The following is a 72,089-nucleotide window of genomic DNA, read 5'->3' as shown; positions in this document are numbered from 1 at the left end:
CTTATAAGCTTTGCACAGCAAAGGAAACCATAAACAAAATGAAAAGTCAACCTACACACTGGCAGAAAATATATGCAAATGATGCAACTGACAAGGGATTAATTTCCAAACTATACAAGCAGATCATACAACTCAACAGAAAAACAAACAACGCAATCAAAAAATGGACAGAAGACCTAAACAGACATTTCTCCAAAGTAGACATATAGACGGCCAACAGCACATGAAAAGACGTTCAACATCACTAATTATTAGAGAAATGCAAATCAAAATTACGAGATCTTACCTCACACCAGTCAGAATGGCCATCATCTTAAAAGTCTACAAATAACAAATGCTGGAGAGGGTGTGGAGAAAAGGGAATCTTCCTACACTGTTGGTGGGAAAGTAAATTGGTGCAGCCACTATGGAGAACAGTATGGAGGTTCCTTAAAAAACTAAAAATAGAGTTACCATATGATCCAGCAATCCCACTACTAGGTATATATCCAGAAAAGATGAAAACACTAATGTGGAAAGATACACTCACCCCAGTGATCATAGCAGCACTATTTACAACAGCCAAGAAACGGAGGAAACGGAAGTGTCCACTGATGGATGAATGGATAAAGAAGATGTGGTATATATATATATATATATATATATATATATATATATATATATATATATATATATACACATATATACACACACACATACACACACACACACATACATACACACACACAGATACACAATGGAATATTACTCAGCCATTAAAAAGAATGAAATAATGCCATTTATAGCAACATGGATGGACCTAGAAATGATCATACTAAGTGAAGTAAGCCCAACAGAGAAATACAAATATCATATATCACTTATATGTGGAATCTAAAATATGATACAAATGAACTTATTTTCAAAACAGAAATGGACTCACTGACATAGAAAACAAACATATGGTTACCAAAGGGGAAAGGGGGTGGAAGAGGGATAAAGCAGGAGTTTGGGATTAGCAGATACAAACTACTATATATAAAATAGATAAACAACAAGGATTTATTGTATAGCACAGGGAACTATATCTTGTAATCACCTATAATGGAAAAGACTATGAAAAAGAATATATATATATATATATATATATATATATATATATATATAACTGAATCACTTTGTTACACACCAGGAACTAACACAACATTGTAAATCAACTGTACATCATTAAAAATAAAATAAATTTAATTTTAAAAACTTTCAAATATAGCATTGATCCAATACCTACACTGAGTTGAAAAACATCTTCTACCTCTCATATCCCTGAGCTAAAAATATATTTTCCCTCCATGGGTAGTTTTCCATTATTTGTTTCAGTTAAGGGAATGTTCTTCCTCCTGCTAAAAATCAATATTTGCTATCAATATAATTGAAGAATCATTCAAACATTCAAAGTTTAATATGTTCATAAGGGTAAATGATATTTATTAATATTTATTTTTAAATGCTTATTTTGTTGGACAGAAATGAGAGTTATCTAATAGTTAAATTTACAAACATCTGAAATTCACTATTAATTTATTTAGCTTTCAAAGTGTTTTCCCCTAGTATCTTAAAGTCATTACAGGGCCATCTGAAGTACTTTTTACATTTTATCCAAATAATTCCTATGTACATTTACTTTAAAAAATAAATACATACTGGGAGTCAGAAGACCTGAGTTCTATTTTTGATGTCACTGTGATCTCTAGAAGATAGTAAACTGCTGGTTTAATTTTTCATCTTTTGAGGATGCTATATGAATGATTAAAATTGGCTTTGAACTTTTCTCTGCTGATGTCACCAGAATTACAATAAAGCAAGAATTTTTTTTTTTTATTTTGCTTTGGGTTTTTTTGATTTTGGTTTTTGTCTTTAACCACTGTTCACTACTGGGTTATGGAGAAGACATAGTCTACAACAAAAATCCTCATATAAGAGTCTTCTCAGTCAAGTCACCACTTCAGTTATTACCCTGCCCTAGATAACGTCAGAAAGATGAGAGCTTTACAAAAACACGGGCTCTGTCAACCTCCACCCTCTCCTTTGTCAAGAATTTCAGAGTGCATGCAGAACTGACAAGCTCACCTGGAGTTCACAAAGCTAAATTCTGGGAAGGACTCACTAGGAATTATTATGACACCTGGGGAACAAAATTTCCTATCACCTGGTGGTCTAGATAATATCACTCTGCTGGGATGTCTCCAAGGGCAACAGTTATAAAGCTCTGGATAATCAGGTAACAATTAGACACTCTGAAATTCTGCCAGAGCTAGCTTCTACTGGAAGAAGAAGAAAATTTAATTTCAATAGAAATTTTTTTTTGCACTTCAAACGAACCAAGCAAATATTTACTTGTTACTAACTCTGTGCCAGGAACCAGGCCAGGTGTGGGGACATAAAGAATGATGGTATAGTCTTTACCCAAAGGAGATCATATTATAATTGAGAGACTAATGGAAAACAAATATTGATAAAGCTGTTTTATTCCTATCTACATTTGGAACCAATATAGGTGGAGAAATTAATTCTCACAGGCAACTGAAGAGTGTAGATGTTATAGTTTAGAAGGTAGGATGGACCAAATCATGAAGAAAGTGGAACGTCACATCAATAATCGTCAATAGGAACAGTCATTTGAATTTTAAAAGAATGACTTGGATGGAAGCATGGAAAATGGAGTGAGATGGAGGAGAGACACCAGGGGCAGGGAGATCAATGGCAGGGCTTAATGACCAATTGGACACAGGAGGTGAAGAAGGGAGAGGAATTTAATAAAACTGGGACTTTTCTGATAACCTATATAAAATAGCATATTTTGTCATTCACTATCCCTTTACTCTGCTTTATTTTTTTTCCCATAGAGCTTGACACTAACACACACACATGCACACGTGCGTGCACACACACCCCCCTGTGTGTTTTACCTAGTGCCCATTTCACCAGTACAATATAAGATTCATAAGGAAAGGGATTTCGCTGTGTTTACTGTTATATCCCCAGTGCCGACCACCAAAACCTACTTATGAAAGGATGAATTAAATGGCTAACTTAAGAGAATAAGTGACTTGCAATATCATCAACTAGGATAGGAACTATAGAAGGAATGGCAGGTTTGTGAGACTTGTGACAGATTCAGTTTGAGGCATGATGATTTTGAGGTGGAACTTCGAGGTAGAATATATGGTCTGGAACTTGATAGAGAAGATGGGGCTACAGATTGATAGTTGGAGGTCATGGGTGCTCGGGTATCAGTAAAAGAACAAATTTCTAACTGAGGAGACGTGATGTACTGTGTGTGGATCTCAGAGTTTTGTGTGACTTCTGGCCGTCAGAACTATCATCTTAATTATCTGCCTCTGGTTCACAGAATTTGTAGGTATGCTTTACAGATGTTAAGGCCATTGGGAATGCTGTTCCTGTGGCCACACCTAACACATACCTGCCTGGCTATCCCTGTCTACTCTGTCATTGACTCCAGTTTACTTTGGAGGTGACAACTTATATATACATTTTCAATTCTTTGGACAGATTTAATATGGTTGGCTGAGCATGTCTGCTCTCTTCCCATAAGCCACTTGAAATAACTGCTCCATTCCCTAAACACAAAACACACACAAACACACACACATGCGTGTGATAAACCTAGAAACTAACAATGAATACAACAGGAATAAGTAATTTGAAAGCTCATAAAAGATGTAATGGCAATGAAGATGTTCTACAGTTCAGTATTTAAGACTATTTGGCAGGCAGTCATGACATTCCTTATTATTGAGTGTCAACTAGTAGAGGTCATATATTTTTGTTCTTTAAAACAGCAAGGGCATGATGGCCTGTAATAAGTATAACCCATGTCATCTCCCTTCTCATTTCCCAATGTCACTTTAATTAAAAATTACCTGGATGAGATAAGACAGCTCTCAATTTGACTGCCATTCTGCATGTATCTTGAGTTCTCACACTTTTCACAGCAATTTGATGTTTCACATGTTTCATGCGAAAAATAAACTATAGTATAATTTACTCCATTGGTTTTTAAGCAAATCTGAAGGATACAGTGTAGTAACAAGCATTAACAGTTGGATACAGAGTATATCAAATGTAATATTTGTTATAGGCTAAGACTCATCTGTCAAGGTTCAAATTGGATGAATTATATTATTCAGTTATTAAATACTTTCATTACATTTCATTTAAAATGTAATTATTGTTTCTATGACTTTCAAAATATACTTTCCCAATGACCTTCATTCAGGATTGTGCTCCTTTCAGGAAATGTTGTGACTTTAGGATAGCCACCTCTGTACTTAGATAGAACAGTAGTAGTTCTGAATCAGACACCTCTGACTGTCTTAACTGACTCCTTCCTTCAAAAGACATGGCTGAACTCCTAGACTGTGCCCCCTCCAGCACCACTTTTGCTGCATTTGTCAGACTGGCTGAAGTCTGGGTTAAAGGTCCAGGCTTGGAGTCTCACATGCTGTTTCCCTCCCTAACTTCTGGGTTTGGATGAAATGCTACACCATGCAGAATGGAATCTAGCCTCCTGAGTGGCCACTGAAAGGCTTGATGACACCACACGTGTAATATGGTGAGTTAGCTTTCCATGGGGGTGAACCTTGACTTACAGGAAATAGGAGGCGGGGATGGGGGGTGGGAAGTCAGGCAGGTAGCATCTTCCTACCATGGAATAGTCTGAGATGGAATTCTTTCTTGCAGCCCTTCTGGAAGAGTCCAATGTGCCAAGCAATGACCAGCCTTTTCTTTATCTTTTTTTGAAGTTTTGTATGAAGTGGTAGCCAGCCTGGTAACACATTATATCACTTTGCCTTGGTTATTTTTCCCCTCACACTCACTGTTTTCAATTTTCACCTCCTGTTATGCGCTGAATTGTGTCCCCTGCCCCAGTCTAAAATTCATAGGTTGAAGCCCTATGACCAATGTGACTGTATTTAGAGACAGGGCCTTTAGGGAGATAAGTAAGGTTAAATGAGATTATAAGGGTGGGTCCCTAATCCAATAAGGTTGGTGGCCTTTTATGATGAGGAAGAACAGAGCAGCCAAGATGGCAAAATAGAAAAACCCTGAGCTTACTTCCTCTCACAAGCACACAAAAATCACAACTATCTGCAGAACAATCATCGATGCAAAAGCCCACCAGAAAAGATCTTCTACAATTAAAGACATAAAGAAGGAACCACGGGACTTCCCTGGTGGTGCAGTGGTTAAGAATCCACCTGCCAGTGCAGGGGACACAGGTCCAAGCCCTGGTCCAGGAAGATCCCAGATGCCGTGGAGCAACTAAGCCCGTGCGCCACAACTACTGAGCCTGCGCTCTAGAGCCCATGAGCCACAACTACTGAAGCCCGCACACCTAGAGCCTGTGCTCCACAACAAGAGAAGCCACCGCAATGAGAAGCCCGCACACTGCAATGAAGAGTAGCCCCTGCTTGCTGTGACTAGAGGAAGCCCGTGCACAGCAACGAAGACCCAATGCAGCCAAAAATAAATACATAAAACAAAGAAATTTAAAAAAAAAGAAGAAGGAACCACAACGACACAGGTAGGAGGGGTGGACTCACGATATAATTAAATCTCATTCCCTCTGTGTGGGCAACTCACAAACTGGAGAATAATAATATTGCAGAGGTTCTTCAATGGAAGTGAGAGTTCTGAGCCCCATGTCAAGCTCCCCGTGTCAGGTTCAGCACCAGGAAGAGGAGCCCCCAGAGCATTTGGCTTTGAAGGCCAGGGGGGCTTAATTGCAGGAGCCCCACAGGACTGGGGGAAATAGAGACTTCACTCTTAAAGGGGGCATGCAAAATCCCATATGCACTGGGACCCCGGGCTAGGTAATTTGATAGAAGCCTGGGCCAGACCTACCTGCTGGTCTTGGAGAGTTTTCTAGAGAGGCAGGGAGCAGCTATGGCTCACCCTGGGGGCATAGACACTGGTGGCAGACATACTGGGGGACACTCAAACACCTGAACACTGCTGTTGGTGGCTACCATCTTGGTTCATTAATGCCAAGACCTGGCCCCACCCAACAGCCTATAGGCACAAGTGCTGGGACACCTCAGGCCAAATAACTAACTGGGTGGGGACACAGCACTAACCATCAGCAGATAGGCTGCCTAAAGACTTCCTGAGCCCACAGCCATCTCTAGAAATACCCTTAGACATGACCCTGCCCACCAGTGGGCCAAGATCCAACTCCACCCACCAGTGGGCAGGCACTGGCCTTCCTACCAGCAAGCCTGCACTAGCCTCTAGACCAGCTTCACTCAGAGGGCAGACACCAGCAGCAGAAAACTATGATCCCACAGCCTGCAGACTGAGCCTACCAGCAGCAAGCCAGAGCCTACCCTGGAACCAGCTGAACCCCGGCCCTGCCCATTAGCAGGTCAGTGCAATCTCTGGAACATCCTGGACCCCATACACAACTGTGTCAGGAAATTTCCCCCTCCCAACAATCTGAAACAAGCTCTGGGATCCCTAGGCCTGCAGCCAGATTCCAGGAACCAGATCTGCCTGCAAGTAGTTTGGCACTAACTGCAGGATCTGGCTTCACCTGCAAGTGGATGGGCAACCACCCCAGTCTTTTGGACCCTGACTCTGCCCACCACTGAGCCAACACTAGCCCTGGGGCCACCTAGGGTTCTGCAACCAGCTGCCTTGTAACCAGGCACCACTAAACAGCAGCCAACAGCATCCACAGAAGGCAGGGCCTGGCAACCAACTGGACTAGGGGCCAACCAAACCTACCAGACCGCCCACATAGTCAGCCTAACACAACAGAAGGACCCATGCAGCCCTCTTAGGGGGAACCACCAAGCATATAGCTTGGGTAATGAGATGGGAGTGCACTGCTGGGATGCATAGGACATCTCCTATAAAAGGCCACTTCTCCAAGGTTGAGAAACGTGACTAATCTACCACATATATAAAATACAAATAGCAACTCAGAAAAAATGAGGTGACAGAGGACTATGTTTCAGACAAAGGAATAAGATAAAACCTCAGAAGAAGAACCAAGTGAAGTGGAGATAGGCAATCTACCTGAGAAAGAGTTCAGAGTAATGGGCCCACAGAGCCTACATAGGGAGCACTCCGAGAGCATATAGCTCTGGTGACCAGAGGGGAGTGCACTGCTGAAATGCATAGGACATCTCCTACAAATGGCCACTCATCAAGATTGGGAAAAGTAACCAACCTATAGAAATAAAAACAGAGAATTAGGCAAAATGAGGCAACAGAGAAATATGTTCCAAACAAAGGAATAAGATAAAACCCCAGAAGAAGAACTAAGAGAAATGGAGCTAGGTAATCAACACAATAAAAAGTTCAAAAGTACTGATCATAAAGATGTTCGAGGGACTTCCCTGGTGGTCCAGTGGTTAAAACTCCACACTTCCACTGCAAAGTGCGCATGTTCAATCCCTAGTCAGGGAACTAAGATCCCACATGCTGCATGGCATAGGCAAAAAAAAAAAAAAAAAAAAAAAAACAGAAAGATGCTCGAAGAACTTGGGAGAAGAATAAACAAATACAGTGAGAAGTTTAACAAAAAGGAAAAATAAAGAAAGATGAAATGGAGCTTAAGAATACAATAAGTGAAATAAAAACTACACTAGAAAGAATGAACAGTAGATTAGATGATACAGAGGAATGGATCAACAAACTAAAAGAGAGAGTAGTTGAAATCACTCGAACTGAACAGAAAAAAAGAAAAATGAATAAAAAGAGATGACGACAGCTTAAGAGACCTCTGGTACAATATCAGGCATACTAACATTCATATTATAGGGGTCCCAGAAGGAGAAGAGAGAGAAAGGGGCAGATAACATATTTGAAGACATAACAGCTGAAAACTTCCCTAACCTGGGAAAGGAAACAGACGTTCGGGTCCAGAAATCACAGAGTCCCAAACAGGATCAACTGAAAGAGGACCATACTAAGATACATTGTAATTAAAACGGCAGAAATTAAAGAGAGAATATTAAAAATAGCAAGAGAAAAAACAACAAATTACATACAAGGGAACTCCCCTAAGACTATCAACTGACTTTTCAGCAGAAACTCTGCAGGCCAGAAGGGAGTGATATGATATACTTAAAGTGATGAAACAAAAAACCTATGACCAAGAATACTCTACCCCTCAAGGCTATCATTCAGATTTGAAAGGGAGATCAAAAGTTTTACAAACAAGCAAAAGCTAAAAGAGTTCATCACCTTGAAACAGCCTTACAAGAAATGTTAAAGGAACTTCTCTAAGCAGGAAAGAAAAGGCCACAACTAGAAACATGAAAATTATGAAAGGAAAAATCTCATTGGTAATGACAAATGTACAGTAGTGGTAGTAAATCAATTACTTATAAAGCTAGTAGGAACGTTAAAAGACAAAAGTAGTAAAATCATCTATATCCACAATAAGTAGTTAAGGAATACACAAAACAAAAGGATGTAAAACATGATGTCAAAAACAGTAAACATGAGGACTGGGAGTAAAAATCCCAGGTTTTAAAAATGTGTTTGAACTTGAGAGATTGGCAACTTAAAACAATCAGGTAAATATATAGATTGCTATATATAAACCTCATGGTAACCACAAATCAAAAATCTATAATAATACACACACCAAAAAAAGGGGAAGAAATCCAAACATAACTCTAAAGATAGTCATCAAATCACAAGGAAAGAGAGCAAAAGAAGAAGAAAGGAACAAAAAAGAACTACAAAAATAACCCCCGTACAATTAACAAAATTGCAATAAGTACATACCTATCAATAATCACTTTACATGTAAATGGACTAAATGCTCCAATCAAAAGACAGAGTGGGGCTTCCCTGGTGGCGCAGTGGTTGAGAATCTGCCTGCCAATGCAGGGGACACAGGTTCGAGCCCTGGTCTGGGAAGATCCCACATGCCGTGGAGCAACTAGGTCCATGAGCCACAATTACTGAGCCTGCGTGTCTGGAGCCTGTGCTCTGCAACAAGAGAGGCCGCGAAAGTGAGAGGCCTGCGCACCGCGATGAAGAGAGGCCCCCGCTTGCCGCAACTGGAGAAAGCCCTCGCACAGAAACAAAGACCCAACACAGCCATAAATAAATAAATAAATTAATTAAATTTAAAAATAAAAGAGTGGCTGAATAGATACAAAACAAGACGCAAATATATGCTCTCTACAAGAGATCTAAAGACACACACGAACTGAAAGTGAGGGAATGAAAAAAGCTATTTCATGCAAATGGAAACAAAAAGGAAGCCAGGGTGTAGCAATACTTATTTCAGACAAGATAGATCATAACAAGAGACAAAGAAGGGCATTACAGAATGATAAGGGGATCAATCTAAGAAGAAAATATGATAATTTTAAATATATATGCACCCAACATAAGAGTACCTAAATACATAAACCAAATATTAACAGACATAAAAAGAGAAATTGACAATAACACAGTAATAATGGGGGAATTTAAAACCCTGCTTACATCAATGGACAGATCATCTAGATAAAAAATCAATAAGGAAACACTGACCTAAAACAGCACATTAGACAAAGTGAACTTAACAAGTATACATAGAACATTCCATCCAAAAGCAGCAGAATACACATTCTTTTCAAGTGTCCATGTAATGTTCTCCAGGATAGGTCATATTGTAGGCCACAAAACAAGTCTCAGTAAGTTTAAAAAGATTGACATCCTATCAAGCAACTTTTCTGACCACAACACTGTGAGACTAGAAATCAACTTCAAGAAAAAAGACTGCAAAAGACATAAACATGTGGAGGCTAAATAATACGCTACTAAACAACCAACTTGTCACTGAAGAAACTGAAGATGACACAAACTGATGGAAAGATATATCATGCTCATGGATTGGGAGAATTAATATTGTTAAAAATGACCATACTACCCAAGGCAATCTACAGATTCAATGCAATCCCTATCAAAATACTAATGGCATTTTTCACAGAACTAGAACAAATAATTTAAAAAAATTTCTGGAAACACAAAAGACTCCAAATAGCCAAAACAATATTGAGAAAGAAGAACAAAGCTGGAGAGATCACAATCTCTGGTTTTAAACTATACTACAAAGCTCCAGTAATCCAAACAGCATGGTACTGGCACAAAAACAGACATATAAATTAGTAGAAAAGAAAAGACAGCCCAGAAATGAACCCACAGTTATATGGGCAATTAATCTACAACAAAGGAGGAAAGAATATACAATGGGGAAAAGACAGTTTCTTCAATAAATGGTGTTGGGAAAATTGGTCAGTTACATGCAAAAGAAGCAAACTGGACAACTCACACCATGCACAAAAATAAACTCAAATGCATTAAAGATATAAATGTAAGACCTGTAACCATAAAACTTCTAAAAGTGGGCTTCCCTGGTGGCGCAGTGGTTGAGAGTCTGCCTGCCAATGCAGGGGACACGGGTTCGGGCCCTGGTCTGGGAAGATCCCACATGCCGCTGAGCGGCTGGGCCCGTGGGCCACAGCTACTGAGCCTGCGCGTCTGGAGCCTGTGCTCCGCAACAGGAGAGGCCGCAATAATGAGAGGCCCACGCACCGCGATGAAGAGTGGCCCCCACTTGCCGCAACTAGAGAAAGCCCTCGCACAGAAACGAAGACCCAACACAGCCATAAATAAATAAATAAATAAATAAAGTGTATAACTTTAAAAAAAAAAAACTTCTAAAAGAAAAAGTAAGAAGTATACTCTTTGACATTGGTCTTAGTAATATTGTTTTTGAATATGTCTCCACAGGCAAGGGAAACAAAAGCAAAAATAAACAAATGGGACTACATCAAATTAAAAACTTTTCACATAAGGAAACTATCAACTAAATGAAAAGGCCGCCTACTAAATGGGAGAAGATACTTGCAAATGACATACAGTAAGTCCCCTACATACAAGCCTTCAAGTTTTGAACTTTCAAAGGTGTGAATGTGCGTTCCATCAACATCAGGCATGAGTGAAACTGCAGCTTGCCCTCAGTCTTCTACTGCTGACGATCCTTCAGCTCTACCCTCTCCCACCTCCTCCCCCTCTTCCAGTCAGTAACTCTTCTTGCCTGTTCCCTCGATGCCAGCTGTTGTACTGTACTACTGTACTTTTCAAGGAAACACACTGTAAGATTAAAAATGTTTTCTTTATTTTTTTTGTTTGTTTTTTATGTATTATTTGTGTGAAAGGTACTATAAACCTATTATAGTACAGTACTATATAGCCGATTGTGTTAGTTGGGTACCTAGGCTAATTTTGCTGGACTTACGAACAAATTGGGCTTATGAATGCACTCTCAGAAAGGAACTTGTTTGTAAGCAGGGGACTTACTGTAGCTGATAAGGGGTTGATATCCAAAATATACAAAGAATTCATACAACTCAACATCAAAAAAACAACCCAATTAAAAAATGGACAGAGGATCTGAATAGACATTTTTCCAAAGAAAATATGCAGATGGCCAACAGACACATGAAAAGATGCTCAACATCACTAATCATCAGGGAAATGCAAACCAAAATCACAATGAAATATCCCCTTTATATCTGTCAGAATGACTATTATCAGAAAGACAACAAGTAACAAGTATTGGCAAGGATTGGAAAAAAGAACCCTTGTGCACTGTTGGTAGGAATGTCAATTGGTGTAGCCACTATGGAAAACATTATGGAAATTGCTCAAAAAATTAAAAATAGAACTACCATATGATCCAGTAATTCCACTTCTGGATATTTATCCAAAGCAAATAAAAACAGTAATTAGAAAAGATATATGCAACCCTATGTTCATAGCAGCATCATTTACAATAGCTAAGATATGGAAGCAACCTAAGTGCCCATCAACAGATGAATGGATACACACATACACACACACACACACACACACACACAGTGGAATATTACTCAGCCATAAAAAGAATGAAACCTTGCCATTTGTGATAACATGGATGGTCTAGAGGGTATTATGCTAAGTGAAATAAGTCAGAGAAAGACAAATTATGATATCACTTACATGTGGAATCTAAAAAACAAAACAAATGAACAAACATAACAGAGTCATAGATACAGAGAACAAACATGTCGTTGCCAAGGGGAGGAGTTGAGGGGGAGATAAGACATAGGTGAGGGGGACTGAGGTACACATTTCTAGTTACAAAATAAATGAGTCATGGGTATGAAATGTACAGTGTGGGGAAAATAGTAAACAATTATGTAATATCTTTGTATGGTGACAGATGGTAACTAGACTTATCGTGGTGATCAATTTGAAATGTATAGAAATATTGATTCACTATGTTATATATCAGGAATTAACATAGTGTTGTAGGTCAATTATACTTCAAAAGCAAACAAACAGACTCATGGAAAAAGAGATCAGATTTGTGGTTACTAGAGGCACGGGTGTGGGTGGGGTATTGGGTGAAGGCAGTCAAAAGTTACAAAACTTCCAGTCCTAAGATAAATAAGTACTAGAGATGTAATGTACAACGTGATAAAGATAATTAACACTGCTGTACTATACATATCAAAGTTGTTAAGAGAGTAATCCTAAGAGTTCTCATCATAAGGAAAAAAATGTTTTTTTCCCTATTTCTTTAATTTTGTGTTTATATGAGATGATGGATACTCATTAAACTTACCATGATAATCATTTCATGATGTATGTAAGTCAAATCACTATGCTGGACACCTAAACTTATACAGTACTCTATGTCATTTATATCTCAATACAACTGGAAAAAAATTAAATTCTAAAAAACTTGTTTGTATTAGTCAATATTGTGTAGGTTAGCATTCTCGAAGTGTGGTCTGGGGACATTTTCCGTGGGTCTATGAGGTCAGTTTCAAAATCAATGATTAAATGCTAAAATGTTATTTGCCTTTTTCATTCTCAATCTCTTATGAGTGTATTGTGGAGTTTTCCAGAATGTGATACTGCAGCTCTTTGAATGCAGAAGCAGACCCCAAAATCCAGCTTTATTCTGCTTAGCCAGACATTAAAGAGATTTGTAAAAACTGAAACAGTGCTACTCTTCTCACAGCTATTTTTTTGTTCTAGAAAATATATTTTTCATTAAGATATTACTATGCTAATGTACAATGGATTCATTTACATATTTTTAAAATTTCTCAGTTTTAATATCTAAAACAGTAAATATCAATATATAGAACCCACATAAACAAAAGCCCACTGAGGTCCTGTTTTAAAATGTTGGCTTTATTATTACTTAGGTATGGTTAGGTCAATAGACCAGGAGATGACTGTCACTAAAGGGAAGTCTGTTCCCAAGAGTAGGAGGCCTGCCATGTCACACAGGGCCGCACAGGGCCACCCGGGAAGCACTAGTCAGTCAGAAGGTTGAAGGAGTGAGGGGAAAGCATGGGTGAGAGCCTTATTGTGGTTTTCGCAGAAAGGAACAGGCAAGGCAGGGTAAGCAGGTTTAGGGTTGGCTAGTTTGAATAATTTCAGCAGGCTCTTAGGTCTAGGGGCTGTCCTAGGGTTTCCTGGATCTGGCCCTGAGGTGACCAGGACAGGTGAGCACAGGCATACCTCGGAGATACTGCTGGTTTGGTTCCAGACTATTGCAATAAAGCAAATGGGGCAATAAGGCAAGTCACACGAATTTTTTGGTTTCCAGTACATATAAACATTATGTTTACACTATGCTGTAGTCTATTAAGTGTGCAATAGCATTATGTCTAAGAAAACAATGTACATATCTTAATTAAAAACTAATGCTGCTGGAAAAATGGCACCAATAGACTTGCTCAATGCAGGTTTTTCACAAGTCTTCAATCTGTAAAAAATGCAGTATCTGTGAAGTGCAGTAAAACAACATATCGCTGTATTGGCCCAAAGTATAAGAGCCCTGTGAGAGCTGGGTAAAGGGGGTGGTAATGGGGGCGGAGGGGTATGGTTTTGGATTGGTTAGCTTGCACATGAAAGGTATATTCACAAGGGGGGAGTTTGTCATCTCTAGGAATTAGCTAGTCCTCAAAGGAGCAGTCTCTCCTGCACTAGCAAGGTCCCAGCTGCCAGAGCATTGAGAAGACAGAAAGTAAAGAAACACAGTCAATACAGGTCCTTAATAGTTTTTAAGAGTGTAAAGAGTGTAGAGATGTTCAGAGACCAAAGAGTTTGAGGACTTCTTGGCTAGGTTATGCACAGTAAAAAAGAAGCCCCAAATCTCAACGTCTTACAGCAAAGAGGGTTGTTCGTTGCTCAAGTGAAGTCTTCACACTTCTGATAGGGGGCATACAGTCATCCCTGGGGATCCTTGGGGGATCTGTTCCAGGACCCCCAAAGGATATCAAGCTCTACGGGTGCTCAAGTCCCTTGTATTAAATGGTGTGGTACAGTCGGCCTTCTGTATCCGAGGATATGGAACCCACAGATGCAGAGGGCCTCCTATACAAAGAATAACAGAACATTTTAAAAAAAGTCATAATTTCAGAACAAAAAATCATTTAAATTGAATTACTTTAGTTTAATGAGAAACTCCCTATATTATCCTTATTTGCTCAACTTTTTATCATGAATTAGTGAGATTTCATCACTACTTAGGAAGAGTTCAGGGACTGGTGCTTGGAAATTTCTGACATCTAGGACAATTATGGATGGAAATGACATGAAGGAGAGGAAAGACCTTACCTTGTTTATATGCTGAAAGGACCCAGCAGAGAGGGGGAAGGCTGAACATACTGGAAAAAGAGACACCTGAGAGAACTCCTGGAGGGGGTGCAAGAGCAAAGGAGGGAGCGGTCTGAAAGAGGAGAGAGAGAGGAACCTCTCCTTCGAAAACTGGTTGGATAGGAGGAGAGGCTTCCCTTGAAGATAAGTTAGTTGAGGGAAGGAGGGAAGCTGCAAGAGTCCACCCCTAACGGCACTGATTTTGTCTATGAATCACAGGTGAGTTTACTGCTGGAGGTGAGCGGGGCAGGGAAGGTGGAGGGTTTAGGCCCATTGCAGGGCCTGGTGAAGGGAGCCGACGAAGCACAAACAACAGGAGATGAAGCAGAACCGAAGGCCCAGCTGAGTTTAGACCTTAAACCGTAACAGCATGAAACACACGGCAGCCTACCTTTCCTAACTCAGCTTCCTAACCCTGGCATTGAGTAGAGGTGGGGTTGGGGTGGGTGTAGGGAACTGATGTTTACTGAAAGGCTGTGTAGGGTGATGGTTAAGGGCACGGCCTTTGAAGTCAGCTGGCCTGAGTCAAAATCCTGTCACTTTCCTATTCAGTAAAATGGGGCCAATAATAGTCTTGTGGTGTTGTTTTACGTGGGTAACAGTGGTTTTGTGGAGTTGTTTCGAGGGCTAAATGACTATATATATGCTGTGGATTTTCTTTCCACATCCCTGCTTCTGGGGGTTAAGGGACCCACCTAGGTTTCCTGATTAGGTGAGTGTAGGACTCTTGAAAAGGGACTGTTGGGCTGCACCCCGCAGGCTTGTAAGCCCAGTGTTTGCCCAGCTTGAAGACCGTAGAAGGACCCCAGAATCAGTGACGGAGACATCAATGGTGTTCATGGATAGGAGGATCTTACCTGTGGGAAGCGAGGTCCGGGCGTGACTCCCCACCCTGTGGGGCAGACAGCGGCCGTCTTCACTACCACGGGGAGAGGGAGGTTACCAGTTACAGGGGGAATTGACGTCAGCGTGGCTCATCGGTTACCAGGGAAACCAGCATGGGAGCCTGCCCCTCACCGCCCCTTTGATGAGCCAGCAAGGTGCGGACGTTCTGATCTAATGAGCGTTCCCAGCTGGGCCGGGGCGAGCATGCAGCCATGTACTGAGGAGGGAAGGTCAGTCAGGTGAGTAGGGGTCGGTGAGGCAGAGACTGGTCAGGCAGGGGACGCACAGCGAGCAAGGGAGCCGCCATCGTGGGGGGCTGACCATACAGGGACAACCCAGCTCCTCCGCCCTCCCTGCCCGTTTCCTTTGAGGCCCCTCCTCCGTGGTCCCCATGATCCTTTCTGCTTGTGGTGGGGAACGGAAGGCAGGTATACCTGGTTCTCCCCTGTTTTGTTTCCAAAGTATACTTTGGCATAATCTCTAGGCCATACTTTCTTCAGGCCTTTAGTTTTATATCTCAGTTACCTGTTTTAGAAGTAAACTACACCCTGCCTCTCATTTGTGTTTTACTCTAATAATCCTAGCCTACCTATTCATCCATCCACTTGCCCTCCAGAGAAGGACCTCTGGATCGCAGGGGGAGGTCACATATGTGGAAGAGGCAAAAGATAAAGGCATAAAAATATGTTTTAGGACATCTCTTCTTACCTACTAACTCCCTTAATTCTCCTGTGGGTAGATGTCTTCATCCCCCGAAAATACCCACCGCCGATGCTCAGAGGGGTCAGTAATGTGGGCAGAGTTACTTACGCAGCTGTTTACTGTCAGAGCAATAAAACAATTCTACGCCTGTGCTCTTCCACTTGGCGCTCTGCCCTGCCTCAAACCAAGGGCTGCACTGGTCCCGTGGCGGCCTGAGGGCTGGAGGCCTCGGAGGACTGGGGTGAGGGAGGCGTAGGTGCTGGTGGGAGACTAAAGAGCCTAGGTGAGAAGAGAAAGAGGGGCTCTATGCGCAGAGAAGCGGGGGCTGATGAACAGGGAGAGAAGGAAGACGCGGAGGAGCTGGAATCGCAGTGAAAGGGATGAGCAGGTGGGGAGGGGAAAGGAGGGATGACTTGTGGAACAATGGGAGGTGAAGCTGACGGTTTTACGGGGTTCACTTCCAGGTGATGACGAGTAGCCACAGGACTACTGAAGAGAAGCTGAACACCACTGGTGTGGAGGACACGAAGAAGCGTGAGTTCCAGCTGCTTGAGTGAAAGTTGAAAAACAGATCTGATGTCAGAGTCCTTTACAGATGCTTGAGGAGTGAGCTTGTGGTTGAAAACAGAGCAGGCAGGGGCCCGGGTAGCAGAGGCCCGGAGCTGGTGCAAGGCACGAGCCTCCCGGGAAGAGGGGCTGCAGAGGTAGAAAGAACCCTGGTTTTTAACTGTAGCACGTGGCAGTTCTCATCCATGACTCTGCATGGTCCTCCCAGCAATCCCATGAGATGCATACGGGGCAGGAAATAGACCTTCTCCGCGAAAACCAGCTGCGAAGCATCGGCACTGGGACGCAGACCACGTCTCCTGACTTGATCCACGCTGTCTGTAGTTTCCCATGAGAGTCCTGATCCTCTGCGTACTATTCACAGTAGGAGATCAACCTCTTAGAGAGAAAACTTATAGTCTCTACATAGAAATGAAAGAACTTTTCTCTAAGTTTTCTTCACCCCAGACTCTATGTTAAAAATCTTCAGGCTGTAAATTGTGAGAAAGAGCTGTTGGACTGTCAGGAATTGGTGCAGGTGAGGTTCTTATGGTGCCATCTAGTGTCCGTGATTGGACTTACAAAACTTTGGCTATAAGTATTCTGAAAAATAATTTATTTAAGGAAATAGCAAGTAACTGATTAATTTTGCAAAAGAATAGACATTAAAACACCTAATATTTTCCTCTCCCTGCCGGGAAGATTTATTAACCTGCCCTCTTGATCACCCCGAGAGTTAGACCAATGCAGTGAATTACTTCATTGCATAACACAGAAATTATGACCTAGTGAAGTCCAAGGTTACCTTATTTTCTTTTCACTATACCAGTTCATCCAAGACCTTAAAGATCATGAAGCTTGGTGCTAGAAGTGTCTGAGGCATTCAGGTCTTCATTCAGTAGAATGAGGTATACAGCAGTGCTTCACAAACTATAAAATGTTAAGCAGAAGTATTATATAGAGCTATTATTTCACACATACGATTCCATACCCTTGACACACCTCCCTTCTAAGCCTCATAACATATTTATAAGATAAGAGTTGCTATCTAGACTTTACATCTGAAGAAGCTGAGGCTCAGAGATGTTATATGACTTGCCCAAGGTCATAGAGCTAGTTTTCTCTTTGCTGTACTACATTGCCACTATGACACTGATATAAGGAATTAATATGAATTTATTCAGCAGAAATTTATTAATGCTCACTAGTACCATCCGTTGGGTTAGGAACAAGGTATATAAAGATTTATGACTGTTGGGAACTGAATGTTTGTGTCCAACTAAAATTCGTATGTTGAAGCCCTAGCCCCTAATATGACATATTTGGAGGTAGGGGCTTTGTGGAAGTAAAGTTAAATGAGGTTATAAGGGTAGGGTCCTGATCCAATAGGATTACGTCCTTAAGGATAGGAAGAGAGACCAGATCCAGATCTTGCTTTCTCTCGGCAGGCACATGCAGCAAGAAGGCAGCTGTCTGCAAGCCAGGAACAGAACTCTCAACAGAACCTGACCATGCTGGCACCCTATCTCACTTTCAGCTCCAGAACTGGGAGAAAATTAATTTCTGTTGTTTAAACCACCCAGTGTATGGTATTTTGTTACGGCAGCCCAGCCCAAGCCAACTAAAACAATGAATATCTACTCCCCCTAAGCTGCTTCCAGCTTTGTTAGGGAAGTCAGTTGTTAGATAAATCACAACCCAACTTGCTGAGATAGATGTATGGACACCTCATATTTCTAAATGATTGCCTTAGAAAGAATCCTGATGAGACTGGTGGTGACAGGCTACCACAGATGTCAGACAGCTCTAAACTCAAATACATTTAAGAGATGACCTCTTACTTAGAGGTACCTTGTCATTAATAAACATGGACTTTCTCTCAGAACCCCGTGTGCCCTCTTTGCGTAGGAGATGGGATGGAGTTGCGGAGCCAGTGACTAAATGTGGCTTTGGGTTCTGGTTCAGGAACAGAACCTGTGGTCCTCAGCTGCTACATCTATCAGATGAGATGGTTTTGACTAGCTGCCATCTGAGGCAGTCATCTGAATCTTTTTGCTCACTTTGTCCCTAGAAGAGTTTTGAAAAACTGTGAAACTGTTTCCACTTTTGAAAGTTGACATCTAAAATTTTCCATTAGAAATGTAGTTTTAAAGAATGTCATTTCCATTATACTATAAATGTTGACATTTTAAAATAAAATCATCACATGACTCTTATGTTTCCAGTACCATCAAAATAACATATTTATTAGAAATTCACTATCATTCATAAAAAAGACTGCCTTTCACATCATTCCTTTTTCTCAATGAAATATTATTTTCACTCCATTCTCCATTCCCAGAATTTTATGTAATGCAGTGTATTTTTATGTTTGAAAGTCTTTTAAAATTAAAATTAAAAATTAAAATTACCTGAAAGTTTTATTATCATAATTATCAGTAGTTAAAATTTGAAACCATATATGATAAATTTTGATAATAATTACACATAATTAGTAAAATTTTATTGGATACATCTCTCAAAATCTATTGATGAATGTTATTTATTGTTAGAAAGAGATACAATTTAATCTAGATTCAATTCCTATTTTGGGGTTTTACAGATATAAGCACTCAGAGACACTGTTCTCATAAATAGATGAAAATAGTTTTATTATAGTAAAGTCATTCAATTATTTCAACTTCTGAATTGCATGCCAAAAGTATCTCACAGTAATCTCTCATTAAATGTTATTTTAAATCATCAACTTTAGGTTCTCCATCAAATTTGTTGAAAGCAAAGAATTAGAAACCCCCTGAATTACAAAAGGATTGATTATCCAGTCTTTACAGTCAATCTGGGACTACTATAGGACAATCATCTCACTTATAAACACTAATTCTAAGGAAGAGTGCTAAGTAAGGCAGAGAGCCTTGCATGTCACCTGGATGACCTAAGATGCTACCAATGTTTCTTACCTATACTCTGCTTGGTTCTCTCAACACTCTCCCTCAGGAGCAATGCTTTCTTTGAGTAAAATTATCATCACTCTTATAACCACACTCTACATTATATCTGAATGAACATATTGGCCAAACTGCTCCACTGAATACCAAAATACCCACTCTTAAAGAGAAGAAAAGGAAAGACACAAAGCCTGAATGCAAATTTTTGATGCCTTATTTTGGAGACTTCTCTGAAAGCAGAAGTGCCATCCATTAGAAATACAATGTGAGCCATATATGTAATTTAAAATTTGTTTGAAAAGCAAAAAGAAGCAGGTGAAATTAATGTTATATGTAATGCAATATTTCCAAAATATAATCATTTCAACATTCAGTCAATATAAAAAGTTAAAAATGAGGTAGTTTTACATTTTTTTTTTTTTTGGTACTATTCCTTGTAGTATTTTATACAAGCAGCAAATCTTAATTCATACCAGCTACACTTCAGGTGCTCAATATCCACATGTGACTAGTGACTATTGTATTGGGCAACACAGCCCTTGAGAGACACACTGTAGTAAGATTTGGGATGGATAAGAGAGCAGTCTTTTGTTTTTGTAAAGTAAGAATATGCTGAACATAAGCGAAGTGGTCAGAAAGGAAAATAGTCCTATCCATGCCCTCGTACAGCTGTGAAAGGTATCTTTCACCCCAGGGCCTATGCTGCACAGCTGTATGAAGTGGCCCTGGTGTACCTCAAGAGATAGAGGTACCCCACTTTGAAGATCATTATTTTAAGGTGAATTCTAGCTGCCAGGGTCTTTGGAAAATGATGCAATGATAATGAAATTATGCCGCCTTATCTTCTGGAGAAGACCTAGTCAACTATCCTCTAAAATTCTGGAGCAAGTAAAAAGAAAAAATTCATGAGACAATGATTAGCAAAAGATCTAGAAAGCCCCTGTTACTTTGTCAGCAATATCCTGGTATGACTTTTTTAAGTCATACCAAGTATGGTTGACAACCTACCTTATTGCAAGTAGAGAGTTTTTGGTAATAGTAGGGTGATGTTTTCTCCTCTGACTTTGATGGAGACAAGATGAGGTTATATGAAAATCATCAACCTAACATCAGATTACTCTAGGAGGTGAAGATTTCCTATGTTAGGGCACAGAAATGACTAAGAATCTCTTCCTTACCTCTATTTTCTTAGGAAACTTCTACAATTTGTCCCTCTAGCTCTTTCTAAATTCCAGTGTACAGTATGAATGTTGGGCTTCCTTTCCAAAGGAACCCAGATGCTTGTCCTAAAAGGTAAGTATAAAGAAGTACTCTATGATACTGTCTTAGTTGGCTTGGGCTGCCATGACAAAATACCATAGACTGGGTGGCTTAAACAACAGAAATTTATTTTCTCACAGTTCCGGAGATTGGGAAGTACAAGATCAAGGTGCTACCTGATTTGGTTTCTGCTGAGAGCTTTCTTCCTGGCTCTCAGATGGCTGCCTTCTGTGTCCTCCATGGTGGAGAGAGAAGTCTGGTGTCTCTTCCTTTTCTTATAAGGACACCAACCCTGTCAGATTAGGGCCCCACCTTTATGACCTCATTTAACCTTCATCACCTCCTCACAGGTCCTATCTCTAAATGTCTTAGTGAATTCAAGCTGCTGTAACAAACTACCATACACTGGATGGCTTAAACAACAGAAATTTATTTCTTACAGTTCTGGAGACTGGAAGTTCAAGAGCAGGGTGCCAGTACGGTTGAGTTCTGGTAAGGAAAGTTTTCTGATTTGTAGACTGCTGACTTCTCCTTATATCTGCACCTGGCAGAGAGCAGAGAGGAAGAGCAAACTTACTTGTGACTCTTTTTTAAAAAATTAATAAATGTAATTTATTTTTGGTATTTATAATTTTTTACTGAAATATAATCAACTTACAATGTTTCAGGTGTACAGCAGTGATTCAGTTATATATATATATGTGTATATATATATATATTCTTTTTCAGATTATTTTCCATTATAGGTTACTACAAGATATTGAATATAGTTCCCTGTGCTATACAGTAGTCCTTGTTGTTTATGTATTCTATATATAGTAGTGTGTATCTTTTAATCCCAAATTCCTAATTTATCCATCCCCTCTCCTTTCCCCTTTGGTAAGTGTAAGTCTGTTCTCTGTGTCTCTGAATCCATTTCTGTTTTGTAAATAAGTTCAGTTGTATCATTTTTTAGATTCCATATATAAATGATATCATAGGATATTTGTCTTTCTCTCTCTGACTTACTTCACCTAGTATGATAATCTCTAGGTCCGTGTTGCTACAAACCATATTATTTCATTCTTTTTTATGGCTGAGTAGTATTCCATTGTATAAATATACTACCTCTTCTTCATCCATTCATCTGTCATTGGACATTTAGGTTGCTTCCATGTCTTGGCTATTGTAAATAGTGCTGCTATGAACATTGGGGTGAATGCATTTTTTTGATTTAGAGTTTTCATCTCTTCCAGATATATGCCCAGGAGTGGGATTGCTGGATCACATGGTAACTCTATTTTTAGTTTTTAAGGAACTTCCATACTGTTCTCCACAGTGGCTGCAGTAGTTTATTCCTACCAACAGTGCACAAGGGTTCCCTTTTGTCCACACCCTCTCCAGCATTTATTATTTGTAGACTTTTTGATGATGGCCATTCTGACTGGTGTGAGGTAATACCTCACTGCAGTTTTGATTTGCATTCCTCTAATTATTAGCGATGTTGAGCATCTTTTCATGTGCCTGCTGGCCATCTGTATGTCTTCTTTGGATAAATGTCTGTTTAGGTCTTCTGCCCATTTTTTAAAATAGATTTATTTATTTTTATTTATTTAGTTTTGGCTGTGTTGGGTCTTCGTTGCCGTGTGTGGGCTTTCTCTAGTTGAGGCGAGTGGGGGCTACTCTTCATTGCAGTGCATGTGCTCCTCATTGTGGTGGCTTCTCTTGTTGCAGAGCACGGCTCTAGGTGTGCAGGCTTCAGTATTTGTGGCACTCGGGTTCAGTAGTTGTGGCTCACAGGCTCTAGAGTACAGGTTCAGTAGTTGTGGTACATGGTCTTAGTTGCTCCGCGGCATGTGGGATCTTCCTGGACCAGGGCTTGAACCCATGTCCCCTGCACTGGCAGGCAGATTCTTAACCACTGCATCACTAGGGAAGTCCCTTCTGCCCCATTTTTTGATTGGGTTGTTTGTTTTTTGATATTGAGCTGTATGAGCTGTTTGTATATTTTGGAGCTCAATCGCTTGTTGGTTGCATCATTTCCAAATATTTTCTCCCAGTCTGTAGGTTGTCTTTTCATTTTGTTTATGATTTCCTTTGCTGTGAAAAAGCTTTTAAGTTTAATTAGGTCCCATTTGTTTATTTTTGGTTTTGTTTCCATTACTCTAGGAGACAGACCCAAAAATATATTGCTGCGATTTATGTCAAAGAGTGTTATGCTTATATTTTCCTCTAGCAGTTCCTGTACTCCAAAAACTATACGATGAAGATGACACAAACAGATGGAAAGATATACCGTGTTCTTGGATTGGAAGAATCAATATTGTTGAAATGACCATACTACCCAAAGTAATCTAAAGGTTCAATGCAAACCCTATCAATTTACCAATGGCGTTTTTCACATAACTGGAACAAAAAAATTTTAACTGTGTGTGGAAACAGAAAAGAAACTAAAGAGCCAAAACAATCTTGAGAAAGAAGAACAGAGCTGGAGGAATCACGTGCCCTGACTTCAGACTATACTCTAAAGCTACAGTAATCAAAACAGTATGGTACAAAAAACCAGACACATAGATCAATGGAATAGGATAGAAAGCCCAGAAATAAATCCATGCACTTATGGTCAATTAATCTATGACAACGGAGGCAAGAATATACAATGGAGGAAAGACAGTCTCTTCAATAAATGGTGCTGGGAAAACTGGACAGCTACATGTAAAAGAATGAAATCAGAACATTCTCTAACACCATACACAAAAATAACTCAAAATGGATTAAAGACCTAAATGCAAGACCAGATACTCTTGTGACTCTTATAAGGTACTAATCTCATTCATGAGGACTCCACCCTCCTGACTCATTTGATCCTAATTACCTCCCAATGGCCCCACCTCCTAATACCACCGCATTTGAGTATAGGGTTTCAACACATGAATTTTGGGAGGACACAAATATTCAACTCATATCACCAAATATAGTTACATTGGGGGTTAGGGTTTCAACATATAAATTTGGAGGGGCCATGATTCAGTCCATAGCAGATATTAAGGCACTAAGGGTATGGAATTCCATTTTAGAAGCTCTTCAAATAATTTAAGATAATCAGCTGCCTGAATTATTTGTTTAGGATGAAATTCTGTTTAGCTGGAGGCAAAAGACTCATTTAATATTTTCCAGAATTCCAAGTCTTTTTATAACATCATCCTCTGTCGTCTCCTTATGTATGAAATGGTTTGAATTTCATGATAAAATTTCATTATGACACACTTCTCCCAAGAAAAACTCTTGTGGACAATTTTGGGGGTTTTTAGGTAAACTATTACTAGTGCAAGATATTTTTTAATGAACTATTTCTAATTTTTTCCCTGTAAAGTTATTTCTTCTAGTCTCAGAACTGCAAAGACATAGTAGCTCCCACCCCCAAAGTCCTATTTAAAAATAATGAGCATTCTACAATCAAGAGACATGCTGAAAAGGGGGGGGGGGGTGTCTTTCAAATAAATACACAGGTATTCCTAGAGTAGTTAATTTTTAAGTGAAACTAGTGATACTTCCTGCCAAGCATGAGTATAGTACATGAACCTGTGAAACTAGAATAAACTAAAAAGTACCTGTGACTACTTTAGAAACTGATGTACGGAATACACTTGTAGTCTATTTTTTATAGCTGTGACATTGGGAAATTCCATAGAGTAAAAATATAGGGTGTTTTAACTTTGCTGTAAAATACGAGTTTTTGGTATTGAAGAGGGAGATATGCATCCAACTTGTACTAAGTTCCTTATAGAGAATTTAAAAAATCAATCATTCCAACAAATAAAAACTGTAATGGCTCAGTAGTATTCTTCATGAACAGTTACTGTAAATAAGGGCTGAAGTATTCAAAGAAAAGGAGCTCAGAATCTTTCATGCATTAACTATTCTAGGCAAGACCATTGAAGAAGTAATATCAGTTTGAGATGGTTCAAAATATGTTACCAAGTCTAAGGACTTACACATTATTATATCACAATTTTACTTTTAGTTATCTAATTTAGGAATGTTTGATTCTAAGAAGAAGCTGGAAACTAACTGGAATTGTCTCTAGCAATGTTATTATATAGGCTTTTACTTAGGCTTATAGATTTTTCTGCTATTTTTTATTCATCTTGACATAACAATAGGCTAACTGTAATTATATCACAGTCCATGGGCTTATGTTTCACAACTCCCTCTTAGAAACTCTGATTTAGTTTGTGACTTATTTAGTTTACACACTTGTTCTCTAATAATTTAGTTCTGTAATGCTGGTTAAAAAATTTTTGGACATTCCCAATATGCACATATACATTAAAAATACACACACATACCTCTGTGTTTATGTACTATGTATACTATAAAACACATACACAATAGCAATTTTAAAGGATTAAAGATGAAATAATTAAATTTAAATCTTTCTATTGAAGTACAAAATAAGAACATGATTTGACATTCTTCCTTATTTTGGAAAGTCTTGGTTTATCATTTTGTGACATGGTGATTTGAGTTTGATTTCTTTCTAATATAATAGACTTTGGGGGGGAATAGTTTTAGATTTATAGAAAAATGGATATGATAGTACAGAGCTCCTACATACCCTGTACCCAATTTCTCCTATTACTAATATCTTACATTAGTATGGTATATTTATTACTTAATGAGCCAATTTTGATCCATTATTGTTAACTAAAGTCCATAGTTTATTCATACTTCTTTTGTTTAACCTAATGTCTTTTTCTGTTCCAGGACCCCATCCAGAATACCACATTACATTTAGCTGTCATGTCTCCTTAGGCTCCTCTTGAGTGATAGTTTCTCAGACTTTTCTTGTTTTTGGTGGCCTTGACAGTTTTGAAGAGAACTGGTGAAGTAATTTTTAGGATGCCCCTCTAATGGAGTTTGCAATTTGTCTGGTGTTCCTCTCATTAGACTGGGGTTATGGGTGTTTGGAAGATCACAGAGGTGCGGTGCCCTTTGCATCCGATCATATCAAGGTTACATACCATCAGTATGATTGATCACTGAGCTCAGGTCGCATTGTAACCTGGCCCATGGGTAAGTATTCATTTCTGCTAAGGTCCGTCAGCAAGCCAAAACTTGTTTCTCACAAGGAGAGTAGTTATCTTCACAGGATGGCAGGGCTTTGCTACAAAATCCTAAAGGTTTGCATTGTGATTCACTTATATGTACTTGCCAAAGACTCCAAATATCTCTATCTGCCACTTCAAGCATCACTGGGTCAACTGAATCATATGACCCAAGTGGAAAAGTAACTTGCACAGCAGCCTGGACCGTTGCAGAGACTTCTCTTCGCTCACTTGGTGTTATGCCTCTTTTTTTTTAACAGTAGGAGGGGCCAGATGTAACAACTTATCCTTCACTTAGAAGTGATATCTTGATATACTCAACTCCAAGGGACCCCTAGAAATTTCACTGAGGTAGAAGGCCTCTGAATTGGGGGGGATTTACTTCCCATCCTCTGACATGCAAATATCTTACCAATATGTGTACAGTAATTGGTACTTCCTGTCTACCAGGACTAATCAGCATATCATCATCAACGTAATAGACCAGTGTGATGTTCTGTGGAAGGGGAAGGGGATTTAGTCTCTGCAGACTAAATCATGACATAGGGCTGGAGGGTTGATATAACCTGTGGTGGGACAGTGAAGGTGTGCTGCTGACCTTGCCAGTTGACTCCTTCCGGTGGTCTTTTTCAACACATATAAAGGAAAAAGCATTTGCCAGATCAATAGCTGCACACCAGGTACTGGGAAATGTGTTGATTTGCTCAAGCAATGAAACCACATCTGGTTTAGCAGTGCAACAGGGATCATTACATAACCGGATTTACAAAAATCCAGTCATGCTCCAAGATCCATCTGTCTTCTGCACATGCCAAATAGGTGAGTTGAAAAGGGATGTGATGCATATCACAACCTTTGCAACTTTCAAGTTCTTGATAGTGGTACTAATCTTTGCAATCCCTCCAAAAATGTGGTATTGTTTTGGTTTACATTTTTATAGGTAGCAACAGTTCTAGTGGCTTCTATTTGTCCTTTCCTACAGTAACAGCCTTCACTCTACAGGTCAGGGGACCATTGTGGGGATCCTGCCAGCTGCTGAGCATGTCCATTTTTTATGCATTCTGGAACTGGGGAAATAACCACAGGATGTGTTCAGAGACCCACTGGGCCTAACATAAGATGAACCTGAGCTAAAATTCCACTGATAATTTGACCTTCACAAGCCCCTACTCTGATAGGTAGATACAGTGATATTTTGGGTTTCCATGAATTAGGTCAAACCCACTGTCTACTAAGCCCCAAAAGTCTGGTTATTTCCTTTCCCCCAATGCACAGTCACTCTTGTTGATGGCTATAGGACCCTGTGGGGTAGGCTGGGGAAAAAATTAACACTATACATTTTTGGCACTGAAGTAGGGTCCTTCCTCAAGAAGACCTGGCCTCCCCTTCATTCAGAGTTCTGGGTATGTAAATTGGCTCAAGCCTGGGAACTGATTGAGGGGCTGTGACTTTCTGTTTTGGTGACACAAGTTAGGGTTTCTGTTCATAGACCTGGAACTCTTCTGCTTATATATTTTTTGGCTGCGCTGTGCAGCTTGTGGGATTTTAGTTCCCTGACTAGGGATTAAACCAGGGCCCTCGGCAGTGAGAGCACTGAGTACCACCAGGGAGTTCCCAGAACTCTTCTGCTTATAAAGACCAAGTAAGAATTTAGTAATTATCCATCTATTTCTTTTCTAGGGACACCATGAGCAACTAGCCAATACCATAGGTCTTTGCGAGTCAGATAATTCTGATAACTGCTTTGGCTCAGCTGTCCGTTACAGCAACCACACTGGTCCCTACCTGCCACCCTGAGATCCCATCATCACCACTGCATTTAAGAATCTGTTTGATGATAACAGATTCCATTGTAAGATACATCTGAATACAGAGAGGAGCAATTGCAGATCTCTTCAAGGTGCTGGGACTCACTTCACAAATTACTTCTCATAGTCATGTTGAAGGGTAATGTCCTCTGGACCCTCCTGAGGTGGGTGAGAAAGTCTTACATGATAAATCAACTCTAAGATTCCCATCTTCCCAAGACTTTGGAGATCTTCCTCTACAGTATCCTAGGCAGTTCTGGCACTTCAACTTCATTTAGTGTAGACACTTTTGGGTGGAAGGAAGTCAGTGATCAATGGTGTTTTTGCCAGTTTCTTCTCACAGTGAGTCCACTGGGCTCTGAAAGCCATCTTGTGGTTATTTTCTTAGTTCCACAGGTACAACTGGAAGAGACATACTCAGCAAACAATCAAACAAACTTAATCTTTTTCTAACCCTTTGAGGTAAAATGTATCTGCTTTGTAGGCTCTTATCAATAAATTCAGCCTGATAGTATTTTACAAGCCTTCATCTTTATCCCTGTATTAGTTTCCTAGGGTGGTTACTGCAAAGTACTACAAACCGAGAGGCTTAAAACAACAGCAATTTATTCTCACAGTTCTTGAGAGGAGATATCTGAACTCAAGTTGTCAGCAGGGCCATGCTTCTCCTGAAGGCTCTTTGGAATAACCTTTGTCTTTTCCTCGCTACCAGCAGCTCCTGGCATTTCTTGGCTTCTAGCTACATCACCCCAATCTCTGCCTCCATCTTCACATATCCTAATTCCTTCTGTGTTTATATATGTCTGCATCCTCTCTTCTTAAATAAGGATACCAGACATTGGATTTAGGACCCACTCTAATCCAGCAGGACCTCATTTTACCTGATTACATCTTCAAAGATTATTTCCAAATAAGGTCACATTGCATTTCCAGTTGGAGAATGAATTTTAGGGGACACTAGTCATCCCACTATAATCCCACACCCTTAACATCCATACAAAATTTGACTGCATATTCTTTTGTATGCTCTGAATTTTTTTAGCATGTGTATTTTACTTTTTCAAATAAAATTAAAGTGGAAAACCCGCCACAGTTCTTTGCCATAAAATGCAAGTATTCTTTCCAGCCAGTTTCTCCCTTTGATGGCCATTACTACATAGTCTCCCTATATTGGTTTCCCTGTCCCTTTTCCAACCTTTTCTCTAACTGCAGACAAAATGACCTTTTAAAATAATCTCCTTCCGATCTTTCAAGGAGGATCAAACACAAGGTTTCCCGTTAGCTGAAGGAGGCTTTTCAAGATCTGGTCTCCAGTACCCTTCTTCCAGGTTCATCTTTCAATAAAACCCCATTATGAACCCATTTTACCCCAGAACCCCTTGTAGGTTTCCGAACTGCCCAAGCCATTCCCTTCCTCCATACTTTGGCCCTGTGCTCTTTGCCCCCTGCACCCATGACTGCTGCTCATCTTTAGCAGCTACTCTGCTATTCCCTCCCTGGACAGGAAACATTTTTGTCTTCTCATCTTTGAAGTCTGTTAATATTTTCCCTTTGCTCTTGCTCCTTCTCAATCAAATTTCCTATTTGGTTTTTTTTTAATAGATTTATTTAATTAATTAATTAATTAATTTTTGCTGCGTTGGGTCTTCGTTGCTGCAGACTTTCCCTAGCTGCGGTGAGCGGGGGCCACTCTTTGTTGTGGTGCATGGACTTCTCACTGCAGCAGCCTCTGTTGTCGCAGAGCATGGGCTCCGGACTTTGGTAGTTATGGCACGAGGGCTCAATAGTTGTGGCTCGCAGGCTCTAGGGCACAGCCTCAGCAGTTGTGGCACGCGGGCTCAGTAGTTGTGGCACACGGGCTCAGTAGTTGTGGCTTGTGGGCTCTAGAGCGCAGCCTCAGCAGTTGTGGCATGCGGGCTCAGTAGTTGTGGCTCGCGGGCTCTAGAGTGCAGGCTCAGCAGTTGTGGCACGTGGGCTCAGTAGTTGTGGCCTGCAGGCTCTAGAGTGCAGGCTCAGTAGTTGTGGCATGTGGGCTCAGTAGTTGTGGCTTGCAGGCTCTTGAGCACAGGCTCAGTAGTTGTGGCTCGCGGGCTCTAGAGCGCAGGCTCAGTAGTTGTGGCTCGTGGGCTCTAGAGTGCAGGCTCAGCAGTTGTGGCAGGCGGCTCAGTAGTTGTGGAGCACGGGCTTAGTTCCTCAGCAGCATGTGGGATCTTCCCAGACCAGGGCTCTAACCCATGTCCCCCGCATTGGCAGACAGATTCCTAACCACTGCGCCACCAGGGAAGCCCCCCAAATTTCCTATTTGAAAGAATGTAGTCCAACAACACACACACAAGCAGCTACGCTGGCCCACCGGCTGGGTAGGACCGTGTCCCCCTTCTCACGGAGGGGATGGCTGTTAACTCAGCTCTGGAGCGACAAGCGCGGCACCACGCCGAAGGCCAGAGCCCGCCGGGCTCCAGGCTCGGGGCGGGTGGTGACGGCATCGCCCCTGGGAGGCCGGGGAAGCCGCACATCACCCACTCGGACCACGTCCCTCGCTCTACAGCCGAGGAAACTCCTCCGGCGGAGGGCGAGGCTCCGAATCCCAGAGCGACACTGTAAGGCGCCCAAACATGTTAGTGCCCTTCACGCCCCAGGCCGGCCCTCTTCCTCCTCACCGAGGCCGAGTCCCGCCACTTGTCCAGCGCTTTCTCTCTCTCACGCCCGGGTACGCGAGGACGAACAGCTACCGCGAGCCTGAGGTCAATGACCGCGCGCGGGGAACTCGGGGGCGGGCCGGCGGCGCGCGGGGGTGGAGCACTCGCCATAGCGCTTCGCGTGGGCGGTCCTCTCGGGCTGCTCGGCGTGCGCAGGCGCGTGCGCAGGCGCGTGCGCAGGCGCGTGCGCAGGCGCGTGCGCAGGCGCGTGCGCAGGCGCGTGCGCAGGCGCGTGCGCAGGCGCGTGCGCAGGCGCCTGCGCAGGCGCGTGCGCAGGCGCAGGCTCCGCGTCGCAGGACTCCCGGCCGTCGCGGGCCGCGCCCACTCGTCGCGGGTCAGAGGCCGCGGGGCGGGCGGTGGTGACGCGCGCGGAAGCGTCCTGTGCGCCGTCGGTAGCCGGCAGGCAGCAGCGCTGCAGTGGCGGCCACTGCCGGGTGCCCCGACGGGAGGGGCTCCGGATCGCTGGGAGGCGGCCGAACCCCTGCGGCCCCGCCGCCGGCGGAGGCCCCATGAGTCGGGGGACGATGCTTCAGCCCGGAGCGTGGCCGGGGGAGAGCTGTGCTGAGAAGCCGGCGGGGGAGGCGGGGGCCGCGGCGCTGGAGGGCGAGAAAGCGGTGGCCGGGGGGCAGCCGCGAGCCGTGGTGCGGTGCCCGGCTGAGCAGTGAGTGCGGGTCGCGGGGCGGGGACGGCGGGGCGGCGTGGGGCCCCAGGCTCGGCACCCACGGGCGGGCGTGGAGTGGGGTGGGGTGGGCGGAGCAGGAGCCGGCGGAGGGCCCTTCGCCCCCTTGCTTTTAAGTAAGGTCGTCGGTGAAGGCACTTTTGTATCCAATGTGTCCGATGACAAAAGTTTTTCCGGAAGGCGCGTTTTAAAATTTTGGTTATCCAGTACCCTCCCCCGCTTTTATGACATTTCCATAGCTCTAAAGCTAAAGAAATCTCCAGCAACTTGGGAAACAGACTCCAGAAGCATATTATCTTATAACTCACTCCATTAGCGCTTCCCCCCAACCTGTCGCGGGAAGGGACTAAGGTTGTCGCTGTCACAACCCCAGGAAAGCTGAGCCACGCGACCTGTTTGTTCTTGGAAGGCAAGTCTGCGCTTGATGAGCGTCCCACCTGTTGGACAGACTTTGGACGGAGTCTGCCCCAATTCTTTTGCCCGTTAGCTGCTTAACTCGATGTCCCCAACCGCCTTGATTTTCAAATGCGAAAGGCAGTGCTGCTTAGATCAATTCCTTATTGAACTGTAAAGGCGGCTGCGTACATCGGAAGAGTTTATAGTTTCTGCAAGGATTTGGGGGCAGGGGTGGAAGCAGAATATAAACTTGAAGGCTGAAACTTTTCTGCACTTTCAAGTTTTAGTCACATATAAATGCCTTTGGAATTCCAAAATTGACGAAAGTACTCAGGTAACCAGTTTGACAGAGATCTTAATTGGCCGGAAAGTGTGCTTTTTTCCCCCCCCATTTCCTAAAAAGGGGTCCTGGGGGAGCTGTTATTGCAGATAATGTATTATAATAATTCTCGCTTGCATGGCTCTTTATCGTGGGCTTTGACCTTCTCATTGAGCACCCAAGCCCCTTGGGATAGTGTTATCCACACTTAATGGGTTAAGATTTAGAGCAGGAGGTCTCAAACTCCTGCCCCCAGGAGCTAGGCAGGTGTCCCATGGGTTCCTGGAGAGCTGAGTCCTATGGGGACAGGGTCCACTAGGTTCCAGCCTATAGAAGATTCCAGATATTCTGACTTTTGTTTGAAATGTCCTGATTTTTATTTTATTTTCAAATTACATCCAGGTGTTTCACTTTTATTTTTTAAAATTTTTTGTCCGTGCCACACGGCTTGCGGGATCTTAGTTCCCCCGCCAGAGATCGTAACCACTGGACTTCCAGGGAATTCCCCTGATTTTTAAATAGTAACCTTTTATTTTATTTTTTAATTGAAACCACTGTGCACGCCCGTGTGTGTGCAGATGTGAGCCCATGTGAGCAGATGTGGCTGCAGTTTTGCTCCCTGGGTTTGAGCCCTACCTGAGACGCTGCAGCGGGTAAAGTTGGGGTGGGCATGGGGGTGGTCTTTGCCTCTGCCCCTTCCCAGCCCGTGCTGGTTCCTGCCTGCAGCTTCCAGGCTGACTGCTGCTACCTCACTTAGGCCCCGGTGGTCTGAGCTGTGCTCCCACCTAGCGGCCCTGGCCCTCAGATGCTGCTTCTCAGCCTCAGCTGTGTCGTGCCCTCCTGGGAGATGCAGAAACTTTGAAGTCCGAACCACGGTCCCCCAAATACACAGAGTTATTTGGCAAGCTTTTCTACTGGAGGTGGTTCCTGGAGTCTGAGCACCTGAGGAAATGGGTCATGGTGCAAAAGGAACACTCTTCCCTGGCGAAAAGGTTTTGTGGCACAGGTGCCTCTTCTCTCTACTGTCAGTAGAATTATGGGCGTGGAGCTGAAGGGAATGTAAACAACCCAGCCTAGGTTTGTCATTTTATCCATTAGGAAACTGAGTTGCAGATTTGATAGGTGCAGCTTGGCCAGGGAGGCACAGGGAGTAGGTTTCAGGGCCAGGTTCCCTGATGCCTGGGTGGGGACCTCCCCCCATGTCTTTCTGGCTTCCTCAGCAAAACTAGGTAGAGGAACATGACATATAATCATGCAGACTTCACTTTTTTTTTTTTTCTGGAGTAGATATTCCAATTTGCTGTTTATTTACTAGCTTAATTTCTTTTTCTTCCTATTTTTGTTGTCTCTGATGAGCTCATTCTCTTTTAACTCTCATAAGAGAACAAGGGGGAGCCAGGGAAAGGAGGTGAAGATAACTTCAAATATCAGCTTCTGAACATCATATCGTACGTTCTGGGCTTTCCTGTTTATTATATGGGCAGTGGGGCTACTTCTCATTGCACTCTGATATTTTCTTAAGGGCTAGAGAAACTGTACTGCAGCATATAAACATTGCCATTATATAGTTTGCAGTATAATGTGTGCACATCAGTTCTTACATGATGATATATGCAGCCTAATAGTTGAGTGTAGATATAAATAAATAGTGTAATGCCTGAACTAGGTCCTAAAATAGTTTTTGAATCTTGTGCTGTTCTGTCATTGGAGCCAAATCCCTTCTTCCCACCCAGAGAGTTAGGTTTGACGTGCACAGGAATTGAGTAAAATATTTGCATCTGGAAATATGAAACACCATAAAATGCAGATGTTTTGAGATACCCCGCAGAGTCATTTTAATTCATTCAGTGGATAGAAATTACGAATACAAATCACAGCCCAACTTTTGTAGCCATTATATTGTACATTCGGGCTGTGACTCTGAGAGGTGCAGTGAAGGGTAGGGGAAGGGATGGCTCATTTCCTACAGGCTGTACTGTAGGACACCAATTCCTTGTGACTAAGCTCACTGTGTTTTGCAAGGGAGAGAAATAGTGGGGAAGAAAGATGTAAAAATCATATGGATAAGCTACTTCCTAAATCTCTTTCCTTCCTTTCCTTTCTTTCCTTTTTTTCTTAGTTCACTTGAGAGCTGTGGTTGGCTGACATCCCTTGGACAAGCCCTAAGGATGGCTCACAAGATGATTCAGGGTCCCTTTTGAGGAAGTATTAGGTCAGACCAGATTCAGTTGACTTTTTTGGAAATTTCCGCACTCCTCCTATCAGCAGGTCTCCTATACTCCATCCCCTGCTCACCTGACCCACACGGTTGAAACTTATGCTGTGTCACTTCTTCCTCTTAGCTAAGCTAATACTACAGTCCTTGAGGACCAGGATGGTTCTGGGACATGGTTGGTGCAGGCTAGACATGCTTAGGGAATTGAGAAGTGAGACTACTCCATGGTCCTTCTCTGTCTGCCTGACGGTGGGACAGGGTTTGAACCTGGGGTCCACAGGCTGGCTGCGTGTAGAGGGGAGCATGGTGTGTCTGTGTACCCCTCTGAAGTGGAAGGCAAAATTATGCGTGTATGTTTTTCTGGACTTAGGTTCTGAGGAGAGCTGTGGATTCTCAGAAGGGCTGTGAACAACAAGCTGTGAAGCCATTGTCCTCGGGTGTTGCTAAATGTGCTATTGTGCGAATGTGTTTTCCCACCCACCTTAGCAGCCCCGGGGAGCGGGGGGGGGCTGTCTTTGATGGGGTAACAGCGACTCCCTCCTGCCCCTTCCCCCTCCTGGGTGTAGAACCTGCTTCAGAGCTGGGATGCCTGAGAAACCTCCTTGTTGAGGGTGTCTGGGTTGTCCCCAGACACCTCTGGGAGTCACGTGGAGTAGCCCGAGCCAGTCATGGAAAGTCCACTTGCAGATCGGAGGTGGAATTTCAGCCTGGGTGCCGGTACTTTCCTGCATTTGATGTGTTGTTCTCTCATCTCTACAACCGCTCAGAGGTGGAGAAAGGCTGGGTTGAGTGGTCTTTGCTTTTCCTGTGCCTGTGTGTTATGGCGCGTGGTGTCACAGTGGTTGACACTTTCAGCAACGCTGCCTGGGCCATTCGTCTTCTAGGACAGGCCAGGTTAAGCATGAACTGCCGCGTTCAAGTCCAGAGAGCTGAGCAGAGTCATACTCAGTTTAGCTTTTTTAGATAACTAAGGGAGGCTTGCTGCAAATGATCCGTACGGGGAGTGGTTAAAGTGCTGTCTGTTAGCTTTGCATCTATGTTAGAGTTCACTTTTTCGTATCATGTGTTTACTTGTATCAGAAATTGAAAAATTGGCTTCACAGAAATGTCTTCTGCTTCACTGAGCCCTGTGTTTTTAGCTTATAGCTTTTGTTTTGGGGAGTAGTGTAATTTTGTCTACGTGTAGTAAGCATTTTAAAATTAAGTTTTCAAACATTTATTGTTATCCAGGTCTTTGAAAAGAGCAAGAGGAAGGTTATAATTTAGTAGACAATGTCATGTAACCTACTCAATGGTATATATTGCCTTAATATTGAGAGTAAAATAATTCATCTCTGAGACAAAATGGGAGCTTGAAAATACTTTAAAGTAACATTATGCTACTAAACTAATAATTTTCTAAGTAGGAATTATTAGCATTTTGGTTTTAAAATTTAACCTCCATATTGTTCTCCATAGTGGCTGTATCAATTTACATTCCCACCAACAGTGCAAGAGGGTTCCCTTTTCTCCACACCCTCTCCAGCATTTGTTGTTTGTAGATTTTCTGATGATGCCCATTCTAACAGGAGTGAGGTGATACCTCATTGTAGTTTTGATTTGCATTTCTCTAATAATTAGTGACGTTGAGCATCTTTTCATGTGCTTCGTGGCCGTCTGTATGTCTTCTTTGGAGAAATGTCTATTTAGGTCTTCTGCCCATTTTTGGATTGGGGTGTTTGTTTCTTTGATATTGAGCTGAATGAGCTGTTTATATATTTTGGAGATTAATCCTTTGTCCGTTGATGCATTTGCAAATATTTTCTCCCATTCTGAGGGTTGTCTTTTCGTCTTGTTTATGGTTTCCTTTGCTGTGCAAAAGCTTTGAAGTTTCATTAGGTCCCACTTGTTTATTTTTGTTTTTATTTCCATTACTCTAGGAGGTGGATCAAAAAAGATCTTGCTGTGATTTATGTCAAAGAGTGTTCTTCCTATGTTTTCCTCTAAGAGTTTTATAGTGTCCAGTCTTACATTTAGGTCTCGAATCCATTTTGAGTTTATTTTTGTGTATGGTGTTAGGGAGTATTCTAATTTCATTCTTTTACATGTGGCTGTCCAGTTTTCCCAGCACCACTTATTGAAGAGACTGTCTTTTCTCCATTGTATATCTTTGCCTCCTTTGTCATAGATTAGTTGACCATAGGTGCGTGGGTTAATCTCTGGGCTTTCTATCTTGTTCCATTGATCTATGTTTCTGTTTTTGTGCCAGTACCATATTGTCTTGATTACTGTAGCTTTGTAGTATAGTCTGAAGTCAGGGAGTCTGATTCCTCCAGCTCCATTTTTTTGCCTCAAGACTGCTTTGGCTATTCGGGGTCTTTTGTGTCTCCATACAAATTTTAAGATGATTTGTTCTAGCTCCGTAAAAAATGCCATTGGTAATTTGATAGGGATTGCATTGAATCTGTAGATTGCTTTGGGTAGTATACTCATTTTCACAATGTTGATTCTTCCAATCCAAGAACATGGTATATCTCTCCATCTGTTGGTATCATCTTTAATTTCTTTCATCAGTGTCTTATAGTTTTCTGCATACAGGTCTTTTGTCTCCCTAGGTAGGTTTATTCCTAGGTATTTTATTCTTTTTGTTGCAATGGTAAATGGGAGTGTTTCCATAATTTCTCTTTCAGATTTGTCATCATTAGTGTATAGGAATGCAAGAGATTTCTGTGCATTAATTTTGTATCCTGCAACTTTACCATATTCATTAATTAGCTCTAGCAGTTTTCTGGTGGCAGTTTTAGGATTCTCTATGTATAGTATCATGTCATCCGCAAACAGTGACAGTTTTACTTCTTCTTTTCCAATTTGTATTCCTTTTATTTCTTTTTCTTCTCTGATTGCCGTGGCTAGGACTTCCAGAACTATGTTGAATAATAGTGGTGAGAGTGGACATCCTTGTCTCGTTCCTGATCTTAGAGGGAATGCTTTCAGTTTTTCACCATTGAGAATGATGTTTGCTGTGGGTTTGTCATATATGGCCTTTATTATGTTGAGGTAGGTTCCCTCTATGCCCACTTTCTGGAGAGTTTTTATCAGAAATGGGTGTTGAATTTTGTCAAAAGCTTTTTCTGCATCTATTGAGATGATCATATGGTTTTTATTCTTCAATTTGTTAATATGGTGTATCACATTGATTGATTTGCGTATATTGAAGAATCCTTGCATCCCTGGGATAAATCCCACTTGATCGTGGTGTATGATCCTTTTAATGTGTTGTTGGATTCTGTTTGCTAGTATTTTGTTGAGGATTTTTGCATCTGTATTCATCAGTGATATTGGTCTGTAATTTTCTTTTTTTGTAGTGTCTTTGTCTGGTTTTGGTATCAGGGTGATGGTGGCCTCATAGAATGAGTTTGGGAGTGTTCCTTCCTCTGCAATTTTTTGGAAGAGTTTGAGAAGGATGGGTGTTAGCTCTTCTCTAAATGTTTGATAGAATTCACCTGTGAAGCCATCTGGTCCTGGACTTTTGTTTGTTGGAAGATTTTTAATCACAGTTTCAATTTCATTACTTGTGATTGGTCTGTTCATATTTTCTGTTTCTTCCTGATTCAGTCTTGGAAGGTTATACCTTTCTAAGAATTTGTCCATTTCTTCCAGGTTGTCCACTTTATTGGCATAAAGTTGCTTGTAGTAGTCTCTTAGGATGCTTTGTATTTCTGCAGTGTCTGTTGTAACTTCTCCTTTTTCATTTCTGATTTGATTGATTTGAGTCCTCTCCCTCTTTTTCTTGATGAGTCTGGCTAATGGCTTATCAATTTTGTTTATCTTCTCAAAGAACCAACTTTTAGTTTTATTGATCTTTGCTATTGTTTTCTTTGTTTCTATTTCATTTATTTCTGCTCTGATCTTTATGATTTCTTTCCTTCTGCTAACTTTGGGTTTTGTTTGTTCTTCTTTCTCTAGTTTCTTTAGGTGTAAGGTTAGATTGTTTACTTGAGATTTTTCTTGTTTCTTTAGGTAGGCTTGTATAGCTATAAACTTCCCTCTTAGAACCGCTTTTGCTGCATCCCATAGGTTTTGGGTGGTCGTGTTTTCATTGTCATTTGTCTCTAGGTATTTTTTGATTTCCTCTTTGATTTCTTCAGTGATCTCTTGGTTATTTAGTAACGTATTGTTTAGCCTCCATGTGTTTGTCTTTTTTACGTTTTTTTCCCTGTAATTCATTTCTAATCTCATAGCGTTGTGGTCAGAAAAGATGCTTGGTATGATTTCAATTTTCTTAAATTTACTGAGGCTTGATTTGTGACCCAAGATGTGATCTATCCTGGAGAATGTTCCGTGCGCACTTGAGAAGAACGTGTAATCTGCTGATTTTGGATGGAATGTCCTATATCTATATCAATTAAATCTATCTGGTCTATTGTGTCATTTAAAGCTTCTGTTTCCTTATTTATTTTCATTTTGGATGATCTGTCCATTGGTGTAAGTGAAGTGTTAAAGTCCCCCACTATTATTGTGTTACTGTCGATTTCCTCTTTTATAGCTGTTAGCAGTTGCCTTATGTATTGAGGTGCTCCTATGTTGGGTGCATATATGTTTATAATTGTTATATCTTCTTCTTGGATTGATCCCTGGATCATTATGTAGTGTCCTTCCTTGTCTCTTGTAACATTCTTTATTTTAAAGTCTATTTTATCTGATATGAGTATAGCTACTCCAGCTTTCTTTTGATTTCCATTTGCATGGAATATCTTTTTCCATCCCCTCACTTTCAGTCTGTATGTGTCCCTAGGTCTAAAGTGGGTCTCTTGTAGACAGCATATATATGGGTCTTGTTTTTGTATCCATTCAGCCAGTCTATGTCTTTTGGTTGGGGTGTTTAATCCATTCACGTTTAAGGTAATTATCGATATGTATGTTCCTATGACCATTTTCTTAATTGTTTTGGGTTTGTTTTTGTAGGTCCTTTTCTTCTCTTGTGTTTCCCACTCAGAGAAGTTCCTTTAGCATTTGTTGTAGAGCTGGTTTGGTGGTGCTGAATTCTCTTAGCTTTTGTTTGTCTGTAAAGCTTTTGATTTCTCCATCAAATCTAAATGAGATCCTTGCCGGGTAGAGTAATCTTGGTTGTAGGTTCTTCCCTTTCATCACTTTAAGTATATCATGCCACTCCCTTCTGGCTTGCAGAGTTTCTGCTGAGAAATCAGCTGTTAACCTTATGGGAGTTCCCTTGTATGTTATTTGTCGTTTTTCCCTTGCTGCTTTCAATAATTTTTCTTTGTCTTTAATTTTTGCCACTTTGATTACTATGTGTCTCGGCGTGTTTCTCCTTGGGTTTATTCTGTATGGGACTCTCTGCGCTTCCTGGACTTGGGTGGCTATTTCCTTTCCCATGTTAGGGAAGTTTTCGACTATAATCTCTTCAAATATTTTCTCTGGTCCTTTCTCTCTCTCTTCTCCTTCTGGGACCCCTATAATGCGAATGTTGTTGCGTTTAATGTTGTCCCAGAGATCTCTTAGGCTATCTTCATTTCTTTTCATTCTTTTTTCTTTAGTCTGTTCCGCAGCAGTGAATTCCACCATTCTGTCTTCCAGGTCACTTATCCGTTCTTCTGCCTCAGTTATTCTGCTATGGATTCCTTCTAGTGTAGTTTTCATTTCAGTTATTGTATTGGTCATCTCTGTTTGTTTGTTCTTTAATTCTTCTAGGTCTTTGTTAATCATTTCTTGCATCTTCTCAATCTTTGCCTCCATTCTTATTCCGAGGTCCTGGATCATCTTCACTATCATTATTCTGAATTCTTTCTCTGGAAGGTTGCCTATCTCTACTTCATTTAGTTGTTTTTCTGGGGTTTTTTCTTGTTCCTTCATCTGGTACATAGCCCTCTGCCTTTTCATCTTCTCTCTCTTTCTGTAACTGTGGTTTTTGGTCCACAGGCTGCAGGATTGTAGTTTTTCTTGCTTCTGTTGCCTGCCCTCTGGTGGTTGAGGCTATCTAAGAGGCTTGATGGGAGGCTCTGGTGGTGGGATAAGTCTTAAGACTTATTGATAGTCACTCTATCTCTGATTCCCAAACAACAATAGGAGGATTTCAAGATTTCATTTTGCAGCATGATTTTTGTATTTAGTTTCTGTAAACTCCAAAAATCTTATGCTTGAAGAAAAAATATTTTTTCTCCAGGGTCTGGTGGAGACTTGTGCAACTGGATAATGTCATGACAAATGACTGTTAAGTGGACTAGTTTCTGCAACCCTTTTTCATCTTCAAAGCACTCAGCAAAATCTGCTTTATTTTAGTGTTATTAAAGGACTTCAGAAAACATTTCAGAAGAGCTGAAAATAACACCTGTCAAGCTGAATTGGGGGATGGGGATATCTGGATAGATTCTCTAGACAGATGATCCTGAAGAAGTTGTCTGTGCTGGAGCCCTGGAATCCTCAGAGTTCACAGAGGTGACTCACCAGTCCTTCCTAGTGAAAGCTAACAGTTTATGCCTGACAGAGAACACTGTAGTAGCCTGTCTCACAAGGGCAACAGGTGACCACCTTTCCTCGAGAGATTCATTTCTTCTCCCGTGGGTCACAGGCTGGGAATTAACATTAAATTGCAACCTAATCCAACTGGAATGTGTTGATAAGAAAGAGCATACACACTTATAGAGGAGATATAAGAATTAGCTTATATTAGCAGGAGTTGAAGGAATGACCCAGGGATTGCACTTTGGGGGTACTTGCTGAGTAGGCCAGAATATAAGACTGCATAAGCAAGAATTCTCAGGACATGAGGATTGAACACTCAGGCAAGGGCCCCAGAAAATAGAGCTATCTCAACACTCTAGAAGAATGAAGAAAGAAATGTCCCATGTTGAGCAACAGACATAGCTGAGTTGCCATGACAGAATAAAGAGGCTACAGGAAGAGAGAAAGCTGGATAGAATAAATTACGTGAGTCCAGAAAACCTACCAGAGGAGAGGTTTTCAGGAGGAGCCAGAATACATACCATTCGCCAGGGCCATCCAAACTGCATTGATGAGCGGCATCGGCAACACAACAGGTTAAGTGGTAGCGCTCTTGCGTAAGGCTGAGTTGATGACAAGGGAGGCAGTAACAAACTTGGAATTGTTAATCTATGGATCTCAAAATAACAGGAGTGACCTCCAATGTCAGAAAAGCAGCTAAGGTTCATGTGACCTAAAGGTGGTGGTAAAGATAGTGAGCATCGTGTTCCAAAGGGCAAAAGAGACAGGCAGCCAGCTTGGGTGCTGTTAACGTCTTACAGCAAGAAAATGGCACGCATGGCGGAGCAGAAAGAGAACAGTAGTCACTCCAGTAAAAAGTCATAATTCTCTACTCAGTTTCTGGAACTGTGTCTATTTGAAGATCCATAGCTCATTTATTGGTGAAGAGCCAGATAGCTAGAACAAAGGGTTTTTTGCAACAATGCAGTCAGTACATATGACAAGGATTTCTTCAGTTCTTCCGCAGAGAGACATATGGCCTTTTCCTTAGGTGACAGTAAATTAAGGAGAGAGCTACAGTTTGATTCTGAAGGCTGTCTGCTGGCAGAATTCCCTTAAGAGGCTAATTAGCTATGGCCCACCCATATTATAGAGGGTAATCCGTTTTACTCAAAGTTTACCGATTTAAAGGTTAATCTCATCTAAAAAATACCCTCAGAGAAACATCTAGAATAATATTTGACCAAATATCTGGTTGCCGTGGCCTAACTAAATTGATACAGAAAAGTAACTATTCCTTTATGTAATATTTTTTCTGTCTTCATTTTCTCCTTCCTCTTCTCTCTGTTCTCTTCTTTCTCCTTCTCCTTCTTCTTAATATCCTTATGCCTTTGTTTGTGTAGAAAGGAGATTAAGAGGTAATAACCAAGAAAGATACATGCAAACACTAATCAACTGCATTCTTATGGTAACCTATAAAGATCAAACTGTGAGAAATCATGATTATTATAAAATAGTGTTATTAATCATGACAGAGGTTTTGTGTGAAATGAATATTTTGATTTTATATTTTTCACATGCTGATTCTTAATTTACTTCCCAATTAACTTACAAAGTTTTTCAGTTTTTGACGGCAACGATGATTTTTTTTTTAAAAAGTGTTACTCATAGTTTTCCTGACAGCAATATGCAAGAAAAATGCTATGTTTGATAAGTCTGAAACTTACTTAAAAGATTGCAATCTTTACTTCTGTGTTCTCTGTTAAATGTCAGCTATGTTTGGCCATTTACTTAGAGCTAAAATGAGTAGTCAGTTAACCTGATAAGATATAATTCACAGTGCATTTTTCAAGATGATCTGAGGGAGAGTCAGGTGAGGTCCCCAAAGCAAGTTGTGCATTCCATCCTGTTGTTTCATATACTGAGAACTGTTGTTTCATGAAGAAAAATTCAATCTACGCTTTTTATTATTTAGTTTTCTTGTTATGTAAAGACATGCAATAATATTTAGAAAGGGCTAATTTCTACTTCATGCACTTCTTTGGAAAAGAAGACGTATGGAATGACAAAACCCTAAACTTTTAGCTAGTTGGCATACCTTACTGATGGGAAAATCTTGATACATTCATTTAACTAAGAAGTATTTTTTGTGTATACTAACTATATCAGGTCAGGCACTGTGCTATACAATGAAATTATTATGGTAAATATAAGGTACATTGTGTGCTTCCTCTTAAAGCTTGTAGACTATGGAAAAGAGATAGAAATAAAAATGTCAAAACCATTATTATAGAATGGGAAGTACGGGGTGTTATTCCCTGGGCCCCTAATTAAGAGTCAGGGAGCTTGATTTATTCAAGTATAGTGGAATATTTAGAAGACAGGAAGAAGTATTCCTGTATCAATTGGTAGAGCAGTCACTAGTATTTTTGTGTCTAGGAGAAAATGCAAACTATCTTTTGGATTACCATTCTTTTTCAGACTTTTCCATGGCCTGGCCCCTTCTCAGTGATGCTGACTGAAAGGGATTAGGGATCTTTTTGCCCCAGAAAAAGTTACAACAGTGGTGGCAATAGCTAGAACAGATAGTGTTGCATCCTGTTGCAGATACTCCTTGAGAGGAGGGGATGATGTTATCACAGATTATGAACCTGGTATCTTCTCTTTGGACGAAAAACATGATTAGAACCTCTTTCTAGATTGTCCAGAATGAAGTCCACTCACATTAAAGGCTCCAAAGACCTCAGAGGGGAACTCACGAGGAAGCAAGAGGGCCTCTTTATTTGAGATCCAGAAATATCTCCAGGACCTGTTGGTTTGTCTAGATTATTCCTCTGTGGTTATGTTTTGAGTCTTTGCAGCACCAGCCACCCAGGCACAGTGGCAGACCCCCAAAACAGAGACTGGATGTGACTGTGCATAAGAGTTCTAGCCTTGGACAATAAGCGTGAGCCTTTGTGGGACCCTAGAGAATCTTTCCAGGAATATGACTCACTAGATGAATCATCAAAATAGAGACCAAGATTCACGAGAGTGTGCTAGACATTTTTTTTCCAGTTAAGGTTTATTGGAACTCTGTGGTCTAATTTACAATGCTCCAATCTTCCAGCAGTCAAGGAAAATTTTTGCAACTGATATTTTTGTAATTTGGAGCTTCCGGCAAAGGGAGGCAGCTTCCATCCAGACGTGCCCCTTGGGGTTTTGGACTCCCTGGGGTTTTAATGACCCTGACATAACTAGTAGGTACGCTGCTTTTATTTTTTGTTTTGTTTCTGTTGTTTTGGTTGTTGTTTTGTTTTGAAGACAAGGTGTTAGAAACCACAAACACTTTTTTGTTTAATTTTTGTTGAAAGAGGGTAAGATTTAACTGGGTTGGAGATATACACTATCCATTGGGGTGGGAAAAATTACTTTAAAGTTTTTTAATATAATATATATATATATATATGTATAGATATATAGACACATACATACTACTGTATTTGAGGGAGATCTGATTATTGTTATAGTAACCTCTAAATACCTGATCAAGTATTTCAAAATGATTTGCTCAGTGGTCTGTTTAAAATTGTAATTTGAGTTTTTCTTTATAATGAAAATTCCCTGTAAATATTTCCTCTATGTCTGTATTTAGAAAGTGTTATTTTTGAAAATTAATTATACACGAGTAGACCTGTATGTTTATGTTACCTGAAAGATTGATTATAGTAGGTCTATCTATACATTAGACTAAGCATTGAGGGGATGAATATCCTTGTCTGAAGTTTCCAAATCACATCAAAGAAATAGAGCAAAAAATATATATGTAATTAACAATGATACAAAAATATTGGTCACTTTTTACATTTCATAAAGAATCATGGCTACAGATGATTTTAAAGTATTATTACTATTTTTAATTTCAGGCAGTTTTTTTTTTTATTGGAGTATAGTTAATTTACAGTGTTGTGTGAGTTACAAGTGTAGCAAAGTAACATATTTTTTGTAATACAGTTTATTACAAAATATTGAGTATCGTTCTTTGTACTATACATAGGTCCTTGTTGTTTATCTATCTTATATATAGTAGTATGTATATGTTACTCCCAACTTCATAATTTATTCCTCCCCCCCACATTTCCCCTTTGGTAACCATAAGTTTGTTTTCCCCTTTGGTAACCATAAGTTTGTTTTCCCCTTTGGTAACCATAAGTTTGTTTTCCCCTTTGGTAACCATAAGTTTGTTTTCTTTATCTGTGAGTTGGTTTCTGTTTGGTAAATCAGTTCATGTGTATCATTTTTTCTTTTTTAGTTCCACACTCTAGTAATATCATATGGTATTTGTCTTTCTCTGTCTGACTTAACTTCACTTAGTATGATTAACTCTAGTTCCATCCATGTTGCTGAAAATGGCATTATTTCATCTTTTTCATGTCTGAGTAGTGTTCCGTTTTATATATATATATATATATATATATATATACATATATACATATATACATACATATATATATATATATATATATATACACACACATATATATATATACCACATCTTCTTTGTCCATTCATCTGTCGATAGATATTCAGGCTGCTTCCATGTCCTGGCTATTGTAAATAGTGCTGCAGTGAACACTGGGGTGCATGCATCTTTTTGAATTATGGTTTTCTCTAGATATGTGCTCAGAAGTGGGATTGCTGGATCATATGGTAGTTCTATTTTTAGTTGTTTAAGGAACCTCCATACTGTTCTGCATAGTGGCTGTACCATTTTACATTCCCACCAACCGTGTAAGAGGGTTCCCTTTTCTCCACGCCCTCTCCAGCATTTATTGTTTGTAGACCTTTTGATTATGGCCATTCTCACTGGTGCGAGGTGGTTCCTCATTGTAGTTTTGATTTACCTTTCTCTAATAATTAGCGATTTGAGCATCCTTTCATGTGCCTGTTGGCCATCTCTATGTCTTCTTGGGAGAAATGTCTATTTAGATCTCCTGCAATTTTTTTCATTGAGTTTTTCTTTTTATATTGAGCTGTGTGAGCTGTTTGTATATTTTAGAGTTTAATCCCTCATGGGTTACATCGTTTGCAAATATTTTCTCCCATTCTGTAGGCTCTTTTCGTTTTGTTTATGGTTTCCTTTGCTGCGCAAAAGATTTTCAGTTTAACTAAGTCCCATTTGTTAATTTTTGTTTCCATTTTCATTGCTCTAGGAGGTGGTTCCAAAAAGATTTTGCTACAATTTATGTCAAAGTGTCTTCTGCCTATGTTTTCCTCTAGGAGTTTTATAGAATCCACTCTTACATTTAGGTCTTTAACTCATTTTAAGATTATTTTTGCGTATGATGTTAAAGAATGTTCAATTTCATTCTTTTACATGTAGCTGTCCAGTTTTCCCAGCACCAGTTATTGAAGAGGCTGTCTTTTCTCTACTGCGTATTCTTGCCTTTGTTGTCATAGATTAATTGACCATAGGTGGTTGGGTCTACTTCGGGGCTCTCTTTCCTGTTCCATTGATCTATATTTCTGTTTTGTGCCAGTACCATGTTGTTTTCATGACTGTAACTTTCTAGTATGGTCTGAAGTCAGGAAGTCTGTTACCTCCAGCTCCGTTTTTCTTTCTTAAAGTTGGTGTGGCTAATAGGGGTCTTTGTGTTTTCATACAAATTAAAAAATTTGTTGTTCTAGTTCTGTGAAAAATGCTATTGGTCATTTGATAGGGATTGCGTCGAATCTGTGGATTGTCTTCGGTTATATGATCATTTTAACAATATTGATTCTTCCAGTCCAAGAACATGGTATATCATCCAACTGTTTGTGTCATGTTTAATTTCTTTAATCAGCATCTTATGGTGTTCAGAGTACAGTTCTTTTGTCTCCTTAGGTAAGTTTGTTCTTAGGTATTTCATTTCTTTTGATGTGATGGTAAATAGGATTGTTTCCTTAATTTTTCTTTCTGATCTTTTGTTGGCTTTAAGTGGGCTTTAAGGCTTCAGTTCCCCCCTATACTCCTGGTCCAACCACACACCTGGGGGGGCCTTCAGGCAGATTTTTTTAAAGCTATTTGAATGTATATTCAAGGGCAGCAACAAATCTCTCATCCTTGGATTTAATACATCTTTTTATTGCATTATAGATGAATTTACTTTACAAGATAGTTACTTACCTTTGCTGTGATAGATTCACCAGTTCTTTTATAATAAGTTTGGTTCAGCTCAGCATCTAAATTCTACAAAATTAGTCTTGCTCATTTCCATTTAGATGAGCGCCTGATTAAAGTACAATGGCACTCTGACTTCTTAATATAAACCTTTACATTTTTTTATAGGAAAGTTTTACACAGTTTAACACAATAAAATTTGATGCCATTCAAGCACTATATATTTGTCTTAGTTCATGTTTTCATTATGATGTGCTTGAGTTCTAAGGTTTGTGTAAGTGTATAAAGATTTCTAGTAACAATTTCCCCAGAATAGTATTTTAATTTTTATAAGGAACTTGAAAATTAATAGTTAGTATATGAGGAGAAACATGTGAAGAATAAAGAGGTGAATAAAGATGAAAAATTAAAAATTGAGGATAATAATGAGGATGTGAACTAAAACACTGGCTGCATTGTCTTCTATGAATAATTTTCCAGACTTTACTGAGTATATCCATGTTTTCTCATTCTTCTCAAACATTGGAAGGGCTTTCTTTCTTTTAAATCTCTCAGTAATTATTCTTGTTATCCTCTACTAGTGACTTATGAAAGAAATTTCTCCTGCCGTTACTTGATTTTCTCTGTTTCCTTAATCTCTTCCTGTGTATTGGATCATCACACCAACATTCAAATATGCTCTAGAATCTCTTACCTCAAATAGAAAAAAAAAAAAAAAGACAGTAAAAATATTAGTTAGATCTCTGAAATAAATGTCTGGTCCAGAAAATAACTTAATGATATGAATTCTGGCACAGACATCACCTTCTTAAGTCCAGAGAAATGTCTTTCTTTTATTTTTTCCTCCTCTAACACATTACTGTGCATTGTCTTATTGGAACAAGCTACTAAATCTCTCCAACCCTTCAACGTATCATTGAATTCATATTCTGCAACTTCCTGTCCCAATAATGTTAATCTCACCATTTCTTTTATCCCTTGTTTGATTATCTAGAAAGTAAAGATAATATCTGTAGCAGACATAAGTGGTTGCCTACCTCACTTTCAATCTCCCTACTTGGTTATTTTGTTCATGTTTTTAATTCTCTCCCATAGGACTCACTGTTAAATCCTGCGTACTCTAAGCTGATCATTAAAATCTTATTCTCTTTGCCAGTGATAGATCTAGGGATGATTACGAAACTTTGATCCTACCCTAAAGATAAAAAATATATTTTAATCATGGTTAAATTTGTATTCATCTTCATTTACATTTGGAGAAGTCTGCTGGAAAGAGTCTGGGGAAAGTTTCCCCTTTAAAAAAGAAAACTCACGCAAGAAGAGTTACCCACATTTTCTACTACACGTTCTCATGCTTACACACAGAGTCATAACCATTTTACTCTCATGAAGGGAGGAAGGCTGAGAACAAAGGTGCTGAGGAGGGCAGGTCAGAAAATAACGAAAAGAGCTGGGTTCTTGATGACATCATTCAGCTACTGAATTAAACAACCCTGGGGGTGCCTGACCTTTAGAGTCTTTGCTATATGAGGTAATAAATTTTTCTTACTGAATTGGGATTTTCTATTTTTTTCAGGCAAAAGACTCTTATATAGTGTAGTACTTACCCACAAGTCTGGTGAGATGATTTAATAAGTTAATTCACATATACCACATAGCAGAGAGCTTGGGACATAAAATACTTAAAAATGGAAATTATTACAATTGAATTTTCCCCTCTTCCTCTCCTTCTTCTCCTTCTTCTCATAGTATTAGTATTAGTAATAATTAGTACTGTTTTATTTTACGATTTCATGCGGTCTAAGTAAATTTAATTTCCCCAATAGCAGTACCATGCATCTTTATGAAAGAAAACAAGAAACACTATCAAGCAATTAGATAAACACATAACATTTTCTGTAGTTTAAGAATCATCTTTTGGCTTACAAGATTTTCAAATGTAGGGGATTTTAAATGCCTCCTCCGTTCTTCATTACCTGCTGAGTTATCCATGACCTAAATATATGCCTCATCCTTATATTTTTACCATTAGACTCATATGCCTCCTTCAGGGGTGATGCATTCTACTCAATAATGACAGATAATGATATAAAATTTAAGCAAATAGTAATGTTATAAATGGACCTTAATCATTTCAAATCTTATGTTTCTCACTCAGAAAGGACCAAGCTTTCCAAAATAGTAGCGGACCAGATGGAAGAAATGTAATATTCAAAGGCAAATCTATATACGTTACTTCAGATATATCAAGTAAAGGTAAAAATGGATATTTGTTTCTGAAGAGAGATGAAACACCTTGCTAATTTTCATTAAGTACTTAGTCTTAATGAATTTCACTTAAATCATACGTAATTTTTAAATAGATCTTTATTGGAGTATAGTTGCTTCACAATACTGTGTTAGTTTCTGCTGTACAACAAAGTGAATCAGCCATATGCATACATATATCCCCATATCCCTCTTGAGCCTCCCTCCCATCCTCCCTATCCCACCCCTCTAGGTCATCGCAAAGCACCGAGCTGATCTCCCTGTGCTGTGCTGCTTCTTCCCACTAGCAAACTGTTTTACATTTGGTAGTGTATGTATGTCAATGCTACTCTCAGTTCGCCCCAGCTTTCCCTTCCACCCCAATATCCTCAAGTCCATTCTCTATGTCTACATCTTTATTCCTACCCTGCCACTAGGTTCATCAGTACCATTTTTTTTTTTTTTAGATTGCATATATGGAATCTATTCCATATATGCGTTAGCATACGTATTTGTTTTTCTTTTTCTGACTTACTTCACTCTGTATGACAGACTCTAGGTCCATCCACCTCACTACAAATAACTCAGTTTCGTTTCTTTTTATGACTGAGTAATATTCCATTGTCTGTAGGTGCCACATCTTCTTTATCCATCTAGGTTAGTTCTATGTCCTGGTTATTGTAAATAGTGCTGCAGTGAACACTGTGGTACATGTCTCTTTTTTGAATTATGCTTTTCTCAGGGTATATGCCCAGTAGTGGGATTGCTGGGTCATATGGTAGTTCTATTTTTAGTTTTTTAAGGAACCTCCACACTGTTCTCCATAGTTGTATCAACTTACATTCCCACCAACAGTGCAGGAGGGTTCCCTTTTCAGCACACCCTTTCCAGCATTTATTGTTTCTAGATTTTTTGATAATGGCCATTCTGACCGGTGTGAGGTATCACCTCACTGTAGTTTTGACTTGCATTTCTCTAATAATTAGTGATGTTGAGCATCTTTTCGTGTGCCTCTTGGCCATCTGTATGTCTTCTGGGACCTAATTAAACTTAAAAGCTTTTGCACAGCAAAGGAAACCATAAATAAGATGAAAAGACAACCCTCAGAATGGGAGAAAATATTTGCCAATGAAACAATAGATAAAGGATCAATCTCCTAAATATACAAACAGCTCGTGCAGCTCAATATAAAAAAAAACAAACAATCCAATTAAAAAATGGGCGGAAGACGTAAATAGACATTTCACCAAAGACATAAGTAATTTTTTGATTGACTTGAATGCCAGCTTTATATTCAGAGTGGTCAAGTTCAAATAATTTTGGGGAGAACTGAGCACACATGCAACAAAATGTGAGGACATTAATCGAAATTTAAGGACTATAAACTTTCCAAATAACTCTAACATAAAATCAGTGAAAAAATTTAAGCAATATATAATACTGACATAACTGTTGCTTCAGTCTTCTTGTAAATTAAATAGAAATAACACCGATAAGTAAATTTTCTTATATGGGTTTAATAAAAAATGGTTCTTGAAAACTAAAAAAGAGAAAAATTAAGTACATAATTACATTGGAGTCAAAGTACATTTTATTGTTGTTGTTGTGATAACAGTTGCTAATTTTCAACAATACAGGAATTGTTGCCTAACTATAGTTTTCTTTGTTCCAAATAGATTTTTCAAAGTAAAAATATGACATAAATTTTGCCCATAAGATGATTAGACAAAACTGGCATTGGGATGGAAAGTCATGTGTTTCAAGACCCTTCACACCAAGAGATATTTAGGCATTATTACTTAGATTAATTGAGCTTTTATTAAAGCTAATTTTCTAGTATTCACACTTCAAAATACAGATGGAAATAAAATATATAGTTCTCAATTTGGCAGGAGTGTACTATACAATTTATAATAAAGTTGATTTATATTAATTGCTAGAAAATTTATGGGCAACAGATTTATTTTAATGGAGTCATTTATGGTCCTAATTTGTTTTATTGATATTAGGATCCGGACATCTTGCTGTTTCAAAAAGATAGTCAAGCACAGGGAGATCAGCTCCGTGCTTTGTGACCACCTAGAGGGGTGGGATAGGGACGGGGGAAGGGAGAGGCAAGAGGGAGGGCATCTGGGGCTATATGTATATGTATAGCTGATTCACTTTGATATACAGCAGAAACTAACACAACACTGTAAAGGAATTATACTCCAATAAAGATGTTAAAAAAAAAAAGTTAACAAACAGCAAATTAAAAATGGATGATTTTTTTAATCCATTTACAATTAATTAAATAGTACATTTTGTTTTCTTTTCTTTTTTCTCCTTATGATTGTTGTTTTTCATTGTCGCCCCTGTGTCCTTATGCTAATAAAGTTGGTTTCTGCTAAATACAGTATTGAAAATCAAGAAGGAAATACACTATTCTCTTATTCTCCTTTAATTTGAAAATATGTGTATTGGCACCACTATACTGCTTTCAGTTAACGTTAATTTGTGTGCACTTTACATTTTTTTATCAGTCTTGCTAAGGGTTTCTCTTAGTTTCCTGTTGCTGCTGTAACAAATTAACACAATCTTAGTGACTTAAAACACCACAAATTTATTATTTTACAGTTCTGGAGATCACAGTTCAAAATAGGTCTAACTAAGCTACAGTTAAAATGTTTACAGGACCCCATGCCTTCTGCACATTCTGGGAATCCAGTTTGTTGCCTTTCTCAGCTTCTAGAGGCTCTCCCCAATCCTCAGCTACTGGCCCCCTTCCATACTTACAGCCTGAAATGAAATCATTCTCACTTTGCTTCCACTGTCACATCTCCTTTTCTGACTCCGACACTTCTGCTTCCCTTGTCTACTCTTTTTCAAAATAAGGACCTTTGTGATTACACTGGCTCACCAGGGTAATTCAGGAAACGCTATGGAGATCCTGACTTAACTGCATCTGCAATGTCTCTTTGCCATGTAAGGGAACATATTCCCAGGTTCTGGGAAATAACACTTATACAACTTGGGAGGGGGTATTATTCTACTACTACAGAGTTTATCAATTTTATTAAACTTCCAAAGATTAACGCTTATGGCTTTGTTATTTTTCTCTATTTTATATCTTTGATCTTTGTTCTCATCATTCTACTTTTTGTCCTTCTTCTTCCTCTGGGTTTTAAATTTTCCCTTTTCCTTTTTAGAATCTTGAGATGGAGGCTTAGCTGATTGATTTTTTAAACTTTCATATTTAAATGATAAAGTATAGCCAAAGACTGTTTTGCCTCCATCATATAAGTTTTGATAAGGTACATTTCTATTTCCATACTGTCAATAATATATTTTAAATTCCCATTGCATTTTTTTAAACAAGTGTTCATTTAGACACGTACTGCTAATTCTCAAACACATAAGATTATCTCATTATTCTTCGCGAAAGCATTTATTCATTTATGTATGTTCACAGAACATATGATCCTTTGTGACTTATTGAGACTTGTTTTATAGCCCCAAAGACTATGTATTTTAGCTGCCAGATGTAGTATTCTATAAATTTCTGTTAGGTAAGTTAGATAATAATATAGTTTAAAACTTTTATATCTAGAAGAGATACAGCAGAGGAGAAGGGGTTGAGAGGTGGGCAAAATGGGTAAAAGGGATCGACTCTGTGGTGATGGATGATAACTACACTTTTGATGATGATCCCGTTGTGTATTGAATTACAGTGTTGCACACCGGAAACTTTTATAATGGTATACATCAATTTTACTTCAATAAAAAATAAAGCTTTTATAGCATTACTGATTTTTTTGTTTTTAATTATGAGAAAATCCTATTTGAAATAGCTGTGGTTCATTGTATATTTTTCTGTAACTCCTGTTAATTCTGTCAGTGTTTTAAATGTATGTTGCTTTGTGTTATTACTGGTTATTTTCTAAATTCAGCTTTTTAATCTTTAACTTTTCAAAGTGACTTAAATTATGCCAATTAGCCATTATTGTAAGTAAAATACCATGTATTGTTGTTTTGTCCTTTGTACTTTAGTTGTCACTCATTCTCCTTCTATTATGTGTTATGTATCCACAGTGTAGTTTTTTCTTTAAAGAGTTAGTAACTATTTAATATATTTTATAAATATTATTTTATAGTTAAATTCACAATTTCCCTTTCCGGTGCTCTTCGTTTCTTCCTGCAGATACGTACATCAGTAAATTTGTGCTGATTTTTGTTTGTTTGTTTTGGTTTGGTTTGGTTTTCTTTGTCTTATCTGAAGAGCTATCAACAGTATTCCTTGCAGTCTGGTTCAGCTAGCAACAAATTCTGCCTGTTCTTGTTTATTTGAAAATTTCATTATTTAACCTTAATTTTGGGACAAAATTATTAGTAGAGATAAAATTTGGGGGTTACACATTTTTCCTATAATTTCATTAAATATATGATTTTATTATCTCTGGCTTCACTTGTTTCTGATGATGTTAGCTCTCATTCTTCTTATTGTTGTGCCAGAATATAATGTATCTTTTTATTTTCTGGTTAAATATTATTTTCATTTATGATGTTTGACTATGATGTGACTTTCTTTGAATGTATTCTATTTGTGTCTTGCAGAATTTTTTAAAAATAAGTTTTTGTTTTTAGAAAACATTTTAGATTTATAGAAAAATTGAAAGGGTAATACAGACAGTTCCCATATACCCAGCCCCGAGTTACATTCTGCACCCATCCTGGATTCCCCTGACCTCTTAAATGATTTTTTAAAATTTGTTTATATTAATATTTACTATTTGAGCTGTAAAGCTCTATGGAATTTTACAAATGCTTAGTGTCATGTATCTGCAATGAAAGTATACAGCATTGTTTTGAAACTCTGAACATATTCCCTGTGTTTCATCATCATTTCTAGCCCTTCTTTAATCTACTGGCCATTACTGATTTACCATGCCTATAGGTTCTGTCATTTCCAGATGTCATATAAGTGGAATAATTCAGTATGTAGACTTTTGCTACTGGCTTCTTTCATTTTACCCTATACATTTAATATTCATCCATATCCTTTCATGGCATTTTAGTTCATTTATTTTTCTTCATTGAAGAATATTGCACTGTTTGAATGTACCACACTTTGTTTATCCATTCATCTATTTCTCTCTTGATTGTCTTTGTCCCTTGTGAAATACCAGTTGACTGCATTTCTGTGCCTCTCCTTCTGGGCTGTTTCTATGGTTTAATTGATCTATGTGTCTATTCTTGAGCCAATATCATGCTCTCTTGATTACTGTAGCTTTATAGTAATTCTTGAAATCAGGAATTGTTAGCACTACAGCTATGCTGTTAATCTTCTATTATTGTTTTGGCTGTTTTAGGTCTTTCTCCTTTCCACATTAACTTGATATTAGTGTGTCAATATCAAGAAAATAGCTCACTGGAATTTTGATTGGAATTGCATGGAATATATAGATACAGTTAAGAAGAATAAACATCTTAATAATATTGATTTTTCCAGTCAGTATACACAGAATAACTCTTGATTTATTTAATCTTTGGTTTCTTTTATCAGCATTTTATAGTTTTGCACATATAGTTCCTATACATATTTTGTTAGATTTATATTTAAGTACTTCATTTTTATGGTACAATATACATGGTATGTTTTTTTTTGGTTTTTAATATTAACTAGAAATTTATTTTATTTATTTTTGGCTGTGGTGGTTTTTTGTTTCTGTGCGAGGGCTTTCTCTAGTTGCGGCAAGCGGGGGCCACTCTTCATCGCGGTGCACGGGCCTCTCACTGTCGCGGCCTCTCTTGTTGCAGGGCACAGGCTCCAGACGCGCAGGCTCAGTAGTTGTGGCTCACGGGCCCAGTTGCTCCGCGGCACGTGGGATCTTCCCAGACCAGGGCTCGAACCCGTGTCCCCTGCATTGGCAGGCAGATTCTCAACCACTGCACCACCAGGGAAGCCCAACATGGTATGTTTTAATTTCAAATTTCATTGACGTATTAAATGTATGTTTGTTTATATTTATATGTACGGTATATATACAAAATACATATATATGTATGTATAGCATATACACAAAAATATATACTAAACCATGAATCCTGTGACCTTGTTATGGTCCTTTATTATTTCCATAATTTTCCAAAATTATATTTTTCTGCAGAGACAGTCATGTCATCTGCAAGTATAGACAGCTTTATTTAATCCTTTCCAAGCCAAATACTTTCTCTTTTTTTTTTTTTTTCTTGTTTTAAAGTACTAGCTAAAAATCTCAGTAAAACGGAGAGTAGAAAGAGTAAAAGAGAATATCTTTCCTTTTTTCTGGATTTTAGTGAGAAAGTTTTCAACTTCTTAACATGATATATAAATATTTTTATGTCACGTAATGCTTGTGTCTGGTTTTGGTATTATGGTAATGCTGACCTCATAGAATGAGTTTCCTCAGCTTCTGTTTTCTGGAAGAGATTGTGGTAATTGGCACCCTTTCTTTTGATTTGGTAAAATTCACCGGTGACTATCTGAACTGAAGGTGTCTTTTTTGGAAGGTTTTTGATTATTGATACAATTTTTTTTTAATAGATATGGGCCTGATCAGATTACCTGTCTCTCCTTGTGTAAGTTTTAAGCATTTGTGTCTGTGAAGAAATCATTCTGTTTCATCTAAATTATAGAGTTCTGCTTGTTGTTCTTTACTGCCTTTTTTAACATTCATGAAACAGGTCAGGATGACGTCTCTTTAATTTCTGATACTGGTAATTATTTTTTCTTTTCTTTTCTTTTTCTGTTAACCTGGCTAGAGGTTTATCAGTTTTGCTGGTCTTTTCAAAGAAGTTTTTGGTTTCATTGATTTTCTCTACTAAAGTTTTCAGTTTCAATAACTTATGCTCACATATGTATTATTTCTTTTTACTTTCTGCTTACACTAATATTAAATTGTTCTTCAGTCTCTAGTTTCCTGAGGTGGAGCTCAGATTACTGATTATAGATCTTTCTTCTTTCTGAATATATGCACTTAATTTTCCTCTCAGCACTGCTTTCTCTGTATCTACAATTTTTTTTAAATTTTTAATTCTATATAATTGCTTTTTAAAATTCCTCTTGAGACTTTTCTCTGTGATCCACATGAGCTTGAGAAAAATGTATCTTTTATTGTTGTTGAGTGGAGTAGTCTATAAATGCCAATTATATTAGTTTGATTGCTATTACTGTCCAGGTCAAGTCTATCCTTACTGATTCTGTACCTACTTGATCTATCAGTTTTTGCTTCACATATATTGAAAGCTTGATGTCAGATTCCACAACTTTAGGAGTTTTATGTCTTTTTGGAGAATTGATACTTTTATTAATATGTAATGTCCCACCTTTTCCTTGGTATTTTTAATTAAAAAAAAATTTTTTTTAACATCTTTATTGGAGTATAATTGCTCTACAATGTTGTGTTAGTTTCTGCTGTATAACAAAGTGAATCAGCTATATGTATACATATATCCCCATATCTCCTCCCTCTTGCATCTCCCTCCCACCCTCCCTATCCCACCCCTCTAGGTGGTCACAAAGCACTGAGCTGATCTCCCTGTGCTATGCGGCTGCTTCCCACCAGCTATCTATTTTACATTTGGTAGTGTATGTATGTCCATGACACTCTCTCACTTCGTCTCAGCTTACCCCCACTGGAATGGTTTTGACCCAGAAAGAATGTCACCAATAAACAGTCTCAGTATGAAACAAGATAGAGAACAACCCCTCAGGGAGCTGACTGTAAGGCTGGAGGCAAGGCCCCTCCTACACTTTTCTTCACTCCCACATGGAGCAAAAGACTCAGTTATGTGTTTATTCCAAATCTTGTAAAGCAGCACTGGCTGTAGGGGCTAACCCTGCCCTTTGTTTCCAGGTGTCCCAAGCTGATTCTTAAATCAGCTTTGTTGAAATTAATATGCCTACTCCAAAGTTTTTAGTTTAGTATTAACTTCATATGCCTTTCTTATTCCCTTTCCATTTTTTGAATTATTGGAATTTAGAATAGTTTTGAGCTTGCAGAAAAATTGAGCAGAATGTTCAGAGTTCCCATATACTCCCCCTCCCACTCCTTCCCTTGCCCTCATTATTAACATCTTGCCTTGGTGTGGTAAGCATGTTAAAATTGAACCTACATTGATACATTGTTATAAAATAAAGTCAGTTATTTTAAGGGCTCACATTCTTTGTGATCTACAGTTCTGTGGGTTTTGTCAAAGGCATGATGTTATGTACCCACCATTACCACCACATCATGTGGAATAGTTTTACTGCCCTAAAAATCCTGTCTGCTCTAGCTGTTCATCCTTCCCTCCTCCCCTCCCCAATCCCTGGCAGATTGTTCTTTTTTTCACTGTGAATGTGATAAATTCCAGATTTTCTCCAAATATATTATGGCAGATTATACTCCAATACATGGAAGGGAAGTATTATCACAGTAGTTTTTTTTCAAATATAATCAGACTGGGTTTATGCCTCTCCTACAAAGATTGATCATAATAAAGTATATTGTCTCTAACACTTGTTCACCTGAGTTTGGATTATATAAGAACTACTGAAATAGGCCACCAATCTTCCAACTCTTGTGCTAGAAAGAGCCTCTTTTTTTTTTTTTTGTCTAAACCATACTAGCCTCTAATGAATTCAGCCAATTAAAGGAACTAAAGGTTTCTTTTCTCATTGTTCCTATGATCTATATACTCTGTGTGCCTACAAGATGCCAGTATTAAGAGTTCATTCCTTGCATATTCTCTGTCCATCACCACTGCCCTATGCTATGAGGAAGTGCTTCTTCTCCACCCCTCACTTGGGTTACAGAAGGATTAGTCTGTATAACCACTTACTCTAGGCTAAGTGAGGTCTTTGAGTGCCTCATAAGGCCTCTTTAGCCATAGTTCTTGATGCTCTGGACTTATTGGCATGTTCATAGGAGTTTTTGTGGAAATGTAGTTACCTGGAAGTGCTGAGGTGTCTGTTCGCTTGTTTGAAACTTGAGTAATGTAAACACCTTGTTCTTCTGCTTAATCCCCAAGGATTGACATGGGGATGGTTCAATTTCACCTTTTAGTATATTCAGTAGACTAACGCAGCAATGTGCTGTGTTCTCCTTCAATAGTCCTTGTTGCTCCCATTTACTACCCACATGGTAAGAAAGCTGTCCTACATGTTTATCTCAAACTTACATGGAGAAATTTGAGAAGAGTCAATTAGTAGAACCATCCATAATGTCAACTACTAGTAAGGGTCTGTAGAGGCAAACATAGATACATATATCCATATCTGTCTGTCTGTCTGTCTATCTATCTATCTATCTATCTATCTATATCTCCTCTGGAAATTTTTTTCCGTGATACATTAGTTGGTGGGAACGAATTTTTCATAGAATATGTAAAGGCCATTCTGTGTGTACATGTTTGTATATATTTCATAATTTTCCATGTATATGTAGATAGAAATCTACACACCAAAGTTCTACTTCATTTATGTAATTATTAAGGTTATTTTTATAATGAAATGTTAAGATTTCAAAGAATTTTTATCTCCTAATTTTCTCCCAAATATTAATTTAATTACATAGGGGAACATGTCATCTAAATTCCTAAATAGTTATATCAATATTGATGCTAAGTTTCAATGCTTTTTTCATCAAGTGTATATATTAATAAGATGTGTGAAATTTTTTAATTCTAGTAATAGCTTTAGGTATAGATTTTTTTTTTGATTTCTATGTGTGTGGTGTGCTTTATTATATATTAGTCTCTTAAATCAAATAGAAAACAAAAAGTGGAGCTACAAACCAAAGTTACAACAGTATTAGCTTTTCTCATCGCCCGTCTATCTACTTTTGCCAGAGGTCTTTATTTCTTCATAAGGCTTTGAGCTACTGTGCAGGGTCCTTGACTCCAACCTGAAGAACTCCCTGTGGCAGGCGGGTCTGGTGGTTAAGAACTCTCTCAACTCTTGATTAACTGGGAATGTCTTGATTTCTCCCTCATTTTCGAAGGAAAGTTTTGCTAGATATAGGATTCTTGGTTGACGGTTTCTTTCCTTCAACACTTGAAGTACATTGAGCCATGCCATCTGGCCTCCGAGTCTCCTGATGAGAAATCTGCTCATGACCTTCCTGGCAAATCTTCTCTCAGCTTCATAGAACTTTCATAATGTACCTTATCGTGTCTTATGCGGCAGAACATTTTGTATAGTATCGTGAAGTCAGTTAAGTTGTAACATTATTTTGAGACCAGAATTTAAGGAAAAGGAATTGAATATTTCAAGTGTAGACATTATGAGGTCTTTAAAATTATTACAGATTTTCAAACGAGAAATAAAAAGGCCACTGAAGTATTCTACAGATTTTAATTTATAACAAAGTGAATACCAATGTCTAATAACACACGTAAAGAAAAATTTCTTTGGGATCCTTTTTCCTAAGTGTAAAGGGGCCTTGAACTCAAGAAGTGAGAAAACCCCTGTGGTTTACCCCCAGCTGTGATGCGTCCATTTCTTGCTCTGACCTCAGAGTGCACCACTGTGATGTACTTCACAGAGCCCTGTAAAAGGGGCAGCTGGGCCCAGGTTTTTGGTCCTTAGAGCCCAGGAAGCTGCTTTTGGTGACCTGACGGCCTTGGACCTACAGTTAGCTTGTTTTTTCCTTGTTTCTGCCATTTTGTTGATTTGTTTTTCTCTTTTCTCTACTCTTTTTTATTTTTCTCATTTTTCTTTCTTCTTTGCCTTCTTCTCACTTTTCTCTCTTTATCATTTCTTTTAGTTTTAAATTTCTTCTTCTCAATTTTATGGTGTTTCTTTTCCATTTCTTCTGCTTTCTTTTCTTCCTTTGTTCTTTTTCTCATTTGTATCTTAATTTTAGTTAGTATTGCTAGATTAGTACAGTTAGCATAGTCAGTACTGTTGGTATAGTTAGCATAGCTGGTGTAGTTAATACTTGATTAGCATAGTTAGTGTAGTTAGTGCTAGTTAGCGCCGTTGGTACAGTTAGCGTAGTTAGCGTTGTTAGTAGAGACAGCACACTTAGCACTGTTAGTACAGTTAGCATTGTTAGCGTACTTAGCGTTGCTAGGTAGTGCTGTCAGTCAGTGTAGTTAGCAGGTCACCATGATGCAGGGCCTTACAGCCAACTCTGCTGACAAGGAGGCTCATATTGATGGCTTTGAGATCCTCTGCACAATTGGTGAAGGCACCTTCGGTAAAGTGAAGTTGGCGCGGCACATTCTGACCGGGACACAGGTGGCTCTCAAGGTGGTTAAGAAAAGGCGTCAGAGCGTCGCAAGTGCCCAGGCACTTTTCCGGGAAGTGTGCAGTATGAAGCTCCTGAATCACCCCAATATTGTAAAACTGCTGGGGGCGATTAACACAGAGGAGGCATTTATTCTGGTGATGGAGTACCTCAGTGGGGGGGACATGTGCCAGTATTTGAAGATCCATGACCGTATGACAGAGGCGGAGGCCCGAGGCCCGTTCCAGCAGCTGCTCTCCGCCCTGCAGCACTGCCACCAGAGGGGCATCGTGCATCGGGACCTGAAGCCAGAGAACCTCGTCTTTGATTCCAACATGAATATCAAACTTACAGACTTTGGCTTCAGCAACAAGTGTGATGACTCTGGACAAATGGACACAATCTGCGGCACACCCCCTTTCTCTGCCCCGGAAATCTTCCTGGGGCAGAGCTACAGCGGCCCTGCGGTGGACGTGTGGAGCCTGGGAGTAGTGCTCTACGCCATGGTAACTGGGTGCCAGCCCTTTTGGGGAAAAGACTACCAGGAGCTGCGGAAGCAAGTCCTACAAGGGAAATACCACATCCCACCTTATCTGTCTTTGGAGATAAGGGATCTATTACAAAAAATGATTGCCCTCAACCCCAGTGACAGAGGCACCTTACCTGACCTCATGAGGCATGCTTGGTTAAACATGGGCCAGAAGGAGCCACTGCAGCCACCCTGTGAAGAGGACCTGAAGGTGACAACGGTGACGACTCCGGGCTTGACTTGCGACCAGATCCAGGATGCTGGAACAGGCAGTGTGAGCGCCAAGAAACCCCAGGTAGGGGCCTCCATCGTAACTGTGAGGCCCTTCTGTCGCGGGGACCTCAGCGGCAGTGAACTCGAGCCTTCTCCAAGCCCTGTGGTGTCCCCCCTGAAAAGCAGGTGGCTCTACCAGGGAGAAAACGTGCAGCTGCAGGAAGACCAGCAGGCGGGGCAGAAGACCGGTGAGTCTGCCTGTCCCCCACCCAGCCTGCAGTCGAGGACTGCCACCCCCAGCCCAGCCCCCCAGTGTGGCACTGGGACATCCCCCTCCACCAGCAGCAGGATTGGAGCCCCAGAGGGAACCAGCTGCCCCCCGGGTGTGTCCAACACTGGAGGGTCCTCCCACACTGGGCAGCCTGAGAGTGTGTCCTCATCCACTCCCTCTGGCCACAGCCAGAAAAAGCAAGGGGTGGCTAGGAGAATCTGGAACTTTGTTTTGAAACATCTTTGTTGCAAGCTGCCCAGCATGCGGCGTCATAATAAAGTGAGCCCATGTGAACCCCATGCATGACCGAGGCAGGAAGGTCAGGCCGCCGCGCTCCCTGGGGCCCGGTGCAGGGGAAGATGAGGGTGTTCTCTGCGCGGCCTTCAGAAGCATCGTATCCAAGACCCTGGCCAGCTCAGAGGATGGTCCGGAGCAGCCCGGGCGACCGAAGGCGAGGCCACCGTGGCTGCAGGTCTGCCCCTCAACCCCCACCTGGGTGAAACTTCAGAGACTGGACTGTCATTCCTGGGTCACGTCTCCCCTCCCCCACTCTTCTGTCTTCCGTGTTGGTGGGGGAGGGGGATAGTTCTTGTTCCAAGGACTCCTTGGTTCTTCCAATTCTAGTTAATAAACTTGATGCTCGGGCTTCCCTGGTGGCGCAGTGGTTGAGAATCTGCCCGCCAATGCAGGGGACACGGGTTCGAGCCCTGGTCTGGGAAGATCCCATGTGCCGCGGAGCAGCTGGGCCCGTGAGCCACAATTACTGAGCCTGTGCATCTGGAGCCTGTGCTCCGCAACAAGAGAGGCCGCGACAGTGAGAGGCCCGCGCACCGCGATGAAGAGTGGCCCCCGCTTGCCACAACTAGAGAAAGCCCTAGCACAGAAACTAAGACCCAACACAGCCATAAATAAATAAATAAATACTTTAAAACAAAAAAAACTTGATGCTCCAGAAAGATGTATCACACCCTGCTTTGCATCTGCTGTGATGTATAGCGCTCAAGGAGACACCTAGAAAGACAGAAGCTGAGAGATTGGGGTGTGGATGCAAAAATAGAGTTACTAGGAATGGGAGAAGTACAATTTAAACGCAATTAGTGGGGCGCACACTTCCACTCCAGCACAACGCAGTGCTTTACATGTTTACATGGCCCCAAGGTATTATAGGACACATTCCCATTAGCTCTGTTGCTTCTGGGCCGTGCTCAGGAACTAGGTCAATACAGATGCTCCTGGGTGGGGATCCAGCGTCCACGTTGCTCAGTTCCATCCTTTTCCATAAGCCCGAGCTCACCCCCAGCCTCCTCCCCACAAACAGGTGGAGGTCGGCTCACGACTCTCACAATCCTCAGGTTCTTCCAACCTGCTTTCATCCTTGGGGAAAACCAGCCCGTCGTTGGCTTGTCTTTCCCAAAGTTATCATCCTCTTTATTTCTAACGTGGAACACCTACCTCTTTATTCAATTTCAGATTTTATAAAATACTGGAAAAGTCTTTGGCTTTAAGCTGCTTTTTTCTGCTTTCCTACAACAAATGTCCATTGAGAAAGAAAACAGAAAATCATTACCTAATTGAAATTGTAGGAGCAAATATATGTAGAAAAAATATATATACCTTAATCCTGTCCCATTTGTATAGGTATTTCTGATCAGTGCCATTTGTATAGCTTCACTATTAATTGTCAATTCCTTTGGGGTAACCTGGAGTCCCTACTGAAATGCAAACATTCTCTGAGAAAACAGCACTGCTATTACCACTTAACTATGCTTTAAGGTACATTAATTTGTCAGCTTTGTTGGTATGACCACTGACAGTCACTAGACTGCAGCTCGTTAAGATTGGTTATAAAATGTGTTTTGCTGGAGGGCGGGGGAGAGGAAGTTTCTGAGCCCAGTTGATATTCTCAGACGAATTCACAGTGTGGTCTTGGGGGCTGTTCCTGTCTCTGGAATAGAAGCGGCCAGAGAGTGAAGAATTACAAGAACATTTACTTCCTTCATTTCCTCTTTAGTTCTAAATATATCTCAATTTCCAAAAATAAAAGGCTATGTAATATATTTCCAGTTTTTCTTTATTAATAGGATCAGTAAATAATTAATAAAAGCAAATTAAAAGTGAACTTGTCACAAAGGGAACAATCCTTCGTCTGACATTAGTGAACAGCCTGGTTTTTAATATAAAATATTTTATAAAGGCAAATTATGCTGAGTTGCACTCAGGGTAATTAACTTTTCAGATGCAGTAGCTTTAAACTATTTATGTTGCTTGAAAATAATCACTTGTAAGCAATTTGTTTCAATTTTATAAACTAGGGCCAGTTATTATAGGTATTACAGAAGCAGTAATTGCTATTCAGCAGGGTGACGCTTTGCTCTGTCCTCTCAGCGACTCCTGGTTGGAGATACGGGGGCCCAGGACGACGGTAGGGAATTTGTAGCTGCTTTGCTTTTAACATCATTGTGTGAAGGCTGCAAGAGACTAGCTTATAAACTACGAGAGTCAGGCAAAGAGTTTGAACCTACACTATAAAATCCTGTAGTTCTACCCTCTTTACAATATCTGGCAAATCATTCATTTCACTAGGTTTATAGAGAGCCATTTAGTAAAATGAAATGGGTATCCTATGGGTAAAGATTTAATGTCTAGTGCAATCTAGGGCATTATAGTGCTACCTTCCAGCTCTTCTCTCCCAGTGTCTTATACTGGAGGTAGTGATGTGCACATATCTATTCATAGTTCCTCATTCCAATGAACTGTAAGGTCTTGAAATTGAAGGCATGACTTAGCAAAACTTTTTTCAAGGAGCAGGCACACAGCATATGAGTGCTGATTACATTTCATAATTAAATTCATTTTTTTTCTAATATAAACATTGAATTTCTCCTTAGCTGTCATACTAAGAAGGCCTTGCAACTCACAAGATTTGACAAATAACTCACCTCGTTGATTACATATTTATTTGCGTATTACTTTTTACCTGATATGAGAAAGAACACAGCTAAATACAGTTGTACTGGGAGTTTTGTACACATGTGGAGGGATGAAAGAGAAAGGGTGTCGCTAACAATGGATTCTGACAGCAAGAGGGAGGCAGGAGGTCCTTAAGGACAATCCCTATTATTAGTTAGTGGTGGAGCTGAGGGGGGTCTGTATTCCAGTGATGTTTGTTTTTGTTCTGTTTTTATCCTCATAATTGTGTATCTGAGCAGCAACCCCCTGATTGGTTTTGTATTGGTTATTAATTATTTACTAATTATTAATTATTAATACAACCTCTGTATATATTTTGTAAAATTTATCTATATTTTATAAAACATATTTTATGTTATTTATTAGATAAAACTTTTTGTAATCTTGTAAAAAACATTAGCAAGGGTTAAAATGATCATCCAATTTTTTTTCTCTATAGTAAATATAACAGGGACTTTTGGAAGAAAGAACCATTTTAATGTGTGTAATCTTCCTAAACTGTATATGTGGGAATCCATATGAAAATGCCAGGCTGGCCAAACTTACTAGATACATAAATACATACTCGTTAAAATGTTGAATGATGGTTCAAAATCATGGCTCAGTTTGGAACCATGACTAGAAAGAGCTAGGAGAATGGCAGTTAGATAAATACTTAGTATTTCTAAAGGGATGTGGGGCACAGTACCTCTTAAACATGGCATGCCCAAGAGTCACATGAAAAGGAATTGTAGTAAAGGGGTTTTGACTTTTCAGTTCTCATTCAAGATTATAAACCAACTCTGGAATCATATGTGAACCATACCTAATCCTTGCTTGTTGCTCAACCTATTGTGTCTAACTCTGAGAAGCAGATTTCAGAGGGACAAAGGGAAAGAAGTTTGCAACACTAGGCCTATGAATTAAGCCCTGCTTAGTTCTCCTCTTTGATTTTACTGTGTACTGATATAGTATACGTCAAAGCGTTTTATATAATCTGCACACCAAATAATTCACACTGAAATGTAGTTATGGCACTAAAAATATCTTGCCAAAAGCCATTCTCCACAGAAGAGGAGTGAATGTGTGTTCCCAAACTTAACTTAAAGTGATAACCTTATAAAATCCTTTGAATATCGGATGTGACTGGTGTGTAAACTAGATAGTGTCCTATTCAAAGATGCTTCAGGGTGTTTCCTGAAATAGATGTACTTATTTGGATTGGCTGTATTTTCTGTCACTCCCTGTCTGAATTACAGGAAGCGCTTCATCGTTAGGTGACCTGATTTGACCCCAGTTCCTCTCCCACAACTTCTCTATATGGTAGCCAGAATTGTCATTAACAAACAGAAGTTCAGTCTTTCTAAATTAGCTCCCATTTCACTCTGAATATAAACCAAACTCTTCAAAGTGACTTAAAAGCCCCACATGATTACCCCTCCCTTAGTTCTCAGACATCTCACATCACTGAGATGCAGCGGGAGCTCCGGTTCACCTTCTGCTTCTCCGGTGACACTAGCTTCATAGCTTTCTCCAAACATACCAGACAAGTTCCACATTTAGGATTTTGCTCTGACTCTGAATGGGTCAATTTTCCCCAGATATCTTCATGGGTGAAGTCCCTCACTTCTTCAAATTTTTGGCTCAACTATCACCAAAAGGAGGTCTACCCATACCAGCCTAAGTAAAAGTATAATCCACCCCCAGGCCCCGCCTACAATTGAAAACCCTTTCCTTGTTCTTTCATTCCATAAGGCTCATTGCCTTTTAATGTAAAATATCATTTATGTGTCCATGTTTATCATTATCTGCTGCCCCGTCGCTTCTAGAATATAAGCTCCACAAAGGCAGGCATCTTTGTTTGATTCACTAAAGTATCTTTGGAAAGTGAAATAAAACCTGGCTCATTGTGGGCCATCAATACATTTTTTTTTTTTAAGTTGAATTAAATGAAAAGGAGACAGGAACAAATCACGTTTTGGCCTACATGTAAATGATAGCATTAAATTGTCAGTTGTCCTTGGAAACAATTGGAGAAAAGTTAGAAAATCTTTTTTTTCCCCCCTTTAAAAATCAGCAAATTGTATAGAATTGAGAATTGACCTTGGAGCAATTTAGAATCCATGTGTTGTTTGAATTTTGACTAAGCAATGTCTTTAAGTTCACCAGATTAATCAAGCAAACAAACCTGAGTCTAAATGCAGACTTCCTTACGAAGTAGATATTAAATGATCTTGCAAGTATAGGAGGGAACTGCTCCCAGGAGTGGGGTTGACCGGTGTCAGAAGCTAATAAAGGTTTGAATATTAAAATAAATAGAATTAAATTAAATTCAGCATTAATGATCATGAACAATGAAGTAAGTTTCCAATGCTATATATCAGAAAGACCTTCATAAGAAAAAATGTCATTTGATTAGTTTCAATAAGCTTTATTATGCTCAACAAATCAAGGGATGATCTACTTAATTTTTCATATTAAAAGTTTGTAATTTTCATCTAGTTTAATGTTCACAGGCTTTCAGAATTTTTGTTCACTTGATATTTTTTAATTAAATCCTTAGGTTGTGAAGTTTTTCCCTTCAAGTAAAATCTTCCTTGCATTTTACAAATAAAAGTTACCTGTTGCAATATTCAAATAACATATATTATGCCTCTGCTCCATCAGCATATTGACAGATTTGCTGCTGAGACATAATGGGTTGTTCTCTTGGTTAAGTCTTAAACTATACTGAGTATTACATATGAAACACTGCAAGTAGTGATTTGATAGAATGTCCTCACCTTCTTTTTCCTGTCCTTTCTTTATGTTTCATTATGAGGAATTGAAATATAACCCTAAGCAAGACCCCGTTGCAAAATCATTCCTTTCCCTTTTGAGTAATGATTTTCTGGTAGTGAAAATGTGAAATAATGAAAAGGTTAGAATATGCTTTAATTCATTCTTGCAAAGGTTATGATTACATCATTATTTGGGTCAAAATCAAATCATTGCTTCCATTCTTCATATGTTAGACAGATTAGTGTCAGATAAGTACAGCATAGTATTTGTGTCAACACTTAAGGATAATATGTTATTGTAAACCTTTATTAATCTTAATGACTTTCAAATGTACCTCGTGCTTGAATATTTATTTCTTTAAATGTCAACTCACCTTTTAAGCTATTGCTCATGTAAAACAAAAAGCAATCTACCTAGACTCAGGAAATGTTTCTCATGTGGCTGTTTAAACATAGCAACCAGGATGTAAAGAGTTTGAAAATCAATTACATGCTTTCAGAATCTAATCAGCAACACTTGATTGGAAGTATCAACCCACAAGTACAGAAAAAGGAAATCGCTTCAATAAACGTCACTGATATTTCCTAGCATTTTGTACTTCGGTACCAACAGGAAACTAAGAAATGTTGCTAGGATGTTAGCGTCAAATGTTTCAGCCTTCATGACCATTCATTTTCAATATATTTAATTCATTCAAACAAGTAAGGATTAGCATCATAGTAAACTGTCACCAGTCTATGAATAAGCAAGTACACCTATGTCTCTTACCCCCCTGGGACAATTACACCCTCTACATGGGTCTGTATTATTATCTCTGAAACTTTCCAGTTGCATTACTGTCACCCATGTGCTTGAAAATCCAGGTTTACTGTCAAACCATAATAATACAAAGAGATTTAATCTTTTGAACTGTAAACTATATTAAATCTAATAATAGGCATGAAGAAAAAAATCCACACCACATGTCAATTAAAACTTCCTAATTTGAACATATGTATGGTACACTTCTATTAAATTTTTGTTTGTTTTCTCAAAGGATTATTATGTTCTGTATACTTAAATCTAAAATGTTGCTATCTCACAGTCTTAATAAATAATACTCTATGGCTCCTTATTAACTTTAAATGATTTTTAAATTTTAAAACTGATTAAATGTTTAATTTTATTTTTATTACTATTTTTTATCCTGGAGGGACACTTGAGAAACTGGTCAAGTCTCAGAAAATCTCTATGTTAAAAAAAAAAATCTCTATAGAACACTATACATAAGAATGATTAGTAATTGTAGATATCATAGCCTGCAAATAATTTTCAGTGATCTTTTAATTAGACAACATTTTCCTCTAGGTCTGTGTATTTTGGCCAATGCATAAATTCTAGTTTTATATTTAGTTTTCTCTTCTCTTCCCACAAAGAACACCGACTCTAATGAAAATTATTAATGTAGGAATAGGAAATTGCAGCTTCTTCCTCCCTTTTTTCGTTAAAAAAGCTCTGCTCGATACTGTTTCTTTATCTAACTAGGCCTAAATATAACAAATTACTACTATACGATATTCTAGTGAGGTATGTTTTCTGGCATATAACATGTAAAATAGTAGGGCTTTTTGGCTTGATGTAGTTCAGTGATTTAAGTTGAATAAAGAAAAGGTGGATATATTTTCTGGAAAAATAAATATATAAAAAGCAGATACTAGAGGGGAGTTAACACTTAGAAACAGAGAAAACCACAGGGTAAAAGGTGAGTTTCTCATTTGTTTTGCTTTTAGCCTGAGACTACTCCAGAGTTACATCTGACAGGGAGGCTAAAGCTTCAATAGAAATCAGCCTCATTCTTGTGGAGAACTAGAAGACAGAGTTCAGGGCAGTCATAGCTTCTGGAATCTGAAGGTGAAAATGGCAGAAAGTACAGAGTTAGGGAGGAGAAGCCCCAAACTCTGTGTATAAATTTTACCCAAATATCTGACTGACCCCTGAACCAGACAAGCATGGGACTGACTTCAAAAAAGCCAGCTACAGCTCAAAGAAGAGAACGTAAATTTAGCTGCCTCCCGTTTCAAAGCAACCATTCAAAGCAAATGGATTTCAAAGCAACCATTTTAACTACTCATCACATCACAATATTCTTCTTCTTCTCTCAAAGTCACATTTTGAGGCTGAGAAGATTCAGAGAAAGGAACCCTTCTTAATCATATACTTGTATTTAAAGGAAGGGGGAAAAAACTGCACAATTTTGTTGGTCAGATCTTCCAGTTGGCTTACAATAAGTCTTAAGACTTATTGATATTCACTCTATCTCTGATTCCCAAACAGCAATAGGAGGATTTCAAGATTTCATTTTACAGCATGACTTTTGTATTTAGTTTCTGTAAACTCCAAAAATCTTATGCTTGAAGAAAAAATATTTTCTCCAGGGTCTGGTGGAGACTTGTGCAACTGGATAATGTCATGACAAATGACTGTTAAGTGGACTAGTTTCTGCAACCCTTTTTCATCTTCAAAGCACTCAGCAAAATCTGCTTTATTTTAGTGTTATTAAAGGACTTCAGAAAACATTTCAGAAGAGCTGAAAATAACACCTGTCAAGCTGAATTGGGGGATGGGGATATCTGGATAGATTCTCTAGACAGATGATCCTGAAGAAGTTGTCTGTGCTGGAGCCCTGGAATCCTCAGAGTTCACAGAGGTGACTCACCAGTCCTTCCTAGTGAAAGCTAACAGTTTATGCCTGACAGAGAACACTGTAGTAGCCTGTCTCACAAGGGCAACAGGTGACCACCTTTCCTCGAGAGATTCATTTCTTCTCCCGTGGGTCACAGGCTGGGAATTAACATTAAATTGCAACCTAATCCAACTGGAATGTGTTGATAAGAAAGAGCATACACACTTATAGAGGAGATATAAGAATTAGCTTATATTAGCAGGAGTTGAAGGAATGACCCAGGGATTGCACTTTGGGGGTACTTGCTGAGTAGGCCAGAATATAAGACTGCATAAGCAAGAATTCTCAGGACATGAGGATTGAACACTCAGGCAAGGGCCCCAGAAAATAGAGCTATCTCAACACTCTAGAAGAATGAAGAAAGAAATGTCCCATGTTGAGCAACAGACATAGCTGAGTTGCCATGACAGAATAAAGAGGCTACAGGAAGAGAGAAAGCTGGATAGAATAAATTACGTGAGTCCAGAAAACCTACCAGAGGAGAGGTTTTCAGGAGGAGCCAGAATACATACCATTCGCCAGGGCCATCCAAACTGCATTGATGAGCGGCATCGGCAACACAACAGGTTAAGTGGTAGCGCTCTTGCGTAAGGCTGAGTTGATGACAAGGGAGGCAGTAACAAACTTGGAATTGTTAATCTATGGATCTCAAAATAACAGGAGTGACCTCCAATGTCAGAAAAGCAGCTAAGGTTCATGTGACCTAAAGGTGGTGGTAAAGATAGTGAGCATCGTGTTCCAAAGGGCAAAAGAGACAGGCAGCCAGCTTGGGTGCTGTTAACGTCTGCAGCAAGAAAATGGCACGCATGGCGGAGCAGAAAGAGAACAGTAGTCACTCCAGGAAAAAGTCATAATTCTCTACTCAGTTTCTGGAACTGTGTCTATTTGAAGATCCATAGCTCATATATTGGTGAAGAGCCAGATAGCTAGAACAAAGGGTTTTTTGCAACAATGCAGTCAGTACATATGACAAGGATTTCTTCAGTTCTTCCGCAGAGAGACATATGGCCTTTTCCTTAGGTGACAGTAAATTAAGGAGAGAGCTACAGTTTGATTCTGAAGGCTGTCTGCTGGCAGAATTCCCTTAAGAGGCTAATTAGCTATGGCCCACCCATATTATAGAGGGTAATCCGTTTTACTCAAAGTTTACCGATTTAAAGGTTAATCTCATCTAAAAAATACCCTCAGAGAAACATCTAGAATAATATTTGACCAAATATCTGGTTGCCGTGGCCTAACTAAATTGATACAGAAAAGTAACTATTCCTTTATGTAATATTTTTTCTGTCTTCATTTTCTCCTTCCTCTTCTCTCTGTTCTCTTCTTTCTCCTTCTCCTTCTTCTTAATATCCTTATGCCTTTGTTTGTGTAGAAAGGAGATTAAGAGGTAATAACCAAGAAAGATACATGCAAACACTAATCAACTGCATTCTTATGGTAACCTATAAAGATCAAACTGTGAGAAATCATGATTATTATAAAATAGTGTTATTAATCATGACACAGAGGTTTTGTGTGAAATGAATATTTTGATTTTATATTTTTCACATGCTGATTCTTAATTTACTTCCCAATTAACTTACAAAGTTTTTCAGTTTTTGACGGCAACGATGATTTTTTTTTTAAAAAGTGTTACTCATAGTTTTCCTGACAGCAATATGCAAGAAAAATGCTATGTTTGATAAGTCTGAAACTTACTTAAAAGATTGCAATCTTTACTTCTGTGTTCTCTGTTAAATGTCAGCTATGTTTGGCCATTTACTTAGAGCTAAAATGAGTAGTCAGTTAACCTGATAAGATATAATTCACAGTGCATTTTTCAAGATGATCTGAGGGAGAGTCAGGTGAGGTCCCCAAAGCAAGTTGTGCATTCCATCCTGTTGTTTCATATACTGAGAACTGTTGTTTCGTGAAGAAAAATTCAATCTACGCTTTTTATTATTTAGTTTTCTTGTTATGTAAAGACATGCAATAATATTTAGAAAGGGCTAATTTCTACCTCATGCACTTCTTTGGAAAAGAAGAAGTATGGAATGACAAAACCCTAAACTTTTAGCTAGTTGGCATGACTTACTGATGGGAAAATTTTGATACATTCATTTAACTAAGAAGTATTTTTTGTGTATACTATATCAGGTCAGGCACTGTGCTATACAATGAAATTATGGTAAATATAAGGTACATTGTGTGCTTCCTCTTAAAGCTTGTAGACTATGGAAAAGAGATAGAAATAAAAATGTCAAAACCATTATTATAGAATGGGAAGTACGGGGTGTTATTCCCTGGGCCCCTAAT

The 72,089-nt window shown here is 39.4% G+C and overlaps 1 long non-coding RNA gene across 1 annotated transcript; it reads right to left on the bottom strand.

Moving 5' to 3' along the window:
• Nucleotides 1-16,586: 16,586 nt before the first annotated feature.
• On the bottom strand, nt 16,587-30,770 carry LOC309654136. Its single transcript, XR_014259925.1, has 3 exons — nt 30,627-30,770; nt 21,512-21,615; nt 16,587-17,469 (listed from the first exon to the last, which is right to left on the bottom strand). It is a non-coding gene; the product is annotated as an uncharacterized lncRNA (long non-coding RNA).
• Nucleotides 30,771-72,089: the final 41,319 nt, after the last annotated feature.

The sequence above is a fragment of the Balaenoptera physalus genome, assembly GCF_965194825.1.
Source record: "Balaenoptera physalus genome assembly, contig: HAP1_SCAFFOLD_2094, whole genome shotgun sequence".
NCBI classification, from domain to species: Eukaryota; Metazoa; Chordata; class Mammalia; order Artiodactyla; family Balaenopteridae; genus Balaenoptera; species Balaenoptera physalus.
The sequence above is the reverse complement of the archived record's forward strand: the minus strand, read 5'-3'. Positions and strand labels throughout refer to the sequence as shown.